The sequence below is a fragment of the Papaver somniferum genome, unplaced genomic scaffold, assembly GCF_003573695.1.
Source record: "Papaver somniferum cultivar HN1 unplaced genomic scaffold, ASM357369v1 unplaced-scaffold_137, whole genome shotgun sequence".
In the NCBI taxonomy this organism is placed as follows: domain Eukaryota; kingdom Viridiplantae; phylum Streptophyta; class Magnoliopsida; order Ranunculales; family Papaveraceae; genus Papaver; species Papaver somniferum.
The window spans coordinates 4,181,438-4,253,526 of record NW_020622934.1 but is presented as its reverse complement, the minus strand read 5'-3'; the positions used below and the strand labels follow the sequence as shown (position 1 = coordinate 4,253,526).

Genomic DNA, 72,089 nt, shown 5'->3' with positions numbered 1-72,089 from the left:
ATTTATTACCTAAAAATGCAAAATTAAGTAAGAAAAATATTTATTCTTGAAAACAATGAAAATACAGAATATGGGATAAAATGTAGAATTAATGCACAAAAGATGAGTTAAATGCCAAGAAAAATATATAGAAATATGCACCTTTTAGGACTCATCAAATACCCCCAAACCTGAATTTTACTTGTCCTCAAGTAAAACAAAACTAAGGAAATCCTACCTATACCACTGTCGCTGGTCTCTCGAATGCATTTAGCGTATGCACTAAGCCTTTTAAACCACTAAGTGTCCCTAGTGGACGAGTTGAAGTCTCGTGAAGGTTTGCTTAGAACGTACCTACAAAGTTCTAGGTCAAAATATAAGCTCAGATTCCATCAAATGTGACATGTGCAAAACAGTTAAGCTCACAGCAAAATGGAGATGTCAATCTAGCTATCGAAGGCACAATCCTAGCACTGATAACAAATAAGGACATGTGATAAGAGTGTAAAGTGTATCTACACATGTGTAAAGAAAGATCTGAAGTCATGACTACTAATCACCAAGAGATAGTTTCTCAGGCTAAGAACTGAGGTCGAAATCTAGCTAGCTGTCCGGACTTTACGAGAATTGTGAATGAGTTGGAGGTATTTCACAATTACTCGCGTTGTACATCAATGGCATACACCCTCCTTGCTTATTACAAAAAAAACAACAAAATGACTATTTACATGACTCTTATTTACATTGACTATTCTCTTTTTATTTTTGGAACAAGAGATGATGGAATTGATAAATACTTGATTTTTTTGTATTTTTCTGATATTTTTTTCTGAATATATACATCGTTTTTTTTTTTTTTTTTTTTTTTTTTTTTTTTTTTGAAGAAGGAAACACATTTGATACATAACAACAAGAAACAAAAGATTACATGACACTTTGCAAGAGGTAGCCCTTTTTGATGCACCCAGTTAAATTCGATGGTTGTTTTTCTTAATGTAACCTCCACCTTCTATCCCAACCAACCAAAGAACAAGCTAGTCAAGTTTCGTTCAGTATTCTAAAGTGATTGGCAATCGTAACTTCCTATCAAACACCTTGAAGATCGAGGCCATACATGTATTGGTAGATCGTGCGCGTGCAAATTTCTTATCACTATGTGAATTGTGCTAGAATCAGGGTGCCTAAATATCTAGACTAAGACTCCTAATAAAAATACATATTTGCACAAGAGTCAACATTTCAAGGTAAATGAGCTCCATTTTTATGATTTTTCATTTTTTAATTTTTTTGAATTTTTATTTTGATTTTTCAATTTTTTTTTTGGAATTTTTCAATTTTTTTCAAAAAGAAGAAGGAGTTCGTTTTCAATTATGGCAAATTATCATGGTATCTACTCTATACCCCCAAACCTAAACTAAACATTGTCCTCAATGTTTCAAAATATGGAAAGAATTAAAATGCAACATATGGAAAGGGACATGCTGAGTAGAGTAAAAGGAGAGAGAATACCCGATTTCGGCGAAAGCAGAATTAAAACTCCGTTATTCAAGGCAAAAATCCAACATATTTCAGCCGAGATCATATTGGATTAGCAAAATATATACAAATGGAACAAAAGGGTTTTTAAGAAATTTTATCTACTGGATTATATACAAAAAAATTCACCATACACTAACAATCTAAAGAGTTGAGGATCAACCCAAAAGACAAAGTGTAAAGGTTTCAACAGCTTCACACAATAATAATATGGTAGGCATGCAAGTGAAGCTGTGAAACAAAATGAGCTACCCCCAAACCTGGATTTTTCAGAAGATATAATTTTGAAAACAAAATCTCGCAGTTTTGGGGGTTCATCATGCACAAGGTCTAGCTCAAATGAACTGTGCTAGGGACGGGCAAACATGCTAATTCCAACTGTGGTTCCTCAAATGATATTATACTTAGAAGCAAAATAGTCCAAGAGGACTTGGGAAGCACACAGTTCCAAACCTAGATTAGGAATTCAGAAAAGTTGGTTTACATATGGTACAAACCAAATCTAGGTTGGGTGGAAGGCCAAGATTGTGACTCATGTAGGAGATAGGCACATCATTATTAATCAAATCAAAATCTCCTAAATCATCTACACATGTCACACATGCTCACAATCATCAATCAAATTCAAGTTCACACTCAGAATCATCAACATCACAACAGATTCATTCTCATGCATCGGCAAATCAGGAGAAATATCACAATGTGACCTAGGTAGAGAATCAGACACATCAAATATATTTTCATGCATATTAGTGTCTACAGAAGATTCAACTATTCCTATGTCATGTTCATCTTCACAGAATAATTGTACGAATCCCATGTCAATATCAAAATCATATGAATTACAATGAGTATTAGAAAAAACAACATTCATGAAGGTCGAGGGCGAGAAGCCATATGTTTTGAACCAACAGGTTCCACAATATTTTCATGTTCTTCTAACACATCATCATAATCATCATAATCATCATCATGGTAGCATGCATATTGGTCCTCATTAAAAGTGGTGGTGTCGTTAGTCGATTCATGTTCCTCTAAATTAGGTTCATATTCAACATCATTTACATGAATGGGACTAGACACTTCATTAGGGACAACATACATTTCCTCATGAATTTCCTCCTTTTGTAGGTGAAGCAAAATCTGATCTAAATATGCCTGAATTCGTGATGTAGATCTATCGAAGTTTTGCTCACTGAGTCTGAAAGCTTCTGTGGTGGAGTCTAAATTCATGGGAGTACAAAATTCTTCATGTTCAAATTGTGGTGATTGGTACATGTGTGCATGGTCATTAGGGTTTATAAAAGATTGATCGCAACCCTCAAAGGATTGATTATGGTCCCAATGACTACCATTCTCACAATTTATGGGCATTTCATACCTTGGATTTTCTCTAGATTGCCTAAAATTATGCAAAATATGACAATTCTCAACAGGGTGGTCTAAACTACCACATGCGGGACATGCATAGATTTAGGTTGCCTAAGAAAATTAGATGTGACAGATTCCTCATGTGATTGCATTTCTAAAGCTGCGATTCGAGCTTCTAATTGATCCACAAGAGATGATTGTGTGAGTGAGGCACTAGCAAAATGTTCATTTTCACGTTGTGGCGAATGATGCATGTGTGAATAGTCATTAGGGTTCATGTATTGAGGCTCGGGACTTTGAAAATGTCCATAATAATTCCTATAACTATTGACATCATGGTCTGTGGGAGGTTCATAACGTGAAGTTTGTCCACACGCAAGTTCTCTAAGGGATTCGTTGTATTCCCCAACTGTAGAAAAAGATCTAGACATGATTGGGCTCAAAGGCTAAGTAAAGAGTTTACAAAGCTCAAAATTTGGTTTTTAAGGGATTGGACTTTTTGGAAAAATTTGGTTTTGTTGGGAAAAATTTGGTTTTTGGGGGAACATTTGGTTTTGATGGGAAAAGAAAAATTTGGTTTTTAGGGAAAGATTTGGAAAATTTGGTTTTAAATTTTGGTTTTTGTCGGGAGGAGGAAGAGAGGAAAAATTTGGTTGTTAATGTGGGAGCAAATAAAATTTGGTTTTATCTGGAAAGCGGGAGCAAAGTAAATTGTTTTTTTTTTTTTTTTTTATCTTAAAACTTAGCCTAGCATAAATTATCACAAACATAAAAGAAAATAAAAATAACAAAATATTACAAACCCATAAAAGAAAGAAAAAAAGAAGAAGAAATAACAAGAAAGAAAAATTATACAAGCCCACAAATTAAAAATGGAAGCCCACAGGTGGGTTCTCTTAATGGGTTTAGGCTTACTTGCTTAAGCACAGCCCAGCTGTCAGTTAGGTTGCAAAAGCCCAGTTGGGCTTTGGATCATCCTAAGCTTTGGTTCAACACTCAAAGGCCCAGTTGGGCTGGTTCAATTTCCTCTCCCTCTGCAGCTTACAGCCCAGTTGGGCTTTGTTTCTTTATTGCAGCACCCAGCAACAGACAGAAGCTTGGCAGCAGGGTCCTACTGCAGTTCAAACAACAACATGCCAGCAGCAGGCTTGGGTTTCAGGCGCAGCTTGGTTCAGCAAGTTTCAGCCTTAGCAGCACAGCAACAGGTGCAGCAGCTCACAGGATTCTTGGCTGGCACCACCGCAGGGAGCACCACAGCAGCACAAGAGCACCGCAGCAGCAGGTGGTTCAGTTCAGGGCTTGCAGGCAAGGCAGCAAGCAACAAGGGTCAAGTTTTACAACCAGCAGCTAGGCAAAAGCAAGAGCAATAACAAGAGAAAGAATCAAGACAATGCACTAAAGAGGTAAGACAATGCCTAACAGGAAAGCGCAAGAACAGGGGACTTTGCTTACACTAAATGCACAGAAGCAAGTGAGACTAAGATGTAGTTACACAGTGATGCTTATGCAAATGGATGCAGTGCAAGAAGATATGACAAGAATATAAGATGACAGTATGCCAAGATGTTGTAAGATGCAATGCAGATGGCATAAGCTTCAGATGAAAATAAGAAAGTTACAGGACAATGGCTTCACTAAAATCTACAGCATGAGATGCAAGATGAGTTGATAATGAATATGCAGGACAAAAACTAGATGCAAGTAAAGGTGATGATGCATCCTAAAGGCTAGATGGTGCAGTTAAATAAAGAAAGAAGAATGCAATGAATGCAGTTGTAATGAACATAAATGCATTGAAGATGAAACAGGATGCACTAAGGATGCAACAACAAGGTTAGCAAAGGCTAGCCCGCAAGCAACGACCTGCAACAGCAAACAAACGGCCAGAGCAAAAAAAAATCAAAATTCAAAAAAAAAAAAAAAAAACAACAACAGCGCCGCAACCGAGTCCCCGGCAGCGGCGCCAAAAACTTGGTGGGGTTTTGAAAGAACCTACAAATTGACTGCAAGTGCACAGGGTCAGTTGTAGTAGTGATGGAAGAAAGGGTTTGTCCACAGGGACTTGGAGGGAGCTGGTGTTGTATTCTAAATCTTTCTAGTGACTAAAAGCACTAGGGCATTTGAATTCACCCAATAATCCTAAACTAAGGCAATACCTATTCAAATTGTGTTCTTGTTCCTTTCCAGATAAAGCTACAATGAATGATCTATCAGTTAATCTCCCTAACTCACCCCTAGTATAAGCTGTCTTCTTACAGCACAACCTATCACAGGCTCATTTGGTTTAATTAGCTACCTGTCATTCCTAAAACAATGAAGCACATTCCTTCTTCCAGAGAGGTCTCAAATGGAAGACTTATCAACCAACTTCACTAACTCACCCCTAGTATAAGCTGTCTTCTTACAGCACAACCTATCACAGGCTCATTTGGTTTAATTAGCTTCCTGTCATTCCTAAAGCAATGAAGCACAATCAAGAACAACAACATGAACATGAATTATCTTAACATATGATTATGAGTTTCATCAAAGCCCTAGTTATTAAATTATAACATGATGAACATTACTGAAAATAAACTACTACAACTTGGTGCACCGGCTACTCCGGGCATGTCTTTAACACAACCCAACAATACATATTTATACCCACAGACCCAATTTCCCAAAACTACAAAATTAGGGTTCTTCCCCAAAAATCAGTTGAATTAGGGTTACCTAATTTTTTGAAATTGATTCTTGAAATCGTCGACCCATGCTTTGTAATTGCTCCCTGACCTCTTCTCATGCGCCAATTGCAACTCTAGGTTACTTAATTCATCAGTTTTTCACGCCTAGGGATTCAGGCAAAGAAGCGTGAAAAAGTGAGAAAATAGGGAACTAGAGGGCTAGGGGGGAGATGGGTTTTGGTTGTTGGTCGATAGGGTGATGATGGTGGCGGAACTAGGGTGGCTGTGGCAGGGAGAAGGTGGTGGCGACAGTTGCAGGGAGAGGTGGTTTTGCAGCAGGGTAAGGTGGAGATGAAAGAGGTCGACTGAGTTTGGGGTAGGGGGCGTTTGGTAGAGGTGTAGGGTGTTTGGTACTGTAGTGTTGAGCGGTTTCAGCGAGGGATGACGTTTCGCGATCTGGTCTGTGGGATGTGACGATGGTAGGTGGATCCAACGGTGAGATGGGAGGATGTGGGTAGCGACCGTCGGATGGAGGAATGCAACGAAAAGGACGGCCCAAGATGGAGATGGGCGTTGCGATGTAAAGCGGGAGCTTCGGAGTTTGATGTGCGATGATGGAGCGACCGTAGGATGCTGAAATGCTTCGATCTGACGGCTAAAATCCGAGACGGGCTTGGATAGTGGAAATGGGTTTGAGAAAGGGCTTTGGGCCTTGGGTATGCCAATCCCATATCTTCTTTAAGGACAATTCTTCTTCTTCAAGCCCATTCCTAGCCTCTTGGTCTTATGCACAACGTTCTTCGCGGCTTCCTTGCGTAACTCCTCCCGGCTTTTCACTACTTTTCTGCTCTATTCCGCTCCGCAATTCATCCATACTTTATTTATTACCTAAAAATGCAAAATTAAGTAAGAAAAATATTTATTCTTGAAAACAATGAAAATACAGAATATGGGATAAAATGTAGAATTAATGCACAAAAGATGAGTTAAATGCCAAGAAAAATATATAGAAATATGCACTTTTTAGGACTCATCACCTAGTATATCTTATTTTTTTGTTTTTATTTAGAAGAATAACAAGAGTTTGGAATAGCCATGATTGTGATTACACATAGCTATGTCCAACGTTTTCATCTTCATGTTTTTAGGTTTATTTGTTTAAATTCTAAAACTGTTGGAAGGTGATTTTTTTTTGCAGTATTAATCTTTATGGTTTTAGAATTAAATTGATTACTTTTTGTGGTTAATTTGGTTGTGTATTCCGATTAGATTAATTATGGATTCTCTTGTGATTAATCTAATTGAATATTTTTTGAGTCTCCATAAGTTCACTTATGTTGAGCATTTCCGATTAAATTAATCATGGATTCTCTTATGGTTAATTTAATTGAGTTTATTTTTGGATTCAAATTCATATTCGTATGTGATTTGTTATGTCCAAAGAAATCCTTCTTTTCTTTAGTAAATAAGGTCGCTCTTGTTGTTCTTTCGGGAATGACATTTTATGGGGGAGATTTCTTAATTGAACTTGTGCTTAATTGCCAAATCTTTTTGGGGAGTGCGGCCGTGGAATATTATAGGGGTCATATTGTATCTTTAAACTCCTTGATGAATGCATTTATCTTTGGCTTTATGATTGCATCTAAACAAGATGATATATGCTTTCTTTTGGTCATGAAATATCTCTTTTGGAAATTTCATTAGGATCCCGTTCTTATACCTTTGCCAATTTTATTGACAAAAAGGGGGGACAATTAATATGTGTTTCACACTACAAATACATATGGTTTTTGGATCATTATGTAAGGGGGAGTGGTTTCCATGTGAGATGGAGTACTGACTAAGGGGGAGTGGTACATATCACCGTAGTATTGTTGTCAAAGTTGTGATACAATTGAAATTTGATGATGTGTAATGATACTATGACACTGTATAACAATGATCAACAATTTTGTTTTCTCATTGTTATAGCTACGGATTTTTAACAATGATGATGCTGAAATTACAACCTTTGGGATCATTTGAGTACTTGGAAGTGACGAAGATTTCGAGTAATGTTGAAGATTATACATGTGGAATAGGATCTACATAAGTTTCTTTATCTTTTTTGTATTCCATATTTATTGATAGTTTTGTCACTAAATTGACAAAGGGGGAGATTGTTAGAGCATTGCTCGGTCGAACTCGCATCCGTTGCTATCTCATGCATGTTTTTCAATGTTAGTGATCAAAACTATAAGTCTTGATTTCTAGTCTACTATAGCTAAGTCTCGGACTAGGATATAAAGTGTAGTTAAGATCAAGCACTCCATGGCGGATCATCATACAAGACGAAGAACTACTCAAGGAACTGGTGGAACTTCATCGACAAAAAGGTATGTGGAGACTTGAACTTATCTATCACACAAAAGTCTATCTACTCTATCTCATATCTTGAGACAAAAGTCTATCTACTCTATCTCATATCTTGAGACAAAAGTCGTTTTGCTATATAGACTTTGATTATACACATTTTCTATTTCGAGCCGAGTTTAACTTGCCTATCTATTTATCGAAATATGTGTTGGTAAGCTTTCTCTTTGGCCAAGTTCATCTTTACTTACTGACGAAAGTCATGTTATGTTTAAAAAAGGTATGTGGAGACTTGAACCCAGTCTGAGAACTAGCGGAAGTTCTCGACCCGAGAAAATCTGTTGGAGTTTGAGAACTCCTTCCGGGAACTTAAGTCCGCGAACCCAGTCCGTGAACTGGAGTTAAGTTATATCTAAAGATGATTGGTTGTGAACTCATGTTTATATAAACTAAGGAATGCTAATTGCAAACTGTGGCTATAAAGTTCATGAACCGATTCGAGTGAGTCAAATCATTTTTGCTTCAATTATGTCTTGTGTAGTTACATAAGATTTCCTTGCAATTGAACAACTCTCTAACTAGTTCATTTCAGTCTTTTGAACTAGTTATGGTGAAGAAGAATATGGTTGATATCAAAGTGCTCATATGGATAACCATTTGGTTAACTATTGTTGAACCAATAAATGTACATGTTTGGGTACGGTTACACAAACCTAGAAACATGCATTTCATATATGTGTAACAAGCTAGGTTTTCGATCTAACGGTTGAAAGATATTAGCTTGAATCTAATTAGGTTTTCATCTAACTGTGAATATTGAATGCTTTGTTAACAAGCTAAAATTGATTGCAAACCCTGATTTGAAAGACTACATAAGGGGGAACTCTAGCAACTGGAAAACCTAATCCCCACACCTTACGTGTGATACTAGTTGTGTAAGCTAGAGTCAATTCTCCTTTAACCTTTGGTTTCTTCTCTAAAACTAGGTTAACGAATTAAAGACTTCATTGGGATTGTGAATCCAGACCGATACTACTTTCTCTTAGTTGTGTAATCTGATCTTGTTGTTTCTATCGTACGAGTACAATCGCAAAGAATGGCTTGAGGTTGATATCTCCGATAGGCAAGATATTAAAGTAGTCACAAACATCTTCGTCTCATCGTTTGTGATTCCACAATATCTTCTTTCGCCACGTCGATTAAGATTATTGTGAGGTGATTGATAATACTATGATGTTCTTCGGGAATATAAGTCCGGGTTATGAATTGGTTCATGTTCACCTTGATTTATCAAAAGACGGAAAAAAACTCGTAGGTATATCTGTAGGAGACGGATTTATCTATTATCGTATACTTTTCTGTGTGATACATATTTGTTTATTAAAGTCTTCGACTTTGGGTCGTAGCAACTCTTAGTTGTGGGTGAGATCATCTAAGGGAATCAAGTGCGTAGTATCCTGCTGGGATCAGAGACGTAAGGAGCGCAACTGTACCTTGGATCAGCGTGAGATTGATTGGGGTTCAACTACAGTCCATGCCGAAGTTAGTTTGTAGTAGGATAGTGTCTGTAGCGGCTTAATACAGTGTGTGTTCAATCTGGACTAGCTCCCGAGGTTTTTCTGCATTTGCGGTTTCCTCGTTAACAAAATTCTGGTGTCTGTGTTATTTCTATTTTCTGCATTATATTGTTTATCTTTATAATTGAATTATCACAGGTTGTGCGTTAGAATCAATCAATTGGAAATCCTACCTTTGGTTGTTGATTGAAATTGATTGATACTTGAACATTGGTCTTTTGTACCATTCAAGTTATCTCTCTAGTATTTGATAAAGACTCGCAGATTTCTATTTGCTTGAGTATAGATCAAATCGAGAGATTGAGATATTAACTCCTTGATATACTTTTATCTAGATTGAGTCTGACTGTCTAGTTGATTCTCTATTGAAAGTATATTGGAGTTAGTCCATACAGATTTCTAAGTGAAATATTGGGTATGGTTGTTGTACCCCCGCTTTTTCAATACCAACTTTAATAAATCAGTTCACAACGGTTCGTGAACTGTTCCCATATGAATTTAGGTTTCGCGAAGTGGTTCGCCAACCCTCTAATTTTTGTAACTCAGATATATATGGTTTGCGAACTGGTTCGCCAACCTACGTTGAGCAGAAATATCAGATAGTTCAATATTTCTCTCTTATGATGTTTGAAACATTACCATGTGATAAAATTATTTGCATGGGAAATTTTCAATTGATCCGTAAATTAATTAAGACAGTAGATTATTTAGAACTAATCTTGTTAAGGATTGTTGAACATCTTTGCTAGAATCATATTTCGAGATTTTTAACAAGACAAGCTTGACTCGAAATTTTTTTTTTGTATATCTGCTAGAAGTCATACGACATCATCTCAACAGATAAAATAATAAGATATTGAGTAAAATAGAATAGTTCAACGTTCACATACCTGATACATAAGTTCTCCAAATATCTTTGTCGATCTTCATTCTTCAAGGGTGATGTGTCTCAACTACCAAATTTTATCCTAGTCCGAGACTTTACTTGAGATTGCAGAACTTGTGATAGCAAAACTTGACTAGAAATCAAGATATAATTTTTATTATCTAACATTGATAACAAGCTTGAGATAGCAAAACTTGTGCGTTCAACCAAGCATTTTTCTAACAATCTCCCCTTTTGTCAATTTTGGTGAAAACTATTCAATACATATGGATTCAAATTAAATAAACTTTTCAGCTCAATCCACTATGATTGATTTCCTTGGTTCTTTAACAAACGTCTTGCATTCTTCGTACTTCAAGTTCTTCTATGGATCCACATGTGTTTTTTTATCTCCTTTGTTATTCAAGATCCATAACGATAACAACTAATGAGAATACTCAAAATGAGTTTTGTTAGAATGAGGTAATCATACTTTAGTCATTGGTTGTTACGTAAAAACATAGTATTGTTACCTTCCTCAAAGTTCAATTGCACCACAAATTTGAAGCAATGCTACGGTGATATGTTCTCCCCCTTAGTAAATACTTACTTCTTTTCCAAAAGAGGTAAAACCTATAGATAATAATCCACCCCCTTACATGATGCTCCGAAAAGCCGTATGTAATGTGGTAAAATACTACTTAATATTCTCCCCCTTTTTGTCAACAAAATTGGGAAAAGAGAAAAATCGGGATCAAGATGAATTAAACAAAAGAGTATTCAAGACTATAGAACACATACCAATATTTAGTTAGACGATTTCTCCAAGTAAACTCGGTTCACGTCAAGGATATATAAAGGTACAAGAATCTCCTATAATTCCACATCCACTCTCTCTATAAAGATATTACCAGCATAAGTTCAAAAGAACTCTCCCTCATTTGATGGCATTCCCGAAAGAACAACATGAGCGAATTTAACTCTAATCACAAGAGAAGTATTTTCCTTGTACATACAAATTTACTTGCCAGTTACGAACAAAGTAAATAAGTATCCCAATATTTTTCTCTCTTCTCGCCAGTTATGAACAAAGAAGTTAAAAATAGCGATATTAATATTAAAGGCACTAAGATACAAGATTAGGAAAATAAGCACCGACAAAAACTATTTTCTACGCCAGTTACGAACAAGACAACAGTTAGTACGATATGACTCAACATAAGAATTATAACTTCTTTAGCTATGTACGAACGGAGAGATTAAATTTCACCACTTATTCCCTAGCGGTTATGATAAAGGAAGTAAGTAGATTCCTAGAGAACATCTTACGGAATCCTGTAGTAGTATATTCAAAAAAGTGTAATCGTGGAGAGATCAATACTGCCATTCTCAAAATAGTTTACTCCTCTTTTGCAAGAGTTAAGAGCTTAACCTATGAGAAAATATGAGATATATGTTCTAATCACCAGAATTTAAAACAAAGAACAAATCTCACAAAATAAGCAATTTATATATATATATATGTATATATAACATGAAGATTAGGTATTGCAAGTCATCTTCCAAAATAAAATTTAATTAAATAAACTTTAAACATGCAAGACGATAGTATTTGGAATAGCTAACGTAAAACAAAAGAAATACTCCAAAAGCTAGTGTTCTCCTTAAACAATAAGAATAAAATTCCTACAAGGAGTTAACTAGTACTAAAGAAAATAAGAAAACACCCAACTAGATACCAGTAGCAACATCATTCGTTAAATTGAGACCTTTGAGTTTAACATCAAGAACATCCACGAACTCTTCATGAAAGATATATTCTTTGAGAAGTTCATTGACATGCGATTTCATGAGAACAAGGTCAGATGAGAACTTTGCCAACTCACTTATTAGCATATCTTGATTTTTCAATGCTTCGACAAGCTTAATCTTTGCTTCTTCAAATTGTTTAAGAAAATCATAAACAACATTAGCAGAAATCATCTCATCTTGTTATATATCATGATGATCATATACAAAGTAGCAATTGACATTAGGATGATTCCCAGATGTGTTGAGGCCGTCAACTTCATTTCAACTAGAGTTCTTTTTTTCTTCCCTTTCAAACAAATACCAATAGAGTTGTTACCAAGTTCTTCTTCCGTGATAGATATGGAAGAATGATTTGAAAGCAAGGAAGACTTGAATGAGAAAACTCAGCTCAAACTTTAAGGTATTTGTATAAAATGAACACTTAGGATTTACCAGACATAGGGTCAGTTCATGACCTCAATTTCTTGGAATTTGAGTTAAATTAGGAAACAGTTCGTGAACCGAACTTCCTTTACTCAAGAGTAAAACATGGAGTTAATTTTAAGGACATACGGTCTTCCAATTAATTTAAGAGTATTTCTATGCACATATAAGCTATTTATTAACTCAAATAAGAACCTTAAAAGATCATACTAATATGCATTACTTTCTCTTAAAGATAAATAGGAGAGACATATCACATAGCAGAACTATTTGAGACAAATAGAACACTTGTTTCATTAAATCCTCATCTTACATGATTTTTAAAGATGATGAGGATTATAGTCTCTTTGCTTAGAGAGCATCAGGATGAGTATTTTGATACTCACCGTTCGAGACTTCTCCACATTTCGATTCCACTTTACTTCTGTGTTGACCTTTTGGTTTCGACAAGTTATCATAAAACTTCATTATCATCATGAAGAGAGATGAAGTTATGACCTTTACCTGAGTTCTTCTGCCTTTGTAAGGTACAAGATAAATTGTCTATGAGATCATTATAGCTTGCAATCATCAAATTCATTTTCCAGTTGAACAGTCTCCTTGACTGGTAAGGCTTAGATTTCCCAGAGTGAGTTCTTATTGGAACTCAAGGTTGTGAGGAACTCTTCAGGTTTTTCTTTATATTTGTTCCAAACCTATTTATCTTTTTTCGATTTGATGAGTAAGATGTACTAATATTCCTGAAAGGTTCCTTGATCCGAGAACCAGTATTCTTCGTTTCAAAACACAAAAGCTTTAACTTTTGATTATCAGTAACCTCCTTTAAGATATATCTTAAACGTACTCAATCTGATTGTTTTCCAATCTAAGCTTACACTTTCTCCGAACATGTCCTTCTATATTACAGAAATAGCGCTTCTGAATCCTAGCGGAATCAGTTTGAGTAGACTTAACGCAAGAACTTTTATTTATTGGAGATACAATGTTTTCTTGGTCAGAGAAACATAACTGATATTCCTTTATCAAAGTAGTCATACTTTGAGATAGTCTTCTAAAAGAGATTTACTTGAGTTATCATAAGTGTTATTGGAAATTACTTCCTCTAACTCTTTTGTTTTTAGAGAATCCATGGATATGGAAATTTTTTCAGATTCACACGTATTACATGAAGTTGGAGGAGCATCCAGTACACGTTGAAGTTCCAAGGAATTTTTCTCAAGATGAGCCTCAGGTGAGAAAATTTGCATATCTGCTTCAGCCTTTTCTTCGAGAATAACCTTAATGCGTGAATCCTTCTCCTTAACCTTACCAATAAGATTATTGACTTCTTTTTCCAGCCTATTGACCTCATAAGACTGAATTCCAAGATGTTTGAGAAACTCAACACTTTCCTTGGGTGCTTCTTTTTCTACTTATAAATCAGATTCATCAGAGAGATATGAGAGGTAAAAATTGTGAGCAATTGTTATCCTTGACATACCAACGCTTGGTGGGTTCAACTGAGCAATGCTCTAACAGAACTGTACCCAAATTTTGTTGGTAATAGTTTAAGGAGGCAAGAACTGTGTTGAGGATTGTAATATCGATTTATAATCATATTCCAGCAGTACAAATGTAGTAGCGATACAATAACAACACAAAATTCATTTTTTATATAAATGTAAATATATAAAAAAAACCCACTAATTAACCGTTACAATGTTGAGTTACCATTCAAACAATCAATGAAATAAATCTTAAAAACTGAACCTACAATTCGTGATATATTGAAACACTAAGATACTTGGGATTGCTACCGCTTTGTGTAATCTTGCGTTTATTTTATATTAGCCAATTTGATGCACAAATAAGCTTCCTTGGTTTTTCTCCCTATTAGTCCATTAACACGTTCTAAGTAAAGAGCGTTTAATTATGCGCAGTGATTCAAATCGGCATCTAATTGCCCGTGTTTTTTTCTACATTTCATATTTAACAACCATATAAATGATAGAATGGTCATGCTTGGTAGTTGTTGTGGTATCCAAATATAATATTTGAGGCCTTGTGATGATAATGAGGATCACCATGTCACCATCGATAGAAAAAACAATTAGAGTATCCCAATCCATGTTTTTTTTCGATATATACCACTGATCATTTGAAAATAAAATGAAAATTACACATTTCATGTTCTATTATTATACATCACTACACTCAGGGAACCAAATGCGATGACAATACAGAGACAAAAAATAGAATGAAGTTGAACTTTAGATGCAAAGCATACACATTAACCTACTATAGATACTGCACAGTAATTTCATGTATAACTTAGGTTGAGAATCCACATACTCGGCAGCTAAAAATATAAACTTAGTATCCAGTTCCTACATCCACAAAACTAAATGGGATATCAAGTAAATGGATAATATCCACATCTTGCTGAAGTGTCATTGTCACCTTAGTCACCACTTAACAATTGTATGTCTGCGGTAGGGCCAGCAATGTTGAACTGCATCCAACTTCATAACATCAGTGTACCACCACTGTTGCACTTCGTAACTTCACAACATAAGTTCATTATAGACGAAGTACAAAGGTCTGGTAAAGACATCAGAGAAGGGGGAAATAGTGGGCACCCCTTAATGCTAACTCTAAATCATGTAAAAAGACAATATATAAAGTAAACCTTAAATGTATGACTATTTTATTATTCTATTGGAGATTACCTTAAGCTACCAAATCTCTATATTCCCACTCCAATTCTATGATAAATCAGAATAAACACACATGGTGCTCAAGGGAAATGAGTTATAGAATCCATGTCCATCCACGTAAGGAATATAGCTATAAAGAAAAAATATCATTTCAATCGTGTTTAATGTTGCAGAAAACATCTTGGGGTTTAAGGGAGAGTACTTGCTCAGATGGACCACGCTAGCATTATTGAATATCAAATATTCCAATAGAAGCCTCCTTATCGATCTTAAAGAATGAGATGGCAGTTAGAATCAACATTAGGCAGAAACGGAAACAACTGACAAATCATTGGAAAGGATCCACGACCACGATAGCCCTAATATGATATTTATTAGGTAAGGGTTCATTTTACATGGTTTAGTATTTTTCAATCAAGTGATACTACAATTTTGTAATTGATGCTGTGTTTTTGTCAAGGATAATAATTGTAGTTAATATTAATGGATTATATAGGTTAAGCGCAATGTAGTCGATCTCGGATTCCGGTTTGTCTCGGTCCCGAGCGAGACACTGGTACAACGTTGTCTCGGGGAGATTCCGTTTCCAAATCTCGGTGTAATCTCGGTTCCAACTTATATATATATAATTTCTACATATGTTATGATATAATGAAATACCATCAATCCAACAAAAAATGAACAAAAAAAAACACAAAAATGGAAACACTTCAGACTTAACTAATTAATCCTGGAAGTCTTTTTTGAACAAAAGTGGAAACACCTAACAAGAACATATCTAAAATGTTACTTAAAAGAGAAACTAGTACAACTACGGTTCATTGTCTAAAATGTTACTTAAACAAGAACATTACAGTGCTAATCAACATAATTTGAATAATCATAGATATCATCATCTTGAGTAACTCCATCATTCTCAGCAACAGCGAGTAGCCCTTTTTCAGTGTGTATTGAGGTTTTGAATAGTGCTAAATTGCAAAAGAAAAGGGGATAGTTCTGTATTTGCGGTCATGAGACACACAACAATTAACTTAAAAAGGGTCTGTGCAGGATCTAAAAGATGGAACTCATAGAAATAGAATGTTGTCTGTGTATGAGAGGTTTAGATGAGTTTATTTTGTTGTGGAGGAAATACTGGCACTGTTAAGGTACCTTTGCTAACACTGTTAATTCTCATTTTTTTAGAGAGAATGATTAGACTTTTCAAAGTAAAGGAAAAGCAGAAAGAAATTGCAGAAAATGCTAACAGAAGGGCACCAGTCAAGAAGCAAAGTGCAGGGGAGTTACGTCTTCACAAAGGTCTCTCTCATAAGCTTGCTTATACACAGAATAGGTTTTATTTACGTATGTGGCATTTAAGGAATCGTGTTCTCCAATAGTGTTCCTTCCTTTTATTAGGCGATATCATCATCGAATGCTTTTATTTTATTTCTGAAATTGTGGATTTTGATCTACTTTTTCAAGATATCAGTGAGTTAAACCTCCCCAAAACAACTACCATTCTCCCTGTGTAAGATTTCGGCCGGAATTCCGGTTCATTTTATCCCATCTCGGCCGGAATTTCGGTTACTTTCCGGATATTTTCCGTCTCGGCGGAAAGTTGCATTTCGTGCTACGTTCGTCCGGAAACGGAATTTCGTTTAACATGAAGTTATAGATTTGTGCTCCTTATTCTGTGCTTAGCATTAAAAATTTATATATATGCTTTCAGCTTGTAAGTAACTATGTCGCCAACCAATTATTGAGCCAAAAATACTAATTTTCATAAATATATACTCATAAACTAATAAAATAAATATGAGGACTGTCGTAAGAATGCTTAATATTTTCTTGTTTGTAGAAATCACTGAGAATCTTTCCCTAGATTCTTAGTTGCCTACATTCATACAACGCCAGTACAAAAAAAATAAAAACAATTTGTTCCAAGGGATAATTGTTGGGATTTTAGAATTCTTACCTAAGAAAAACTTGGGATCATAATAGACTAATATAACATAACCAAAGCCTCAAAAGTCCATCTTCAACTCTTCCTAACACCATTTGACACTTGTGCTTGAATTATACTCTTGTATAATTTTAAAAAAGAATATCATTAAGATCGGACTGAAACAATCAAGTATCAACGAAGTTTTTTTTTATTGAAAATTCATCAAGGTTATCATTCAATAGTATTTGTTAACTACACAACCATCACCGACCCAATTAAAACAACCAAGCTATAGTTTTCAATAATACATCAAAAAATAAGACAGATGAATTGTTAAGATCAACAAAATAAAATACATATTTTAAGAAAAATTATAATAAACACACACATTCATGTTTTTAAAACCAATCGATAAGAACAAACAAATATATGAAACGTACATTGAATCTAACTGAGTAGTGATCGAATAATCTTAAAAAGTATGGTGAAGAAACAAAATGAGAACCGATAGAAAATAACCTCTCTTGAGGACATGTATATACCTGAATATCTCTGTTGATTGATTACAATGGATTTTTTGTAACTCGTAGCGTATGAACTATATTTGAGATCGTACCACAGCTTTAATTGATGAGGAGATGCAAAACATATGTTTTTCATTGATATGAATTGTAAGAATAATGGCATGCATCAACTGGATTGTGATTTGAGAGGCTTAATGGCTTAGGCCGAGGGTGAAACTCCCAACATTTATGTGTCAACACACCATTTTATCCTTAGCTAAACCCAAGCCGTCCTTTATGTCGCAGAAATGTAGATCACCATCCATTGTATCCCATAACTATATCTCGGCCGTTCTTTATGTGTCCAGAATGTAGAATTACGTCCGTTGGCAAGTACGCCAAAGAACTAAAGCAATTTGATGTTCATTTAAACACATAAGAATTTAATCATGATGCATACACATAAGTGTTTGAGTGATCAATGAAGTCTTATAAGTGTTTGACAGAGTTCTAGCATTGCCAAAACATATTTAAATAAATAAATCTTTGAGTATCTGCTAAAATCTACTGGGACAAGTGAAACAACGGTTCGTGAACCGTTAGCATTGTTGAACTGCATCCCAACTTCCTAACATCAGTGTACCACCACTGTTGAACTGCATAACTTCACAACATCAGTTCCTAATAGACGAAGTACAAATGTCTGATAAAGATATCAGAGAAAGGGGAAATAATGGGGACCCCTTAATGTTTACTCTAAATCATATAAAAAGACAATAACTAAAGTAAACCTTCAATGTATGGATATTTTATTAAGCTACCAAATCTCTATATTCCCACTCCAATTCTATAATAAATTAAAATAAATACACATGGTGCTCAAGGAAAATGAGTTATAGAATCCATATCTAGGGCTGCACATGGGTCGGTTTGGGTCGGTTTTGGCCTCACCCACCACCCGACCCACTGATGGCGGGTAACAGAAGTTGTCACCCGTAACCGACCCAACAACACAATGGGTCGGTTTTCACCCGACCCATTGTGACGGCGGGTTTGGTCGGGTGGGTGGTGGGTTACCCACCATAAAATAAAATGACATTAGTACATTACATTAACAAGGAACAGAGTTATTGAGTATAACTGTATAACAGTATAAGTGTATAACAAAGTTGATAAAGCTAACAATAAAAAGGAACAAAGTTCAATTGTTCAAAGCTCAAAACATAAAAGAGTGCATTACTATTGAGTATTGCGTACTATACTAAAGCCTAATATCATATAAAGCGACCAACAACGAGTCGCTGCAAGCCTGCAAGTTTGTGGATGTTTTACCTCCGAATGGCTGAAAGCCTGAAATAAAACGAAGTCTGTAAATTAGTTACAGTTTCAAAGATGAACTCAGAAAGATCAAGCTACTGACAATGACCCTTGGTCCTTGGCGTCATTACCTTGTCTAAGCCAATAGGAATCAATCATCTATGAGTCTATGACGATAGAAGAAGCAGCAAGGTCACTGAAACTGAATAGCTCTGCAAGCGAAATGAACAATTAGAATGAATGAAAGGGTAGATGAATTTCTTGAAACAAGTAAAATAGCTCTGCAAGCGAAATGAACATTTTAGTTTATCCATCCACAACAACAACAAGTACCAACACAAACTGCCCATCAGTACACCGGACAGTCACTGTAATTAGATGAAATAGTACACGGTAGCTACGCGTGCTTTACAGTTTTATTGTACTTCTCTTACATCAACGTTCTAAATATAGGATAGCTAGATGTCCTGCCTGCTATTCGAAGTCTTGAAGTGAAAAACCCCAAAAATTCTCTAATCAGTACACCACCTAATCTGAGCATTATCCTTCTAGATACTAATACAAACACAAATACCATAAATTGAACATTAACGACCTCAATATAGAACACAAAGTTTAGACAGACATGAAGCTTCACTACCAAAGGACCCCAATAACCAAAAGACCTCAATAACATAATGTCCAAACATAAAGCTTCACAACCCTATTTTTAGGTCGTTAACTTGAAAAACTCAGATGCAAAAAATGATTGCCCTGACCTATGCAAAAAAACTCAGCTTCATCATAATCTCAACATCCAAATTCAACTATAAGAACATATAAAATATCCTAATACTAAGAACATCAAGATAACAGACAATACACAGATCAAAGCAAAATTTGAAAAGTCAAATTTCAAGATTCTCAAACCATAGAAAACAGTATAACAAACATCAAACAGATAACTTAATTTAAGAAATCCAATTGATATGAGGTACACGACATTGTGACAATGCCTCTGACATGTTGATATAGAGATAACTATGAGTGATCTTCGGATTTCAAAAGATTTTTGTTATAGATTACTAACATAACAGGGCAGTTAACATAACAGGGCAGTTAATCTATTCACATAGCATGCATTATGTTTAGTAAACCATGTACTTTCATGTAATAAACATGTTGCAGTAAAACTCACAGTGTCATGAACAACAATAGAGCCAAGGAAAATTTAGACATACCAGACTCAGCAATATCAATCTCCTCCTCCTCGACTCCAAGGGTAGATGAATCCATGTCTATTGGTGTTCGTAACCAATTTTGTAAAAAAATTAAGGCCTCAAGTGTCTTGGGCTTTAAGGAGCTTCGAAAAGGATCCAAAATTCTTTTTCCGGTACTAAATGCTGATTCTGAAGCAACGGAAGAAACGGGAATAGCAAATATATCTTTAGCCATAAGTGGCAAAATGTCAAACCTCGCAGCATTTACCTTCCACCATTGTAATATATCAAAAGTAGCATTTTCATTTGTGGGTGTGTAGATCGGTTCAGCCAAGTACCTTTCTACCTCAGATCTCCCAATGTCCTCCACATTACTCAATTGATGCTTTCGTTTATTCCTTCACGCCATATACTTGGCCTTGCTAGAAATAGTACTTCCAAAACTCGAAGAACTTTGAGTAGAAGTGGAATTAGTCTCGCCCACAGATTCTGATGAAGATACTGCACATCTAACATTTTCTGCTTTATAAGCTGCAAACAGCTCCACAAAATTTTTCAGAACTTCTTCAACCCATTTTTCTACAAGTTTTTTCTTCATTGATGGGTCATAATGCACAATTAAATCTTCAACAGTCACAAATAATCCATGTTCTTTCTCTCGTGGATCAAGAAGTACAGCCATAAACATCAACGAATTCATCTTTCGGTATGTTCCCCAATATTTGTTGTACTTGAGCAACATTACAGCACCCATGTGTCTTAAGAAAGGGTCCTCATGTGTATTTTTCCATTCTTCTAATTCTTGACGAACAGTGCCAAGTTCCAATAAGAAAGAATGAGAAGTAACATAAGTAGAAGCTGAAAATGCAACAGTTGCTTCATAAAATACGTGTAGAAACTTAATCAGAACTCTCGCGTTGCACCAATCATATCGTTCAGGAGCATGCACTTTTGGCCTGTTTTTTTTCTTGGCTTTCCTGACAGCAGCAGAATCTTCTTCTTCAGTAGTATCAAGTTCTTCTTCATTGTCTGATTCCAGATCATAATCAGCATCAAGATCAACAGTGTCATCACCATCACCCATAATATTATCTGGTACTGGAATATCAAAGCAAAACTCTTCACAAAATGCCTTATCCAACTCACGTAGCCTTTCAAATGCCTTTTCATATCTTTCAGCAGCAACAAGCATTAAGTAAGTAGAATTTCACCGCGTTCTCACATCTAATATCAGACCCTTTTTACAATCTATTATTTCCGACTCAGCAGCCTCCGTAAACCTTTTATATCTTGCGGGAGATTTCGTGACATATTTTACCACTGCCCTGATCCTGAGAAGTGATGTATGATACTTCTTCATACCTTCCTTCACAACAAGTGCAAGTACGTGAGCCGCACATCGAACATGTAAATGTTTAGCTCCGAGTAATGCAGAACCCCAACTATGAACTCTCTTCCTCAAATAGTCAACATCAACTTTATTTGTAGACGCATTATCAAGCGTCACAGTGAAAACCTTTTCAAGTCCCCAGTCTAGCAAACATTTCGCCAAAGCCTCTCCAATATTTGTACCTTCATGTCTATCAATCAAGCAAAAACAGATAATTCTTTTATGTAGTTTCCAGTGATGATCAATGAAATGCGCAGTCACTACCATATAATTGTAATTCTGCGATGACATCCAAGTGTCAGTAGTAAGGCACACTCTTATCTTGTTTGCTTTGAAATAACTTTTCAGATTAGCCTTCTCTGTCAAAAATAGCTTGCACACATCAAGGTATATTGTCATACGACTTGGAAGCTTAAATCGAGGCTCAAGATACTTACAAAAAGCTATAAAACCTTCACCTTCAACAATTCTAAAAGCCATTTCATCGGTAACGATAAATCTAATCAGCGCTCTCCTGCACGCATCTTGAGAAAAAGACACCCCAACCAACTGTGGTTCCTCTCCAAGCTTGCAAGGCTGGAAGTCAAGTGTTTGTTGTCCGTCAGCTCTAGCCTCATTCATTTCATTCTTATACTTCTGACACTTATCCAAATGATGTTGGAGATTAGAAGTCCCATGTTTCTTACCATCCAAATTTTTCTTACCAATCTTGTAATTAGCCTTTTTGCAATATTTACATTTCGCTCTCTCACCATTTTCATAAATATCATAGTGATCCCATACCTTTGATCTCTTCACACCAGCATTAGGATTATTATCTAATGTTTCAACTGCGGCACAAGCATGTGAAGGTTCAGAAGCTGGTGTAGATGAGCCAGCGGTACTCCCTGTCCCTGCCGATGGTCCATGCACTTGTCCAGAACGCGGTGGACGTGGAGGGGGAGGTCCCATTTGTGATGCCACTCCATGTATAATTGGAAGATTAGAAGCAGAATCATCTTCTGAGATTTCAACCATGGTAACCTGCACAAAAGAAACAATTGAAAGTACTAACACCATACTGAATTGAACAAAATACTCATGACTTAGTTCAAATACCAAATAAATTAACTAGGTTGTACTAAAGAACTGAGATTGATTTAAAAAATCAATTAGAACTTGCTAGGTAATCAATTCAGTCCATATAAACTTATAAAAATCTGTAAGTTCAGAAATTATACAAAATTTCTAAGTTCAGTCCATACAAACTTATAAAAATTCTTAAGTTCAGACCATACAACTTATAAAAACTTCTAAGTTAAGAGATTATACAAAATTTATTGAAGTACACCAATTTAATTCTAACATGTAGCTTCAACTGAGTCCTAGCGGTAGGGTTTCCGAAGGCCTTATGTTAACGACAGAAACATCCTCTCAACAAAGAGAGAATGAGCTACAAGTAGCTTTTGCGATTCACCGCTAGGACCATTTTTATCATGCTCAATGAGATTCTATCAAACTTCACCTAAACAATATAAAAGGAACCAAAATAAGCAAAACAGTTGGATATACCTTCTTAGTTTTCCTAAACCAACTCTGATTAGTTGAATTTGTTATATAAGTCACTACCCCACCGACACCTTACAACATAGATACACAATACAAACACATGGGAATGACAGGGATAAAAGAATTAATTATCCATTGGGAATTGCACCAAGGAGACAAACAAATGCTCATGATTCCTAGGGTGTTACAAAATTTATTGAAGTACACCAATTTAATTCTAACATGTAGCTTCAACTGAGTCCTAGCGGTAGGGTTGCCGAAGGCCTTATGTTAACGACAGAAACATCCTCTCAACAAAGAGAGAATGAGCTACAAGTAGCTTTTGCGATTCACCGCTAGGACCATTTTTATCATGCTCAATGAGATTCTATCAAACTTCACCTAAACAATATAAAAGGAACCAAAATAAGCAAAACAGTTGGATATACCTTCTTAGTTTTCCTAAACCAACTCTGATTAGTTCTTCTTCAAACGCTAATGAACTGAACTTCAGTTCTTCAATCTTGACAAACCCTACCATGGAATAAAAAAAAACATTAGATTCAGATAAACAACAAACCATAAAATGGAAAGGACATATAAAAGGAACCTAAATAATCAAAACAATTTCATAGTTGGATATACCTTCTTAGTTCTTCTTTAACCAACTCTGACCAGTTCTTCTTCAAGCTCCAATGAATGAACTGAACTTCAGTTCTTCAATCTTGACAAACCCTAACATGGAAAATAAAATAAAGGGTATTAGATTCAGATAAATTGAGCGCTGCCTAAACACATAAACATTCAAGAATCCTTTGAATCTACTGATTAAACTCTTCATTACTGAGTTCTAACATAATAACATCATACCAATTCATTCCAAACTGAAATTAAAAAACAACACCCTAAACAGATAAACCCTAAATTGAAAATTACAAGAAATCACATCATCAAAAAATTACAAGTTTACAACGGTTCCTAATCTTACCTTCCGTTATTGGTTTGCTTCTGGTGATGCCGATGATCCACAAAGCGAATCTGAGACTGAGCGAAGAAAAAAGAATGGAGTTGGAGACTTGGATGGAGATGAGTCTGTCTGAGAAGGAGAGAAGACTCAGAAGAGGCCGCAGAAGAGAAGAGAAGGAGATTGCGATTAGGTTAGGTTAAGTTAGGTCTTTTACTTTTATACATCAATTCAACGGCTCTGATAATTCATCCTAGGTTAGATCTAAGGGTCAGGATCCTAAGTTAGTTTTGGGCGGGTGGGTGGGTCGGTTCGGGTGACGGAAGTTTCTACCCGCAAACGACCCAAAATAGGTGGGTTCTGGCGTGCCTCACCCATAGTCGATCCATGCCTCGGCGGGTTGGGTCGGGTGCGGGTATTTTTGGTCGGGTACGGGTTGGGTCGGGTATGTGCAACCCTATCCATATCCATCCACGTAAATCATATACCTATTAGGGAAAAATATCATAACAATCGTCTTTAATGCCATAGAAAACATCTTGGGGTTGAAGGGAGAGAACTTGATCAGATGGACCACGCTGACATTATTGAATATCAAAAATTCCAATAGAAGCCTTGTTAGAGCATAGCTCGGTTGAACCCACCAAGCGTTGGTGTTAGAGAATTGATCGGTATCTCGCCTATCTATATCTCGAAATATGTGTTGATAAGATTTTCGTTTCGATCAAGTTTATATTTACCTAGTGACGAAAGTCATGATATGTTTCAATCACTTTGAAAATTGCTTTGACGAGAAATTGTGTAACAACTATATAACATCCTCTAAGAATGTTTCAATGATTGAAATGAGAGTTTAGATTACATAACCAATGAAGGACATAAGTATTGTTATGGAAACAAATTTACGTATAAGTCTTATTCCTTGAACCAAAGTTTGCGAACTTTGTTGATCAAGAGAAACCGGAAGAATGGCTTGTTTCCAAGTCTGCGAACTGACGAACTTCTCATCCCGAGAAATTCTGCTAGAGTTGACGAACTAGCTGCATCCGCGAACCCGCAGAAGGTCTTTTGCCGAGATTTTCTGCTGGAGTTTGTAAACTCTGCCCGGTTACTTAAGTCCGCGAACCTAGTCTGCGAACTTAAGAAGGTTATATATCTGAAGATGATTTCTGAACTTAAACTTAAAAAGACTAAGGAATGCAGTTTGCAAACCGTGGCTATATAGAAGTTCATGAGCCGATTCAAGTGAATCAAATCATATTTGCTTCAATTGTGTCTTGTGTAGTACATAAGATTTCCTTGCAATTGAACAACTCTCTCACTAGTTCATTTGAAGTCATTTGAACTAATTATGGTGAAGAAGAACATGGTTGATATGAGATGCTCATATGGCTAACCTTTTGGTTAACTATTATTGAACCAACAAGTGCACACGTTTGGGTACGGTTAACAAACCTAGAAGCGTGCATTGTCAAGTGTGTGTAACAAGCTAAGTTTTCGATCTAACAATTGAGAAATACTAGCTTGAATCTAAATCATGTTTTCATCTAATGGTGAATATTGAATGCTTTGTTACTAAGCTAACATTTATTGCAAACCTTGATTTGAAAGACTATATAAAGGAGATATCTAACATTGTACAAAACTAATCCCCATACCTTACGTGTGATACTAGTTTGCATACTAGAGTCGATTCTCCTTTAACCTTTGGTTTTCTTCTTCTAAAACCAGGTTAACGACTTAAAGACTTCATTGGGATTGTGAAGCCAGACCGATACTACTTTTATTGTAGTTGTGTGATCTGATCTTGCATCTTATATCGTACGAGTACAATCAGATTGATTGGCTTGAGATTGATATTTCCGATAGACAAGATAGAAAAAGTAATCACAAATATCTTCGTCTCATCGTTTGTGATTCCGCAACATCTTATTTCGCTACCATACGATTAAGATTATTGTGAGGTGATTGATAAATCTAGGTTGTTCTTCGGGAATATAAGACCGGGTTATCGATTGGTTCCTGTTCACCTTGATTATTATCAAAAGACGGAACAAAACCTTTAGAATTTATTTGTGAGAGACAGATTGATCCTTTGATAGACTTGTCTGTGTGAGACAAATTTGTTAATTGTCAAAGCCTGTGATTTTGGATCGTAAAAACTCTTAGTTGCGGGTGAGATCAGCTAAGGGAATCAAGCGCGCAATATCATGCTGGGATCAGAGGCGTAGGAGCATAACTGTACCTTGGATCAGTAGGAGATTGATTGGGGTTCAACTACAGTCCAGTTCGAAGTTAGCATGGAGTAGGTTAGTTTCTGTAGGGGCTTAATACCGTGTGCGTTCAATCTGGACTAGGTCCCGGGGTTTTTGTGCATTTGCGGTTTCCTCGTTAACAAAATTTCTGGTGTCTCTGTTATTTCTATTTCCGCATTATATTTGTTTATATAAATGAAATAATACAGGTTGTGCGTTTGAATCAATCAATTGGAAATACGACCTTTGGTTGTTGATTAATTTTGATTGATCCTTGGATATTGGTCTTTGGTACCATCCAAGTTATTCCTTGTATTTGATTAGAACTTGCAGTTTTTGCTTGAGTAAATCAAATCAAGAAGAGAGATATAAACTCGTGATGTACTTTTAATTGATTGAGTCTTGTTGATTCTCTTAAAAATATATTCGAGTTAGTCCATACAGATTGCTAAGTGAAATATTGGGTGGTGTTGTTAGACCCACGCTTTTTCAATTGGTATCAAAGAAGAAAAACACGTTCAAGACCTTACAAGTCTGTGTTTGTAGCGAACTGACTCTATGCACATAGGTTCTATCTCTATTGACGTACCACCAGTCTTCGATGGATCTAATTACTTATGGTGGAAAATTGTTATGCGAGCTTTTCTTCAAGCACGTGATTTTCAATCATGGGTATATGTTGTTAATGGCTATGTTGCTTCCGTTGTGACAGATGGAGATGTAAACCTTCCCAAGAATATTGGTTAATACAGTCCTGCCGAGATACTTGCTGCAAAGCAAAATTCCGACGGTTTGAATGCAATCATACATGCCATTACCCCAAATCTTTAGCACCATGTGTCAAATTGCACTAGGTCTAAAGATGCTTGGGATATCTTAGAAACCGTATTTGAAGGTAACTCCAGTGAAAAGGAAGATAGACTTCAAAATATTAATTGGGAGAACCTGCTATGGCAAATGAAGATACATTTGATGAGTTTAATCACAGAGTGTCTGAAATTGTTAATGCATCTTTTTCATTGGGTAAGACTATCCTGAAAAGGACATTGTAATGAAAATTCTCAGATCGCTGCCATCTAGATAAATTCTAAGAAGCATGCCATCGTTGAGGGAAATAACCTTGATAATTTTTCCAGAAATACATTGGTTGGAAAGCTAAAGATCTTTGATCATGAGAAAACATCCAAAATCGGAAAGGATGTTGCCTTTAAAGCACAGAAGAACACTAAATTACTTGATAAAGGTAAAAGTGTTTATGTCTCTGAGGATGATCGGTCTGAGGATGATTTTTCGGATGAAGATCTTGACAAATCAGTCTCCCTGATCACAAGACAGTTTAGGGATCTTCTATTGAAGAGAAGTAAACAGTTTTCAAGAGACAAACCTAGGTCATCAGATAAACCTCACAATCGCGTTCTTCCTAAAAACAGGGATGCTAACGAGGATATGCCATAGTGCTTTAAGTGTAAAGGTTTTGGTCATTTTGCAAACGAGTTCCCAAATCGTAGAAAATACACTGGGAACAAAGGTCTTACAGTAACACTTGATGAGATGTCTGAGATATATGATTCTGAGGAAGACAAGAAATCAAGTATCGGTCTTCTATATGAAAACATTGATTTTGATAATTGTAGCAATACATATATCAACCTTGATGGTTTCGGTAAATAAGAGAATCCAATCAAGCTGGAAGAATCAATTGACCTATCTTTTGGAAACTCTGGTTGTAATGTTTCAGGATCTACTATGTGTCCAGCTGCGTTCACACCACAGATGCCTGAATACTATCCAAGTTTGACGTGCTCGTTTTGTTCTCAGAAGGGTCACTAACTATCAAGATGTTACAAGTACAAACATCAACTGAGGAACGCCAACAAACTTCAACGAAGAGCAAATCGATTGGAAAGAAAGCTTAAACTTGCTCAAAAGACTGCTGAGGTATGCAGGATTCTATCTTCGTCTAAGAAGTTGGTTTCCAAAGACAAAATAAGACCATTAGAGAAGAAGGTATGGTCAAATCGCTTTGATAGACAGAAGTCTGAGGATTCCTCTCTAGAGGAAAATAGTGGACAAATTGTTGTTCACCACAATACAAATTGATTGTGTTGTTTGACAAATCTTGTCTCATATGCCTGATCAAAAGAGATAAGATTGTGTACCGCTCAGGCTTTAAGAAAGAATTTTGGTTTGTTTTTCCTGTCTATCAAATAAAGTAAAGGGTTATTATCGATAATTCTACTCTTTATAGGGTTTAGAGTTGGGCGTCCACGAACCTGTTTAAAGGTTGCGAACCCTATATTCCTTTTTCCTCTATGATATCCTTTTTATCTTAAGACTGCTTGTTGAGATTGTGAATTCCACTCATAAAAACTAGTTTTTTATAATTGTTCTCTAAGCATCACGTCTTTGGATGGAAAATATGTCAATATGATTGTTAATCCATCAATCAAGGAAAAAGAAAAATCTCCAGTAACTCCTTCCTTGAAAAGAAAGAGGAGGAATACAAGAAAGCTAAGGGCTGTCCCTTCTAACTCTCAGAAGTTTTCCTATGTTCTTGATGAGTTGAAAGAAGTAAGAAAGGATATTAGTGAAATAAAGGCTTGCGTTTTAAGATGTTTGGAAATTCAGAAGGCTCTGGTTCGACATCATAAGCCAAGACGGTTCGTTGGTATTGACTCCTTCCTCCATGAACCTTATATTCCAATGGTTGTTGACGACAAGGAGTTCGGGAGTGATAAGGAATTTCTCAAAGATATTGTTGCCTAGTATGTCTTCTTTTGGTTTAGTTGGAAGAATAACTAGTGCTTGAATAACAATGATAATGACAACACATAGCTATTATTTTTCATCTTCTTGTTCTTTTTTAGGTTTATTGGTTTAAATTCTAAAAATATTTGGAGGATGATGTTTTTGCAGTATTAATATTTGTGATTTATTATATTTCAATTTATTATGGGATTTGTATGTTTTCGTCCATGAACTTGAAGGTCCCATATTCTGTCAAAATTAAAGTCGTTTGTGATCGGTATTCACGTACTGGTAAAAGAATGAATAGACTTTTGACTTATCCAAAAGTTAAGCCTATACTGTCAAACATTTGATGGAAGATAGGTTAAAATCTTTTGTTTTCAAGGATTATGTCTATTAATATCGTTATGCAAATAGTGATTGAAGATAGAATGAATCCTTGTGTATTCCGCAGTATTGATCATCCCTGATCCATATTTTTATGTATTACTGTGAGGCTCCTTAATGTGTCTTATGTTGAGCACGATACAACCAAGTTGATTAATTTTTGATTAACTTTGTTGGTTGTTCCGTAAGGTACTTTATGTTGAGCATTTTTTAACTAAATTAATCATCTTGTTTGATTATTTAGTTATTGCTCCATAAGTTCTTTTATGTCGAGAAAAACAAATGACAGTTGAATTGATTACTTTTGTAATTAGTTTGGTTGTGTATTCCAATTAGATTAATTATGGGTTCTCTTTTAATTAATCTAGTTGAGTATTTTCATACTCCATAAGATTCCTCTTATGTTGAGTATATGAACGACTATCCTATTCATTTTAAAATGGTTATGTTAGTCGTATGCTCCGTAAGTTCTCTTTTGTCGAGCATAGTCAATTAAGTTGATCACTTTTTTTGTTTAATTTGATTGCGTATTCCGATTAAATTAATCATGGATTTACTTGTGATTAATTTGATTGAGTTTCTTGGATATAGAAAATCATTCTCATGGTTTTTGGTGTCCAATAAAATCCTTCTTTTCTTTTGAAATTAAGGTCGCTCTTGTTGTTCTTTCGGGAATGACATCGAATGGGGGAGAGTTCTTTTGAACTTGTGCTTAATGGTCATATCTTGAGGGGTGTGCGGCTGTGGAATATTAGAGTGGTTATCTTGTATCTTTAAACTCCTTGATGAATTCTATTAGTTTCGGCTATATGATTGCATCTAAATTAGATGGTATGTATTTTCTTTTAGTCATGAAATGTCTCTTACGAAAATTTCATTATGATCCCGTTCTTGTACCTTTGCCAATTTTATTGACAAAAATGGGGAGAATTAATATGTAGTTCACACAACAAATACATATGGTTTTCGGATCATTGTGTAAGGGGGAGTGGTTTCCATGTGAGATGGAGTATTGACTAAGGGGGAGTGATACATATCACCATAGTATTATCGTTGAAGTTGTGATACAATTGGACTTTGACACTGTGTAATAATATTATGACACTGTATAACAATGATCTAGACTGATGCTTTTTCATTGTTATAGCTACGGATTTTCAAAAATGGTGATGCTAAACTTACAACCTTTGGGATCGTTTACTTGGAAATGACGAAGATTTCGAGGAATGTTGAAGATTACACATATGGAATAGGATATACTAAATTTTCTTTATCTTTTTTGTATTCCATATGTATTGATAGTTTTGTCACTAAAATACAAAGGGGGAATTGTTAGAGCATTGCTCGGAATCCTCGCATGCGTTGTTATCTCAAGCATGTTTGTCGATGTTAGTGATCAAAACTATAAGTCTTGATTTCTAGTCTATTATAGCTAAGTGTCGGACTAGGATAGAAAGTGTAGTTGAGCTCAAGGACTTCATGGAGATTCATCATACAAGTAGAAGAACTACTCAAGGAACCGGTGGAACTTCTCGACAAAAAGGTATGTGAAGATTTGAACTTAGCTATCACTCAAACGTCTATCTACTCTATATCTTACTCTTTGAGACAAGAAGCCGTATGCTATATATATAGACTTGGATTATACACATTTGGTATTTCGAGCCGAGTATACCTCACCTATCTATATCTCGAAATATGTGTTGGTAAGCTTTTCGCTTCGATCAAGTTTATCTTTACCTAGTGACGAAAGTCATGATATGATTCAATCACTTTGAAAATTGCTTTGACGAGAAATGGTGTAACAACTGTATAACGTCCTCTAAGAATGTTTCAATGATTGAAATGAGAGTTTAGATTACATAACCGATGATGGACATAAGCACAGTTGTGGAAACATATTTATGTATAAGTCCTATTCCTTGAACCAATGTTTGCGAACTTTGTTGATCAAGAGAAACCAGAAGAATAGCTTGTTGCCAAATCCGGGAACTCAGTCCGCGAACTTCCGAACTTCTCATCCCGAGAAATTCTGCTGGAGTTGACGAACTAGCTGCGTCCGCGAACCCAGTTCGCGAACCGGCGGAAGGTTTTTTGCCGAGATTTTCTACTGGAGTTTGTAAACTCTGCCCGGTTGCTTAAGTCCGCGAACCTAGTCTGCAAACTTAAGAATGTTATATATCTGAAGATGATTTCTGAACTTAAACTTAAAAATACTAAGGAATACAGTTTGCAAACCTTGGATATAAAATTTCATGAACCGATTCAAGTGAATCAAATCATCTTTGCTTCAATTGTGTATTGTGTAGTACATAAGATTTCCTTGCAATTGAAAAACTCTCTAACTAGTTCATTTGAAGTCATTTGAACTAGTTATGGTGAAGAAGAACATGGTTTATATGAGATTCTCATATGGCTAACCTTTTTGTTAACTATTATTGAACCAACAAGTACACACGTTTGGGTACGGTTAACAAACCTAGAAGCGTGCATTGTAAAGTGTGTGTAACAAGATAAGTTTTCAATCTAACAATTGAGAAATATTAGCTTGAATCTAAATCAGGTTTTCATCTAACGATGAATATTGAATGCTTTGTTACTAAGCTAACATTGATTGCAAACCCTGATTTGAAAGACTATATAAAGGAGACATCTAGCATTGTGGAAAAATAATCCCCATACCTTACGTGTGATACTAGTTTGCATACTAGAGTCGATTCTCCTTTAACCTTTGGTTTTCTTCTTCTAAAATAAGGTTAACGACTTAAATACTTCATTGGGATTGCGAAGCTAGACCGATACTACTTTTATCGTAGTTGTGTGATCTGATCTTGCATCTTCTATCGTACGAGTACAATCAGATTGATTGGCTTGAGATTAATATCTCTGATATGCAAGATATAAAAAGTAATCACAAACATCTTCGTCTCATTGTTTGTGGTTCCGCAACATCTTGTTTCGCTATCATACGATTAAGATTGTTATGAGGTGATTGATAACTCTAGGTTGTTCTTCGGGAATATAAGACCGGATTATCAATTGGTTCCTTTTTACCTTGATTATTATCAAAAGACGAAACAAAACCTTTAGGGTTTATCTGTGCGAGACAGATTGATCCTTTGATAGACTTGTATGTGTTAGACAGATTTGTTTATTGTCAAAGCCTACGATTTTGGATCATAGCAACTCTTAGTTGTGGGTGAGATCAGCTAAGGGAATCAAGTGCGCAGTATCCTGCTGGGATCAGAGGCGTAGGAGCATAACTGTACCTTGGATCAGTGGGAGATTGATTGGTGTTCAACTACAGTCAAGTCCGAAGTGAGCTTGGAGTAGGCTAGTGTCTGGAGCGGCTTAACACAGTGTGTGTTCAATCTGTACTAGGTCCCGGGGTTTTTCTGCTTTTGCGGTTTACTCGTTAACAAAATTTCTGGTGTATGTGTTATTTCTATTTCCTCATTATATTTGTTTATATAATTGAAATAATACAGGTTGTGCGTTTGAATCAATTGAAAATCCGACCTTTGGTTGTTGATTGATATTGATTGATCCTTGGATATTGGTCTTTGGTACCATCCAAGTTATTCCTTGTATTTGATTAGAAATCGCAGTTTTTGATTGACTTAATCAAATCAAGAAGATAGATATAAACTCGTTGATGTACTTTTAATTGATTGAGTCTTGTTATTTCTCTTAAAAGTATATTCGAGTTAGTCCATACAGATTGCTGATAGACACATTTTTGTGTCAGATTTGTCTCGATTCTAAATATTGTTAGGGCTCATTTTTTGTACTTATTATGGTGTTTTATTTATTTGTAGGTATTTTTGGCCAATAAACATATTTGGAAAAAATTGGCTCGAAAAGTTGATAAAAGCACCCGGAGGAACCTGCTATACGGACCCTCGAGTTTGGATAAGTGGCACCCAGTTACTAAGGGGCACCCTATGGCTATCTACACCCCATTTGCTTAAGGGAGACTAGTCGCAGATAAGGGGAGGTCATCTTCAACTATTCAAATCTCAAATTTAGCGGGAAAGTTTGTCCAGCAAAGTTCAGACTTAGGGTTGGATTTTTCAGCAAGATTTAAAGAGACTCAATCGTTAATATTGGTTGGGACAGACTTCTTAAGGTTAAACATGGTGGATAGGTCCATCATATTTGATTAAGTAGGGTCGGATCACCGAGTTTGATTGAAACAGTGGAGGATGGGTTTCTCGGGTTTTCAGGGAAGGATTCGAGAGAGGTATAGCCGGAGTTTTTCATGGGAATAAATTCAGACCAACACTTTGCGACAAGATAGGAATGGTAAGCAGTTTGGTTTCGAAGAAATAGGAGAGTGACGTGAGTTACGTAAAAACAGAGAAGGAGAAAGTTTCCGAGATTTGTTTCTCTGTTTATAGAAGTTACGTGTCCATATGAGTAACTAAGATGCTCTATTCGATATCAGTACATCCTTTGAAGAGTTTGAAAAGTGTAAAATACGCCAGAAGACGCGTAAAGAAATATTTGGAGAAAATTATTCCCGAAACTTGTGGTGGAGGAAAAGAGATAATATTGGAATGATTAATCGAGATATTTTTGCCCGGATATGTATATATAGCCTGTGGTGAGGTCAAGGAAAAGAAGTCTGGAGTTTGGCAACCTTAGGAGAAGTTTAGAACCCAACAGAGAAGAATCAGTCGAGTTGCAGAGCGAGTTACACCAGCAGGAGAAGAAGAAGAAGCTGAAGAACAAACACCATTCAAAACAGTCGTTTTGTCAGTCTTAATATCTCAAAACTTAGGCATCTCAATTTCTAATCCTTCTATAGTAACCAACAGGTCTCTGTAACAGTTCGTCGTTTGTAACAACTTCTTTGTAGCGCCAATGCAGCGTTGCAAACTGTCTGTTTTATGGTCTTCATTCCTTTTAATCAACTTTTGAACCATAAACCAATATTTTAAGCAAGTGACTAATATGAGGAGCTAAACCCCATTGTTGAGGCGATAGAGGAAGCTATTTTTCCAACAAAAAGTGGTATATTCTATTTTATCTTTTTATTTGCAATAATTATATGATTATTTGCCTTGAACTATTATTGAATATGATTTTTATTTGAGTGATTGCGATCTATTTTGATGGAGTATGCTTAGTTTTAAGACTTTTGATGCTTCATACTTGGTATTTACAATTATTACTTTTGAAAATCTACTTGTTGCAATATTTTAGAATCAAATTAAACAAGAAAATTGCATAAATATAAGTATTGGTTTAATCACTTTGAACTTGGAAAATAGTGGAATCTTAGCCTCAGTGTTTCTTTTAGTATTGATATCATCTTTGATTGAGTTTTCTATAATTTTTAGTTAGTTTTCTATTTTAATATTAGAATTTAAGTCTAATTAATATCCTTCACAAGTCTGAGAATCGAACCACTTTTACCACTATCTACAAATCACATCAATTTTTGGCGCCGCCGACGCGGACTTGTTTTTAGGGTTTTATTTTTTTTTTATTTTTATTTTTTGTATTATTTTTGTCCTTTTTTATGTTTTTGGGTATTTATCTTGTATCTACAGGTTCTGAATCATAAAGAAAATTGAGCCAGAGAGTTTGGTGATTTCATAAAGACTTGGAGCTAAAGATTAAACCAAAAAGAACAGAAAAGAAGACAATTTTAGTTTAGGGTTTGTTTATTTTCTTTTAGAAAAAAAAACTGTATTAGGGTTTATTATTTTTGTAATTTTTCTTTATTTTTTTTGGACTTTTGGACTTTGGACTTTGGGACATTATTTTTTTTATTACCCTGCGGAAGGGTACTTTAAATATAAACTGTTTGCAGAGAAGGAGGACAATTACGATATTGTCTCTGCACCTTGGGTTCGTACACTGGACATCAGAGTCAGTGGCCCGAGTCGACTACAACCGATTCATCCCCCATCTGGAATGGGAGGTAAGATTCTAAACACTCGCGAATCCCCTGTCAGCGACTTACTGGACTCCTTCGTATGCATATATGTTGAGGACTGAATACAGACATTTATTTTTCTAGTAAAGGGTAAGGCCTGGCCGTACAAGATAAGGGTTTGGATTTCATCACCGTTCTCTTCTTGCTCGCTTTAGGAACACGTAACCTACGCGAACCTAAGCCTAAAATTTTGACTAAAACGAGACCGATAGGGTAACGAGCTTAACAGGAAAGTCATTCGAAAAATATTGGTTACTCTTTTAAGCATACTTCGAAGTTCTTGACGGTTTCTGTAAGTTGAATTCGTGACTGCGCCGCCTTGTAATACCGGTGAGGCCTTGGGTATCAAAGCTCCACCGAGCTTCCCTCGCCTCTATTCAACTTACGTTAACTCGGATTGATCCCAGAGGGGTTTGCTTAAATTGTAACGAATTCCCGTTCGAAGGATTAGAAGCTGGTCTAGAAACAATCTAAGTGGAGCCATCATGCTTTTTGTTTGCTAGAAATCAATAGGTTTGATTTGGTTGAGTCGGCCTTGATTTGTGTTTGCTTACCCTTCCAATTTAGAAAATTTTATTGTATGCCTGAACGTAAAAGAGACGCACTAGGTAGATTTGTTAAAGAGAAACCTAGTAGTTCGAAGCGTCTCGATTACCTTAATCTAGAAAGTCCGACTTTTGAAGAGTCTGTTTATGAACGTCCTTTGACTGAGGAGAGAATCCTTGTTGCTCCGATAGCGCCAGAAATGGCAACTTTGAAAGCTTTGTTGAATCCAACTAGGACTACTCGTCCTTCGTGTATTAAGTTAGCTGAAACGGAGGCACCCTATGAACTGAAACCCGGGACCTTATAGATGCTCCCAATCTTTTTAGGGAAAGAAAATGAAAACCCTTATTACCATGTTAGGGATTTTGAGGAAATTTGTAGTACTCTAAGAATTAGAGGCTTAGATGATGATGCTTTGAAACTTAGGTTATTTCCATTTTCCCTGAAAGATAAGGCCAAGTCGTGGCTGTATAGTTTGGACTCCGAGTCAATTGAGACATATGAACAACTTACATCTTCCTTTTTCAATAAGTTTTTTCCCTAGGCACAAAAAATCGTCTATTAGGACGCAAATATGCACATTTTCACAACAAGAGGGAGAATCTTTATATAGGTATTTGGAAAGGTTCAATGATTTATTATCCCAGTGTCCTCATCATGGTTTAGAAAAGGTTAGGCTAGTTCAGATCCTTTATGAGGGTTTAGATTATTCCACAACGACCATGGTTGAGTCTCTATGCACTGGTGGATTTGAAAACCAAACTGTTGATGCAGCGATGGAATTTTTTAATGAAATTTCCGGAAAAAACCCAGCAATGGGAAAATAGTAGGGCACCCCAGAAAACAATTCTTTTAAGTAGAGGAAACGTTAATAGGGTAGAAGGAGGCTATGAATCAGATGCCAAAATTGCTGCTATAGCAAAAAGGTTAGAAGCCTCAGAAGTGGGCCAGACTAGTGGTAGAGTGGAGCCTTTTTGGGAAGGCCAGAATATTGAAGAGCAGGCCAATGCTCTTTATAATAACACTAGATTTGATAACCGTCAAAAGATTGACCCATATTCAGAAACCTATAATCCTGGTTGGAGAAACCATCCGAACCTTTCGTGGTCTAAGGGCCAAAGTCAAGGTCAGTTTAGTAATTCTAATGCTCCCCCAGGTTTTGGCTATACTAAGAATCCTTCAGGACTAGCTCAGTTTCAGAATCAGTCAGATAAGAAAATCCTAAGTTTAGAGGAATCTCTCGCCTTGTTAACTCAGCAAACTGCAAAATTCCAGTTATCCGTAGAACAGAGTCTACAAGCTAGTAACAGGATAGGACAAGAAAATAGTCAGGCTATTTCCGAGTTAAAAACCCAGGTTGGTCTGATAAGTGATTCTTTGAGAGAAAAAGGTAAGTTTCCTAGTCAAACACAACCCAACCCTAGAGGAGTTCATGAATTAGGTGCAAAACCATCGAATCAATTGAATGTTGTTAGAACCCTTAGAAGTGGTAGAGTTGTAGACAATAAGGTAACCATGCCCGATAGTGAACATACTGTAGTTCACCCCTCAGGATCTCACCTCTCAGACCAGTAGCTGAAGAGACTGATAAAGTTTCTGATGATGTGAATTCGGTTCCTGAAAGGTCTGATTTTAGGCCTAGAGCCCCATTTCCTCAGCTATTAGTACCAACAAAGAAGGAATCGAACTTTAATGACATAGTGGAGGTTTTTAAGCAAGTTACCATAAACCTTCCCTTATTAGATGCAATTAGGCAAATTCCTGCTTATGCCAAGTTCCTTAAGGATATGTGTACGCGAAAGCGAAAACTTAGCGTCCATAAGAAAGCCTTTTTAGCTAGTCACGTAAGTTCAATCATTCAGAACACCACAACTCCAAAGTACAAAGACCCAGGTTCTCCTACCATTGCTTGCACAATAGGTAACTTCCGGGTAGAAAAAGCTTTACTTGACTTAGGAGCCAGTGTGAACTTACTGCCATTCCATGTATACTTACAGCTAGGACTTGGTGAAATGAAACCTACTCAGATGACACTGCAGTTAGCTGATAGGTCTGTTAAAATCCCTCGAGGTGTTATCGAGGATGTTCTTATTGAGGTCGACAAGTTTATTTATCCAGTGGATTTCGTGGTCCTAGATACCCAACCTGTCCCTGACCCAGAGAACCAGATACCTGTGATTTTAGGTCGCCCATTTTTAGCTACGTCTAATGCGATCATTAACTGTCGAAATGGTGTGATGAGTTTATCTTTTGGTAATATGACTATGGAGATGAACATTTTTAATGTCAGTAAGCAACCTCATGAGCTAGATGACACATGTGTTGAAGGTGAACATGATAGAAGCCTTAGTTCAGGAGTCATTACCAAACATCTTGTCTGAAGACCCATTAGAAAGTTGTCTATCCCATTTTGGTTTAGATTTTGACGACGATAGCACTATTGAACAGGTGAATGCTCTATTAGATTCTACCCCTGTGTTAGACACTGATAGATGGAAAGCTAGGTTCGAACCGTTACCAGTTTCTGAGACTACCCTAATTCCTTCTTTAGAAGAGCCCCCAAAGTTGGACCTTAAACCACTACCCGATACTCTAAAGTATGTGTTTTTAGGCCCATCTGAGACTTTACCTGTGATTGTAGCTTCCAATTTGGATAGTGATCAGGAAAGTAGGCTAGTAAATGTACTTCAAGACAATAAGGAAGCTTTAGGGTGGACTATAGCAGACATTAAGGGTATAAGTCCTACTGTGTGTATGCATCAGATTCATTTAGAGGAAGACTCCAAACCTTCTAGGGAGATGCAACGTCGACTGAACCCTAACATGAAAGAGGTAGTTCGAAAAGAGGTGCTTAAGTTGTTAGATGCGGGTATTATTTACCCAATTTCAGACAGTAAGTGGGTCAGCCCTGTTCAGGTTGTCCCCAAGAAATCAGGTATCACTGTAGTCCAGAATGATAATAATGAATTAATCCCAACCCGAGTGACCACGGGATGGCGTTGTGTATTGACTATAGGAAATTGAACAAGGTCACAAGGAAGGATCACTTTCCCCTTCCTTTTATCGACCAAATGCTAGAGCGATTAGCTGGACATAGTCACTATTGCTTCTTAGATGGCTACTCCGGTTATAATCAGATCGTTATTGCCCCAGAAGACCAAGAGAAAACCACTTTTACCTGTCCCTTTGGTACCTTTGCGTATAGACGCATGCCTTTCGGGCTATGTAATGCCCCTGCAACTTTTCAGCGTTGTATGATGAGCATATTTTCTGATATGGTAGAACGGTTCTTAGAGGTCTTTATGGATGATTTTTCAGTGTTTGGTTCATCTTTCGATGAGTGCTTGCATCATTTGACATTAGTGTTGACTAGGTGTAAGGAAAAAAATTTAGTGCTTAATTGGGAAAAATGCCATTTCATGGTTAAATCAGGAATTGTATTAGGGCACATCGTCTCTTCAAAGGGTATAGAGGTAGACAAAGCCAAAGTTGACCTTATTAAGACTTTACAGGTCCCAAAAACCGTAAAAGATATTAGGTCATTCCTAGGGCATGCAGGTTTTTACCGTCGATTCATTAAGGATTTTAGCTTGATTTCTAGACCTCTTTGCAATTTGCTTGCAAAATGTTAAGTTTGTCTTTGATGATGCTTGTTTAGAGGCTTTTGAGAAGCTTAAAACTTTACTCACTACTGCCCCGATAGTCCAGGCACCTAACTGGAACCTACCCTTTGAGATTATGTGTGATTCTTCAGATTATGCTATAGGCGTCGTTTTAGGACAACGAGAAAACAAATTACTTCATGTGATTTATTATGCTAGCAAAACTCTGAATGATGCCCAAATGAACTACACAACTACCGAGAAGGAACTTTTAGCCATCGTGTTTGCCTTGGATAAGTTTAGGTCCTACCTATTAGGTTCTAAGATCATAATCTATACAGATCATGCTGCTTTGAAATACCTTTTATCTAAGAAGGATACCAAACCTAGATTGATTAGATGGATCCTATTGTTACAGGAATTTTCCCCAGACATTAGAGACAAAAAGGGTGCAGAAAATGTAGTAGCAGACCACTTGTCTAGGCTAGTTGTTAGTTCCCCTAGTGATTCCCTTCCTATAAGGGATAGCTTTCCTGATGAACAATTGTTCTCTGTTTCCCAATCACCTTGGTATGCAAATATAGTGAATTATCTTGTTACTGGTCGAACCCCTCAACATTGGGGTAAGCAAGATCGTTCTAGGTTTTTAGCCGAGGTTAAGCATTTCTTTTGGGACGATCCTTATCTGTTTAAGTATTGTCCGGACCAGATTATTAGGAGATGTGTATCTGAGAGTGACCAGTCTAGTATTATCTCCTTTTGTCATGAACATGCATGTGGGGGTCATTTTAGTGCTAAGAAGACTGCTGCTAAGATTTTGCAGTGTGGATTTTACTGGCCTTCGTTGTTTAAAGATTCCCATAGTCATTGTGTTTCTTGAGCGTTACCAGAAGTTAGGTTAAACCATTTCCTAGAAATATGATGCCTTTGAACCCTATTTTAGTGATTTGAGATCTTTGATGTGTGTGGCATTGATTTTATGGGTCCATTTCCTATTTCGTTTGGTTATCTTTACATACTTGTCGCTGTAGACTATAGTCCTAAGTGGGTTGAGGCGGTTCCGTAAAAAAGACCATAGGGTCGTAGTCCAGCTTTTTGAAAGAATATACTTACACTTTTGGTACGCCGCGAGCTATAATTAGTGATGGAGGTTCACACTTGTTGTATAGACCATTTGCTCTTTATAATGAAACAATACGGTATTACCCATAAAGTAGCAACCCCATATCACCCTCAGACTAGGGACGGTAGAGGTTTCCAATAGGGAAATTAAACGTATTCTAGAGAAACATTAATCCAAATAGGAAACTTGTCGTCGAGGCTTACTGTGCCTTATGTGCTTATCGTACTGCGTTTAAGACACCCATTGGAATGTCACCTTATCGTTTAGTGTTTGGCAAGGCATGTCACCTGCCTGTTGAGTTAGAGCATCGAGCCTATTGGGCTATTAAGAACTTAAATTTTCACTTGACAAGGCAGGAGCTCAAAGAAAGCTCCAGCTCAATGAGTTGGACGAGATTCGTAGAGATGCATACGATAGTGCTAAGGAGTATAAGAACAAAATGAAACTTGTGCATGATAGGAATATTTTACGAAAGTCATTTTCTCCAGGTCAAAAAGTTCTTCTGTATGACACTCGTTTGCATCTATTCCCCGGGAAGTTGCGCTCTCGGTGGACCGGTCCTTTTGTGGTCCGTACTGTTTTTCCTCATGGCGCTGTTGAGATTGAGACACCAGATGGTAGTAGTTCTTCGAAGGTTAACGGTCAGCGATTGAAGCCCTTTTTAGAGCCTTTTCCTACAGGTGATGTTGAGGAGGTCCCTCTGGAGGACCCTGTTTACCTTGATTGACCATCGAGGCGATTTTGTATGTTGTATAATATTTTTGTAGGTTTTTGGTTACACTTCACCCAGGTACTATCTTTCCGACTTCTCTCTTTACTATTTCCTCATGTTACTTATATTTTTGGTACTGTTCTTTGATTAGAAACATTGAGGACAATGTTAGATTTAAGTTTGGGGGTGGGGTAGAACTTTTTGTTACCTTTTCGTTGCAATAAATAAACTCCAGAGCCTAGAAATTTATCCCTATTAAGGATGGCACTAACCAATCTAAGTGGATGGAAGCATTTTGGTTGTAGGAGTTGAGGAACCAATCTGACTAGATGGCAACATCTAAAGAGTCTATTCATAAAAGCACAGAGCTCAGGTGTTAGAAATAACATGATAGTTTCACCATATCTCGTTGAGTCCTTTTCACTTCTGTTTTTATTTTGTTTGTTTTTAAACTATGTTTCTCTAAGTGATTAGGTGGGGCTCACGATTCAAGTTGTTACCAATGCTAGGGTGAATTAGAGTGATTGAGATACAAAAAGAAAAAAAAAAAACAGACCAGACCAGACCACTAGACCAACTGGAATAAATTCAATAAAGTCGACCACTGGAACCCTTGTATATGCCAGTTGTGCTGACCTAGAGTTAGGATTATCGACCACTGGTACCCTTGTATATGCCAGTGTGTTGATATTAGTAAGACTAGTATCTCAGTCCATTAGGATAGGTTCATTTTGGCGGAGGCCTTCAGGCAGATATGAGAAACACCGTTCACCTAGTAAACATCAAAACCATCTATGTTTTTCTATATCCATCTTCTTGATCTACCCATGTGATTAGTTTTGACTCCGGATATTGATGTCCATAGTGCGACTATCTGAGTAGAGCTCTGTCACTTCATATGAATTTTAGTATGCTTGAGTGCAAACTCGTGTAAAACAATTGGAATTTCGCATCAGGGTACTTCCTCTTGTAGTCAATAAGTATGCCAACCAAGGAGATTCTTTAGTGCCTTCCAAGGTTCTGTGTAGATAGCTAGGGTATGGAGTATAAAGGTTTTGTGGGTATACCTCTGGTAAGCCCTCCGGAGACAACACTCCGCCACTAGGGACACCTAGGGGTTTTAAAGTCTTATTGCGTACGCTAAATGCAATCGACGATGCCTGCGACAGTGACTTAGGATTTTATTTCTATTTTATTTTTCCTCAAGGACTAGCAAATAATAGGTTTGGGGGTATTTGATAGACACATTTTTGTGTCCGATTTGTCTCGATTCTATATATTGTTAGGACTCATTTTTGTACTTATTATGGTGTTTTATTTATTTGTAGGTATTTTTGGCCAATAAACATTTTTGGAAAAAATTGGATCGAAAAGTTGATAAAAGCACCCGGAGGAACCTGCTATAGGACCCTCGAGTTTGGATAAGTGGCACCCAGTTATTAAGGGGCATCCTATGGCTATCTACACCCCAATTGCTTAAGGGAGACTAGTCACAGATAAGGGGAGGTCATCTTCAACTATTCAAATCTCAAATTTGACGGGAAAGTTTGTCCAGCAAAGTTCAGACTTAAGGTTGGATTTTCGGCAAGATTTAAAGAGACTCAACCGTTAATATTGGTTGGGACAGACTTCTTAAGGTTAAACAGGGTGGATAGGTCCATCAGATTTGATTAAGTAGGGTCGGATCACCGAGTTTGATTGAAACAGTGGAGAATGGGTTTCCCGGGGTTTCAGGGAAGGATTCGAGAGAGGTATAGCCGGAGTTTTTCATGGGAATAAATTCAGACCAACACTTTGCGACAAGATAGGAACGTTAAGCAGTTTGGTTTCGAAGAAATAGGAGAGTAACGTGAGTTACGTAAAAATAGAGAAGGAGAAAGTTTCCGAGATTTGTTTCTCTGTTTATGGAAGTTACGTGGCCAGATGAGTAACTAAGATGCTCTATTCGATATCAGTACATTCTTTGAAGAGTTTGGAAAGTGTAAAATACGCCAGAAGACGCGTAAAGAAAGATTTGGAGAGAATTATTCCCGAAACTTGTGGTGGAGGAAAATAGATAAGATTGGAATGATTAATCGAGATATTTTTGCTCGGAGATGTATATATAGCCTGTGGTGAGGTCAAGGAAAAGAAGTCTGGAGTTTGGCAACCTCAGGAGAAGTTTAGAACCCAACAGAGAAGAATCAGTCGAGTTGCAGAGCGAGTTACACCAGAAGGAGAAGAAGAAGAAGCTGAAGAACAAACACCATTCAAAACAGTCGTTTTGTCAGTCTTAATATCTCAACACTTAGGCGTCTCAATTTGTAACACTTCTACAGTAACCAACAGGTCTCTGTAACAATTCGTCGTTTGTAACAGCTTCTTTGTAGCGCCAATACAGCGTTGCAAACGGTCTGTTTTATTGTCTTCATTCCTTTTAATCAACTTTTGAACCATAAACCAATATTTTAAGCAAATGATTAATATGAGGAGCTAAACCCCATTGCTGAGGCGATAGAGGAAGCTATTTTTCCAACAAAAAGTGATATATTCTATTTTATCTTTTTATTTGCAATAATTATATGATTATTTGCCTTGAACTATTATTGAATATGATTTTTATTTGAGTGATTGTGATCTATTTTGATGGAGTATGCTTAGTTTTAAGACTTTTGATGCTTCATACTTGGTATTTACAATTATTACTTTTGAAAATCTACTTGTTGCAATATTTTAGAATCAAATTAAACAAGAAAATTGCATAAATATAAGTATTGGTTTAATCACTTTGAACTTGGAAAATAGTGGAATCTTAGCCTCAGTGTTTCTTTTAGTATTAATATCATCTTTGATTGAGTTTGCTATAATTTTTAGTGAATTTTCTATTTTAATATTAGAATTTAAGTCTAATTAATATCCTTCACAAGTCTGAGAATCGAACCACTTTTACCACTGTCTACAAATCACATCAATTGCTAAGCGAAATATTGGGTGGTGTTGTTAGACCCCCGCTTTTTCAATTGGTATCAGAGCAGTCAAACACGTTCAAGACCTTACAAGTCTGTGTTTGTAGCGATCTGACTCTATGGACAGAGGTACTATCTCTATTAACGTACCACCAGTCTTCGATGGCTCTAATTACTTATGGTGGAAAATTGCTATGAGATCTTTTCTTCAAGCACGTGATTTTAAATCATGGGTATATGTTGTTAATGGCTATGTTGCTCTCGTTTTGGAAGATGGAGATGTAAACCTTCCCAAGAATATTGGTGAACAGTCCTGCCGAGATACTTGCTGCAAAGCAAAATTTCGACGGTTTGAATGCAATCATACATGCTATTACCCCAAATCTTCAGCACCATGTGTCAAATTGCACTAGGTCAAAAGATGCTTGGGATATCTTAGAAACCTTATTTGAAGGTAACTCCGGTGAAAAGGAAGCTAGACTTCAAAATCTTAATTGGGAGAACCTTCGTATGGCAGATGAAGATACATTTGATGAGTTTAATCATAGAGTGTCTGAAATTGTTAATGCATTTTCAGATCCCTGAAAAGGACATTGCGATGAAAATTCTCAGATCGCTGCCATCTAGATACGAGTCTAAGAAGCATGCCATCGTTGAGGGAAATAACCTTGATAATCTTTCCAGAAATACATTGGTTGGAAATCTAAAGATCTTTGATCATGAGAAAACATCCAAAATCGGAAAGGATGTTTCCTTTAAAGCACAGAAGAACACTAAATTACTTGATAAAGTTAAAATTGCTTATGTCTCTGAGGATGATTTTTCGGATGAAGATCTTGACAAATCAGTCTCCTTGATCACAAGACAGTTTAGGGATCTTCTATTGAAGAGAAGTAAACGGTTTTCAAGAGACAAATCTAGGTCATCAGATAAACCTCACAATCGCGTTCTTCCTAAAAACAGGGATGTTGACGAGTGCCCAAATCATAGAAAATACACTGGGAACAAAGGTCTTGCTGTAAAATTTGATGAGATGTCTGAGATCTATGATTCTGAGGAAGACAGGAAATCAAGTGTCGGTCTTCTATGTGAAAACATTGATTTTGATAATTGTAGCAATACATATATAAACCTTGATGGTTTCGGTGAAGAAGAGAATCAAATCAAGCTGGAAGAATCAGTTGACCTATCATTTGGAAACTCTGGTTGTAATGTTTCAGGATCTACTATGTGTCTAGATGCGTTCATACCACAGATGCCTGAATACTATCCAAGTTTTGACGTGCTCGTTTTTTTCTCAGAAGAGTCACGAACTATCAAGATGTTACAAGTACAAACATCAAGTGAGGCACCGCAACAAACTTCAACGAAGAGAAAATCTATTGGCAAGAAATCTTAAACTTGCTCAGAAGACTGCTGAGGTATGTAGGATTTTATCTTCGTCTAAGTAGTTGGTTTCCAAAGACAAAATAAGACCATTAGAGAAGAAGGTATGGTCAAATCGCTTTGATAGAAAGCAGTCTGAGGATTCATCTCTAGAGGAAAATAGTGGACAAATTTTTGTTCACCACAACACAAATTGATTGTGTTGTTTGACAAATCTTGTCTCATATTCCTGGTCAAAAGAGATAAGATTGTGTACCGCTCGGGCTTTAGGAAAATTTTTTGGTTTGTTTTTCCTGTCTATCAAATAAAGGAAAGGGTTATTATCGACAATTATACTCTTTATAGGGTTTAGAGTTGGGCGTCTACGAACTTGTTTAAAGGTTGCGAACCCTACATACCTTTTTCCTCTATAATATCCTTTTTATCTTAAGACTGTTTGTTGAGATTGTGAATTCCACTCACAAAAACCAGTTGTTTATAACTGTTCTCTAAGCATCATGTCTTTGTATGGAAAAGATTTCAATATGATTGTTAATCCATCAATCAAGGAAAAAGAAAAATCTCTAGTAACTCCTTCATTGAAAAGAAAGAGGAGGAATACAAGAAAGCTAAGGGTTGTCCCTTCTAACTCTCAGAAGTTTTCCGATGTTCTTGATGAGTTGAAGGAAGTAATAAAGGATATTAGTGAAATAAAGGCTTGCGTTTTAAGATCTTTGGAAATTCAGAAGGATCTGGTTCAACATCATCAGCCAAGACGGTTCGTTGGTATTGACTCCTTCCTCCATGAACCTTATATTCCAATGGTTGTTGACGACAAGGAGTTCGGAATGATAAGGAATTTCTCAAAGATATTGTTGCCTAGTATGTCTTCTTTTGGTTTAGTTAGAAGCATAACTAGTGCTTGAATAGCAATGATTGTGACTACACATAGCTATTATTTTTTATCTTCTTGTTCTTTTTTAGGTTTATTAGTTTAAATTCTAAAAATATTTGGAGGATGATGTTTTTGCAGTATTAATCTTTGTGATTTATTATATTGCAATTTTTTATGGGATATATATGTTTGCGTCCGTGAACTTGAAGGTCTCATATTCTGTCAAAAGTAAAGTCGTTTGTGATCGGTATTCACGTACTGGTAAAAGAATGAATAGACTTTTGACTTATACAAAAGTTAAGCCTATATTGTCAAACATTTGATGGAAGATAGGTTAAAATATTTTGTTTTCAAGGATTATTTCTATTAATATCGTTATGCAAATAGTGATTGAAGATAGAATGAATCCTTGTGTATTCCGCAGTATTGATCATCCCTGATCCATATTTTTATGTATTATTGTGAGGCTCCGTAATGTGTCTTATGTTGAGCACGATACAACCAAGTTGATTAATTTTTGATTCGCTTTGTTGGTTGTTCCGTAAGGTACTTTATGTTGAGCATTTTTGAACTAAGTTAATCATCTTGTTAGATTATTTAGTTATTGCTCCGTAAGTTCTTTTATGTCGAGCAAAACAAATGATAATTGAATTGATTACTTCTGTAATTAGTTTTGTTGTGTATTCCAATTAGATTAATTATGGGTTCTCTTTCAATTAATCTAGTTGAGTATTTTCATACTCCGTAAGAATCCTCTTATGTTGAGTATATGAACGACTATCCTATTCATTTTCTAATGGTTATGTTAGTCGTATGCTCCGTAAGTTCTCTTATGTCGAGCATAGTAAATTAAGTTGATCACTTTTTGTGTTTAATTTGATTGCAAATTTGGATTAAATTAATCATGGATTTACTTGTGATTAATTTGATTGAGTTTCTTGGATATAGAAAATCATTCTCATGGTTTTTGGTGTCCAATAAAATCCTTCTTTTCTTTTGAAATTAAGGCCGCTCTTGTTGTTCTTTCGGGAATGACATCGAATGGGGGAGAGTTCTTTTGAACTTGTGCTTAATGGTCATATCTTGAGGGGTGTACGGCTGTGGAATATTAGAGGGGTTATCTTATATCTTTAAACTCCTTGATGAATGCTATTAGCTTCGGCTATATGATTGCATCTAAATTAGATGGTATGTATCTTCTTTTAGTCATGAAATGTCTCTTACGGAAATTTATTATGATCCCGTTCTTGTACCTTTGCCAATTTTATTGACAAAAAGGGGGAGAATTAATATGTAGTTCACACAACAAATACATATGGTTTTCGGATCATTGTGTAAGGGGGAGTGGTTTCCATGTGAGATGGAGTATTGACTAAGGGGGAATGATACATATCACCATAGTATTATTGTTGAAGTTGTGATACAATTGGAATTTGACACTGTATAAAAATACTATGACACTGTATAACAATGATCGAGACCGATGCTTTCTCATTGTTATAGCTATGGATCTTCAACAACGGTGATGCTAAACTTACAACCTTTGGGATCAGTGCAGTATTTGGAAATGACGAAGATTTCGAGGAACATTGAAGATTTTACATGTGGAATAGGAGCTACTAAAGTTTCTTTATCTTTTTTATATTCCATATGTTATGATAGTTTTGTTACTAAAATTGACAAAGGGGGAGATTGTTAGAGCATTGCTCGGTCAACCTCGCATGCATTGCTATCTTAAGAATGTTTGTCAATGGTAGTGATCAAAACTATAAGTCTTGATTTCTAGTCTATTATAGCTACATCTCGAATTAGGATAGAAAGTGTAGTTGAGATCAAGGACTTCATGGCGATTCATCATACAAGAAGAAGAACTACTCAAGGAACCGGTGGAACTTCTCGACAAAAAGGTATGTGAATACTTGAACTTATCTATCGCTCAAACGTCTATCTACTCTATATCCTACTCTTTGAGACAAGAAGTCGTATGCTATATATAGACTTGGATTATACACATTTGGTATTTCGAGCCGAGTATACCTCGCCTATCTATATCTCGAAATATGTGTTGGTAAGCTTTTCGCTTCGATCAAGTTTATCTTTACCTAGTGACGAAAGTCATGATATGTTTCAATCACTTTGAAAATTGCTTTGACGAGAAATGGTGTAACAACTATATAACGTCCTCTAAGAATGTTTCAATGATTGAAATGAGAGTTTAGGTTACAGAACCAATGCTTGACATAAGCATTGTTGTGGAAACACATTTATGTGTAAGTCCTATTCTTGAACCAAAGTTTGCGAACTTTGTTGATCAAGACAAACCGGAAGAATGGCTTGTTGCCAAGTCCGCGAACAACCGAACTTCTCATCCCGATAAATTCTGCTGGAGTTGACGAACTACCTGCGTCCGCGAACCCAGTCCGCGAACCGGCGGAAGGTCTTTTGCCGAGATTTTCTACAAGAGTTTGTATGATATGCTCATATGGCTAACCTTTTGGTTAACTATTATTGAACCAACAAGTGCAGACGTTTGGGTACGGTTAACAAACCTATAAGCCTGGATTGTCAAGTGTGTGTAACAAGCTAAGTTTTTGATATAACGGTTGAGAAATATTAGCTTGAATCTAAATCAGAATGCTTCGTTACTAAGATAACATTGATTGCAAACCCTGATTTGAAAGACTATATAAAGGAGACATCTAGTATTGTGCAAAACTAATCCCCACACCGTACGTGTGATACTAGTTTGTATACTAGAGTCGATTCTCCTTTAACCTTTGGTTTTCTTCTTCTAAAACCAGGTTAATGACTTAAAGACTTCATTAGGATTGTGAAGCCAGACCGATACTACTTTTATCGTAGTTGTGTGATCTGATCTTGCATCTTCTATCGTACGAGTACAATTAGATTGATTGGCTTGAGATTGATATCTACGATAGGAAAGATATAAAAAGTAATCACAAACATCATCGTCTCATTGTTTGTGATTCCGCAACATCTTGTTTCGCTACCATATGATTAAGATTGTTGTGAGGTAATTGATAACTCTAGGATGTTCTTCGGGAATATAAGACCGGATTATCAATTGGTTCCTGTTCGCCTTGATTATTATCAAAAGACGGAACAAAACCTTTAGGGTTTATCTGTGCGAGATAGATTTGTTGATTGTCAAAGCCTGCGATTTTGGATCGTAGCAACTCTTAGTTGTGGGTGAGATCAGCTAAGGGAATCAAGTGCGCAGTATCCTGCTGGTATCAGAGGCGTAGGAGCATAACTGTACCTTGGATCAGTGGGAGATTGATTGGGGTTCAACTACAGTCCAGTCTGAAATTAGCTTGGAGTAGGCTAGTGTCTGTAGCGTCTTAATACAGTGTGTGTTCAATCTGGACTAGGTCCCGGGGGTTTTCTGCATTTGCGGTTTCCTCGTTAACAAAATTTCTGGTGTCTGTGTTATTTCTATTTCCGCATTATATTTTTTTATGTAATTGAAATAATACAGGTTGTGCATTTGAATCAATCAATTGGAAATCCGACCTTTGGTTGTTGATTGATATTGATTGACCCTTGGATATTGGTCTTTGGTACCATCCAAGTTATTCCTTGTATTTGATTAGAACTCGCAGTTTTTGCTTGAGTAAATAAAATCAAGAAGAGAGATATAAACTCGTTGATGTACTTTAATTAATTGAGTCTTGTTGATTCTCTTAAAAGTATATTCGAGTTAGTCCATACAGATTGCTAAGCGAAATATTGGTTGGTGTTGTTAGACCCCCGCTTTTTCAGTTGGTATGTCAAGTTTGATTGTCATATTTTAGTGAGCGAAAACTCATTTAAGATTCGCTTGATTATGTACTAGAGTCAACTTCGTATAGTTTAGCTTGAAAGTATTAGGATATGAGACATTACAAGTATTGCGAAGACTTGAAGAAGTGAAGAAGTAAGGAGCTACAACGACAACATCATCCTTCCACTTGAGGTTAGTGATATTTGACTTGAACTGTTTGATTCCATAAACGTATCTTTCAAGTCGTTCATATTGAAAGCAAAATTGCAAAGCATGAATGATGATACTCTAGTTAGACATAGTATTAAGGAATACAGTACGAGGTTTATTGCTTAACCATTAAACTTTGTAGATAAGACATCGATATAATCGTTTGAATGCTATTGTGATCATGTATGGGTATAAGGTGAAGATTTCATCCTAGGAAACAATGTTTTACGTTTGTTTTAAGGAAGTAAATTCATGAACTTGTTTTGTGAATCGAAAGAGAAATCTCCAGGCATTATTGGTATTGTTATTCATTGCATATGTTTTGAACTACCAATATGTGTGATTAGTATAACCGCTCATGACTTGTTTATGTTCCTGGTAAAACTATTTGTTATAGCATTGCTCGGTCGAACTCGCATGCGTTGCTATCTCAAGCATGTTTGTTAATGTTAGTGATCAAAACTGTAAGTCTTGATTTCTAGTCTATTACAGCTTAGTCTCGGACTATGATAGAAAGTGTATTTGAGCTCAAGGACTTCATGGAGATTCATCATACAAGTAGAAGAACTACTCAAGGAACCGGTGGAACTTCTCGACAAAAAGATATGTGAAGACTTGAACTTATCTATCACTCAAAAGTCTATCTACTCTATCTCCTACTCTTTGAGACAAGAAGTCGTATGCTATATATATAGACTTGGATTATACATATTTGGTATTTTGAGCCGAGTATACCTCGCCTATCTATATCTCGAAATATATGTTGGTAAGCTTTTCGCTTCGATCAAGTTTATTTTTACCATGTGACAAAAGTCATGATATGTTTCAATCATCTTGAAAATTGCTTTGACGAAAAACGGTGTAAAAACTATATAACTTCCTCTAAGAATGTTTCAATTATTAAAATGAGAGTTTAGATTACATAACCAATGGTGGACATAAGCATTGTTGTGGAAACACATTTATGTATAAGTCCTATTCCTTGAACCAAAGTTTGAGAACTTTGTTGTTCAAGAGAACCGGAAGAATGGCATGAGCCAAGTCCGCGAACTGCCAAAGTTCTCAAACCCGAGAATTTCTTCTGAAGTTGACAAACTACTTGTGTGAAGCTAAGTCCGCGAACCGGCGAATTTTTCATGCCCGAGAATTTCTTCTGGAGTTTGTAAACTCTGCCCGGTAACTTAAGTCCGCGAACCTAGTTTGCGAACTTGAGAAGGTTATATATCTGAAGATGATTTCTGAACTTAAACTTAAAAAGACTACGGAATGCAGTTTGCAAACCGTGGATATAAAAGTTCATGAACCGATTCAAGTGAATCAAATCATCTTTGCTTCAATTGTGTCTTGTGTAGTAAATAAGATTTCCTTGCAATTGAACAACTCTCTAACTAGTTCATTTCAAGTCATTTGAACTAGTTATGGTAAAGAAGAACATGGTTGATATGAAATGCTTATATAGCTAACCTTTTGGTTAGCTATTGTTGAACCAACAAGTGCATACGTTTGGGTACGGTTAACAAACCTAGAAGCATGCATTGTCAAGTGTGTGTAACAAGCTAAGTTTTCGATCTAACGGTTGAGTAATATTAGCTTGAATCTAAATCAGGTTTTCATCTAACGATGAATATTGAAGGTTTTGTTACTAAGCTAACATTGATTGCAAACCCTGATTTGAAAGACTATATAAAGGAGACATCTAGTATTGTGCAAAACTAATCTCCATACCTTACGTGTGATACTAGTTTGCGTGCTAGAGTCGATTCTCCTTTAACCTTTGGTTTTCTTCTTCTAAGACCAGGTTAACGACTTAAAGACTTCATTGGGATTGTGAAGCCAGACCGATACTACTTTTATCGTAGTTGTATGATCTGATCTTGCATTCTATATCGTACGAGCACAATAAGATTGATTGGCTTGAGATTGATATTTACGATTGGAAAGATATAAAAAGTAATCACAAACATCTTCCTCTCATTGTTTGTGATTCCGCAACATCTTGTTTCGCTACCATACGATTAAGATTGTTGTGAGGTGATTGATAACTCTAGGCTGTTCTTCGGGAATATAAGACCGGATTATCAATTGGTTCCTGTTCACCTTGGTTATTATCAAAAGACAGAACAAAACCTTTAGGGTTTATCTGTGGGAGACAGACTGATCCTCTGATAGACTTGTCTGTGTGAGACGGATTTGTTTATTGTCAAAGCCTACGATTTTGGGTCGTAGCAACTCTTAGTTGTGGGTGAGATCAGCTAAGGGAATCAAGTGTGCAGTATCCTGCTGGGATCAGAGGCGTACGAGCATAACTGTACCTTGGATCAGTGGGAGATTGATTGGGGTTCAATTACAATCCAGTCCGAAGTTAGGTTGGAGTAGGCTAGTGTTTGTAGCGGCTTAATACAATGTGTGTTAAATCTGGACTAGGTCCCGGGGTTTTTATGCATTTGCGGTTTCCTCGTTAACAAAGTTTCTGCTTTCTGTGTTATTTCTATTTCCGCATTATATTTGTTTATATAATTGAATTAATACAGGTTGTAAGTTAGATAATCAATTAGAGTAATCCAACCTTTGGTTGTTGATTGTCATTGATTAATCCTTGGATATTGGTCTTTGGCACCATCCAAGTTATTCCTTGCATTTGATTAGAACTCGCAGTTCCTGCTTGAGTAAATCAAATCAAGAGAGAGATATAAACTCGTTGATATACTTTTAATTGATTGAGTCTTGTTGATTCTCTTAAAAGTGTATTCGAGTTTGTCCATACAGATTGCTAAGCGAAATATTGGGTGGTATTGTTGGACCCCCCTCTTTTTCATTATTCACAAAGGCCTTACTTTTGTATTGGTATGACTTTTATTAGTGAAACCGATCTTAAGTAATCACCTGAGATGGTATGATCGATTTTGTGTTATTGGTATGACCAACTCTGGGTAAACGGGAACCGATCCTAGTAAGAGGTGAAACCTATCACAAAGGGGAATCAATCCTTGTATGAGGTGCAACAAGTTTTTAGCAAAAAGGGGAACCGATCATATGGACATGTGCAACACGTTTTTAGGCAAAGGGGAACAGATCCTATGGACATGTGCAGCAAGTACAAGTTAGATACCATATATATGTGGGGAACCGATCCTAGTACCTAGTCAACCGAATTTTGGAAAGCTATTGTGACTATGCATAGTACTCACATTGAGGTAGAACCGAAACTTGTTTTGGTATAACCGTGAAACCCATGATTTGTGATTGAGTATTCTTGATCAATCACGTAGTTCTTGAAAGTCAGATGAACCAATTCTAAACTTGTTTGGAAGTATGGAAAACCGGTTTCAAGATTGTTAGTATGAAAGAGGACTTACAAACTAAGGATGTCGATATACTTTGAACATGTGCAGTAACCCTTATCTTTAATTGTTCAAAGTTATTCCTTAATAGCTAAAGGAAGAAAATCCCAGACCGATTGAGAATCTTTTATTTAAGGTTTTTAATTTTATTTTAGGAAAATGAAAATTAGTAATGTCAGTATTTTGGAGATTTTCCAAGAGATTTTCGGTCATTATTTTGGACAAAGCACCGAATCTGGAATATATTGCATATCTTGAGAATATTTTCGGTTTTGGAAATTCCTTGGTGTCCAAACTTTCTTGGTCTATAAATATGAAAGTTTGCATTTCGAGCAAACTAATCCTTCGTACAACAAGAAATATCTCAGTTGTGCTGCTACTGGTGAAGCCGCCTATTCAGAGAGGAGAGTAACCTAATTAGGCGAAATCTCTTACGGCCGCTCAGTTTAAAGTCTTCTTTGGGATTGAGAAGCTCTATTAGTACCATTGGTGGGAAACTAAATAATTACGGTTTATTTTTTGTTTTCGATTGATTTGATTAACTAACAGTGGTTGAAATTTGATTGCACCTAGTTTGTTTCTGCTTGGGAATCTTCTCTTCTGATATAAGATTCACTCAAACTAGATCGAAGTTTCGACGAGGATCTTTAGACTCTTTGTAGATCTAAAAACGTCTTGTGATAATCCATTGTTAACATACTCCTTTCTGTGCATGATTGATCACAAGAGATTCAAGTTGATTGTGTGAAAAAGCGGGGGTACAACAACCACACCCAATATTTCGCTTAGCAATCTGTATGGACAAACTCAAATATACTTTCTAGAGAATAAACTAGACAGTCAGACTCAATCTAGTAAAAAGTATATCAAAGAGTTTATATCTCAATCTTTAGATTTGATATATACTCAAGAAAATAGAAATCTGCGAGTCTTTATCAAATACTAGGGAGATAACTTAGATGGTACCAAAGACCAATATCCAAGTGTCAATCAATTTAAATGATAACCAAAAGGTCGGATATTCTAATTGATTGAACAACGCACAACCTGTGATATTTCAATTATATAAAAAAATATAATGCGGAAATAGAAATAACACAGACACCAGAATTTTGTTAACGAGGAAACCGCAAATGCAGAAAAACCCTAGGACCTAGTCCAGATTGAACACACACTGTATTAAGCCGCTACAGACACTAGCCTACTACAAACTAACTTCGGTCTGGACTGTAATTGAACCCCAATCAATCTCACACTGATCCAAGGTACAGTTATGCTCCTGCACCTATGATCCCAACATGATACTACACACTTCATTCCCTTAGCTAATCTCACCAACAACTAAGAGTTTCTACGACCCAAAGTCGAAGACTTCAATAAAAAAATATGTATCAGACAGAAAAGTCTATGATGGTAGATAAATCCGTCTCCCACAAATATACCTACAAGTTTTGTTCCGTATTTATCAAGGTGAACAGGAACCAATTGATAACCCGGACTTGTATTCCCGAAGAACAACCTAGTATTATCAATCACCTCACAATAATCTTTATCGACGCGGCGAAAGAAGATATTGTCGAATCACAAACGATGAGACGAAGATGTTTGTGACTAATTTTATATCTTGCCTATCGGAGATATCAATCTCAAGCCAATCTTTGCAATTGTACTGGTACGATAGAATATGCAAGATCATATCACACAACTACGAGAAAGTAGTATCGGTCTAGCTTCACAATCCCAATGAAGTCTTTAAGTCGTTAATCTGGTTTAGAAGAAGAAACCAAAGGTTAAAGGAGAATTGACTCTAGCTTACACAACTAGTATCACACGTAAGGTATGGGGATTAGGTTTCCCAGTTGCTAGAGTTCTCCCTTACATAGTCTTTCAAATCAAGGTTTGCAATCAATGTTAGCTTGGTAACAAAGCATTCAATATTCACCGTTAGATAAAAACCTGATTAGATTCAAGCTAATATATTTCAACCGTAAGATCGAAAACCTATATTTTTACACACAAATGAAATGCACGTTTCAAGGTTTGTGTAAACGTACCCAAACATGTACATTTGTTGGTTCAACAATAGTTCACCAAATGGTTATCCATATGAGCATTTTCATATCAACCATATTCTTCTTCACCATAACTAGTTCAAGTGACTCAAATGAACTAGTTAGAGAGTTTTTCAATTGCAAGGAAATCTTATGTAACTACACAAGACACAATCGAAACAAAAACGATTTGATTTACTCGAATCAGTTCATGAAATTTATAGCCACGGTTTGCAATTAGCATTCCTTAGTTTATATAATCATGAGTTCACAAACAATCGTCTTTAGATATAAACTAACTCAATTTCGCGGACTGGGTTCACGGACTTAAGTTCCCGGAAGGAGTTCTCAAACTCCAGCTGATTTTCTCGGGTCGAGAACTTCCTCCAGTTCGCGGACTGGGTTCGCGGACTGAGTTCGCGGATCTTGTTCCGGTTCTCTTGATCAACAAAGTTCGCAAACTTCGGTTCAAGGTATAAGGACTTATACATATATGTGTTTCCATAACAATGCTTATATCCATCATTGGTTATATAATCTAAACTCTCATTTCAATCATTGAAACATTCTCAGAGGACGTTATATAGTTGTTATTCACAAAGCATTTTTCGTCAGAGCAATTTTCAAGGTGATTGAAACATAACATGACTTTTGTCACTAGGTAAAGATGAACTTGGCCAAAGCGAAAGCTTACCAACACATATTTTGAGAAATAGATAGGCGAGTTAAACTCGGCTCGAAATACCAAATGTGTATAATCAAAGTCTATATAGCAAAACGACTTTTGTCTCAAGATAGGAGATAGAGTAGATAGACTTTTGAGTGATAGATAAGTTCAAATCTCTACATACCTTTTGGTCGATGAAGTTCCACCAGTTCCTTGAGTAGTTCTTCATCTTGTATTCTGATCCGCCATGGAGTTCTTGAGCTCAACTACACTTTTTTATCATAGTCCGAGACTTAGCTATAGTAGACTAGAAATCAAGACTTGTAGTTTTGATCACTAACATTGACAAACATGCTTGAGATAGAAACACATGCGAGTTCGACCGAGAAATGCTCTAACAATCTCCCCCTTTGTCAATTTTAGTGACAAAACTATCAATACATATGGAATACAAAAAAAAAATAACGAAACTTATGTAGCTACTATAACACATGTATAATCTTCAACATTACTCGAAATATTCGTCACTTCCAAGTACTCCAATGATCCCAAAGGTTGTAAGTTCAGCATCATCGTTGTTGAAAATCCGTAGCTATAACAATGAGAAAACCTAATTCTCGATCATTGTTATACAGTGTCATAGTATCATTACACAGCGTCAAAGTTCAGTTGTATCACAACTTCAACAACAATAATATGGTGATATGTATCACTCCTCTTTAGTCAATACTCCATCTCACATGGAAACCACTCCCCCTTACATAATGATCCAAAAACCATATGTATTTGTAGTATGAACTACATATTAATTTTTCCCCTTTTTGTCAATAAAATTGGCAAAGGTACAAGAACGGGATCCTAATGAAATTTCCGAGAGAGATAGTTCATGACCAAAAGAAATCATATATCATCTTGTTTAGATGCAATCATAAATCGAAGCTAAATGCATTCATCAAGGAGTTTAAAGATACAAGATAACCCCTATAATATTCCACAGCCGCACTCCCCATAAAGATTTGGCAATTAAACACAAGTTCAATTAAGAACTCTCCCCCATAAAATGTCATTCCTGAAAGAACAACAAGAGCGACCTTAATTTCAAAAGAAAAGAAGGATTTCTTTGGACATAACAAATCACATACAAGCATGAATTTGAATCCAAAATACTCAATTAAATTAACCAAAAGAGAACCTATGATTAAATTTAATCGAAAATGCTCAACCTAAGTGTACTTATGGAGACTCAAAAATACTCAACTAGATTAATCACAAGAGAACCCATAATTAATCTAATCGGAATACACAACCAAATTAACCACAAAAAGTAATCAATTTAATTGGTCATTCTCGACATAAGAGAATCTATGGAGCAATAACTAAGTTAATCATAAAATAATCAACTCAGTCAATAGTGCTCAACATGAGATAACTTATGGAGCCTCACAGTAATACATAAAATATGAATCAGGGAATATCAATACTGCAGAATACACAAGGATTCATTCTATTTTCCACCACTATTCGCACAATGACATACAATAGAAATAATCCTTGCAAACAAAAGATTTTAACCTATCTTCCATCAATAATTGACATAATAGGCTTAACTTTTGTATTTTTCAAAAGTCTATTCATTCTTTTATCAATACATGCATATCGACTTACGAAAGACTTTACTTTTGACAAGGTATGGGACAATCATAGTTCACGGATGCAAACATACGTATCCCACAAAAAATTGCAATATAAAACCATAAAGATTAATACTGCAAAAATCATCTTCCAAACAATTTTAGAATTTAAACAAATAAACCTAAAAACATGAAGATGACAATGTTGGACATAGCTATGTGTAATCACAATAATTTATATTCCAAGCTCTAGTTATTCTTCTAAATAAAAAAAATAAAAAAAGATTTACTAGGCAAATAAAATCAACGAGCTAAAAAACAAAAGGAAGACTCCAGTGCCATGCCCGAACGCGAACTAAGATCATATGGACGGTTCAGGATCCTTACGAGTCTCGGGGTCACACAACTTATGATTAACAACATCCATTGCATCTTCAGAGAAGAGATTCTCTTTGTGAAGATCATTGATGTGAGATCTTATGAGACCAAGGTCAGAAGTAACCTTTTTCAACTCAGTTTTCAACACATCAAGACTTTTCAGAGTATCAACGAGCTGTAGTTTTGCTTCCTCAAAATACTTAAGAAAGTCATGAACCACTTCAGCAGAAACTATATCCTCCTTCTCAATATCCTCATGAGTATAAGCATAGTAACATGAGGCATTAGGATGATCATCTTCTACTAGGGTTCTTTTCTTCCTTTCCTTGGACTCGAAACCAAAACCCTTCTCAAGAAATCCCCTTGCAAAATCACCATAGCGAGATGAAGAAAAAGACATTCTTGATAGCCCAGAAAACAACCTAGAGCATGCGTACGTAACTCAAAAGGTCGGGTAGTTAAAGGATTTCTTAGTAAAGGAATTCTAGGGTTTTTCAAATAGTTGACTCGTACCAGAACGCAGTTATCCGTGCGAATACAACTTGACCCAAAAAATAAAACCAAATATTCTTGCTACAAAAATAAAATAAAAATGACTCGATAAATTTTATAACTTCAGAGAAGTAATTTAGAGAACAAGTGTAGCAAGAAAAAGGATTGCAAAGAATACTTCCTTAAGATAAGGAGGAAACTTTAGACACAACCAATACTGAAGCACAACTTGTCTGCAAACAATAGTTTAGCTATGGACGATAAGAAAATAGCTCAACTAAACAGAACCAATTTTGCCAAAAGTATACCTGATTATTAACACATCTTATTCAACAGGATTTTTATGAGTAAGTTCTTTAAACCTCGTGATTAATTAGCACAAGTATGAGCTTTAAGCTCATTGAAAGATTTGTGTTTATGATCGAGTCTCTTTTTCCACCCGAATCTAGAAAGACATCCATTTTAATGTGAGAAATTATCATAAAATTTACTGTCATCAAAATACGAGACATAGTTTGAGTCCTTACCAGAGGATTTTTTCCTTGAGAGGGTATACAACCTGTTGATGGTTTTTTTATAACCTTTAATCATTTCCTTCAGGTTATCATTAACATCATCACTTCTCCTTCTTTCTTCTGGAATTTTATTCTCACTTAAGGTAACATCACCTTTTCTGTTAACATAAGGCAAGACTTGATCTCTCCTTAGACAATGTTTGTTAAGACATCTGTTTTGTTTTTGAGCATTCGAGGAACTCATTGAACTGACCTTCCTTGTAGCATATACAGGATAAGTATGAAAACCAATTGGTTTAGCCATACGAATGTCAGTTACACCTTTGAGAATGAAGTCTAAGGTGTGTTGAAGTTGAACTAAGGAGTTTTTATTCAACCTAGAGTTTCCTTTTTGTTTAACAGAACTCTTTGTCTCACATAAGAGACATACTTTCTGATCACAAGAGTGATTAGATAGTACCGTCTTATTACCATCATTTGAAGGTTTCTTCCTTCCATTTGTTGTGCAACATCCTTGATTTATGGAGATTTCAGGCACATCTGTTTTAATAGAAAGGGATTTCGGTTTTACTTTTGGAGCTGTAACATTTCCAGTCGTAGCAGAAGTACTTGGTGTATTATACTTCTTAGAGCATCCTTGAATAGAGAGTTTACTCAAGCGATGTTCAATTTACATAGCATCATTTTTGAGGCTAGCCTCAAGAGACATACGTGAAGAGTGATCTTCAGTATTTTCCTTGAATTTGCAGTCTCTTACTACACCAAGGAGAACATTGACATGGTGTTTCAACTGATTAAATCTATCAGCTTGGATTCTAACAAGATTTAGAATCAATTCACTCTCTTCAGCTGTTTCTCGTTCACTGGTAGAGATGGTCTCTTTTGAAGGGTAATCGGGATGACAGATGTCAGTGTTTGTCTGTCTTGTTCGAACACATGGTTCATCTATATTCGATATTGAAGAATCTTTCTCTTTAATAGAAATAGACGAGACAGAGCTTTTATTTCTGGTGACGCGTTTATCATAGATACTACTCTTGTCCATAGAGTCAGATCGCTACAAATACAGACTTGTATGGTCTTAAACATGTTTTCCTGCTCTGATACCAATTGAAAAAGCGGGGGTACAACAACCACACCCAATATTTCTCTTAGAAATCTGTATGGACAAACTCCAATATACTTTCTAGAGAATCAACTAGACAATCAGACTCAATCTAGATAAAAAGTATATCAAAGAGTTTATATATAAATCTCTTCATTTGATATATACTCAAGCAAACAGAAATCTGCGAGTCTTTAACAAATACTAGAGAGATAACTTGGATGGTACCAAAGACCAATATCCAGTATCAATCAATTTAAATCAACAACCAAAAGGTCGGATATTCTAATTGATTGAACAACGCACAATTGTAAAATTTCAATTATATAACAAAATATAATGCGGAAAGAGAAATAACACAGACACCAGAATTTTGTTAACAAGGAAACCGAAAATGCAAACAAACCCCGGGACCTAGTCCCAATTGAACAAACATTGTATTAATCCGCTACAAACACTAGCCTACTACAAACTAACTTCGGTCTGGACTGTAGTTGAACCCCAATCAATCTCACACTGATCCAAGGTACAATTATGATCCTACGTCCATGATCCCAGCAGGATACTACGCACTTGATTCCCTTAGATGATCTCACCCACAACTAAGAGTTGCTACTACCCAAAGTCGAAGATTTTAATAAACAAATTTGTATCACACAGAAAAGTCTATGATGATAGATAAATCCGTCTCCCACAGATATACCTACAAGTTTTGTTCCGTCTTTTGATAATCAAGGTGAACAGGAACCAATTGATAACCCTGACTTATATTCCCGAAAAACAGCCTAGTATTATCAATCACCTCACACTAATCTTAATCGACGCGGCGAAGAAGATATTGTGGAATCACAAACGATGAGACAAAGATGTTTGTGACTAATTTTATATCTTTCCTATTGGAGATATCAATCTCAATCCAATCTTTGCGATTGTACTCGTACGATAGAATATGCAAGATCAGATCACACAACTACGAGAAAGTAGTATCGGTCTGGCTTCATAATCCCAATGAAGCCGTTAAGTCGTTAACCTAGTTTAGAAGAAGAAACCAAAGGTTAAAGGATAATCGACTCTAGCGTACACAACTAGTATCACACATAAGGTGTGGGGATCAGGTTTCCCAGTTGCTAGAGTTCTCCCATATATAGTCTTTCAAATCAGGGTTTGGAATCAATGTCAGCTTGGTAACAAAGCATTCAATATTCACTGTTAGATGAAAACCTGATTAGATTCAAGCTAATATCTTTCAACCGTTAGTTCGAAAACCTAGCTTGTTACACATAAATGAAATGAACGTTTCTAGGTTTGTGTAACCGTACCCAAACATGACATTTGTTGGTTCAACAATAGTTAACCAAATGGTTATCCATATGAGCATTTTCATATCAACCATATTCTTCTTCACCATAACTAGTTCAAGTGACTCAAATGAACTAGTTAGAGAGTTGTTCAATTGAAAGGAAATCTTATGTAATTACACAAGACACAATCGAAGCAAAAACGATTTGATTCCCTCGAATCGGTTCATGAACTTTATAGTCACGGTTTGCAATTAGCATTCCATAGTTTATATAATCGTGAGTTCACAAACAATCGTCTTTAGATATAACCTAACTCAAGTTCGCGGACTTAAGTTCCTGGAAGGAGTTCTCAAACTCCAGCAGATTTTCTCGGGTCGAGAACTTCCGCCAGTTCGCGGACTGGGTTCGCGAACTGAGTTCGCGGCTCTTGTTCCGGTTCTCTTGATCAACAAAGTTCGCAAACTTCGGTTCAAGGAATAAGGACTTATACATATATGTGTTTCCACAACAATGCTTATATCCATCATTGGTTATATAATCTAAACTCTCATTTCAATCATTGAAATATTCTCAGAGGATATCATATAGTTGTTATTCACAAACCATTTTTCGTCATAGGAATTTTCAAGGTAATTGAAACATAACATGACTTTCGTCACTAGGTAAAGATGAAATTGGCCAAAGAAAAAGCTTACCAAGACATATTTCGAGAAATAGATAGGCGAGTTAAACTTGGCTCGAAATACCAAATGTGTATAATCAAAGTCTATATAGCAAAACGACTTTTGTCTCAAGATAGGAGACAGAGTATATAGACTTTTGAGTGATAGATAAGCTCAAGTATACACATACCTTTTTGTCAATGAAGTTCCACCAGTTCCTTGAGTAGTTCTTCGTCTTGTATGATGATCCGCCATGGAGTTTTTAAGCTCAACTACACTTTCTATCCTAGTCCGAGACTTAGCTATAGTAGACTAGAAATCAAGACTTATAGTTTTGATCACTAACATTGATAAACATGCTTGAGATAGCATCGCATGAGACTTCGACCGAGCGATGCTCTAACATTGTGTGCAGGTGTGTATTGAAGATGTAAGAAGATTTGAAGACAAAGAAGACTTTGAAGATTTCTGATTTTGGATTCATAATCTTTGGTGTGCACAATACTTGTTTCGATAAAAGATGATCCAACTATAATCGGTTTATCCTTGTGGTAGATTAGATTGATTAGTTGTGTATATCGGCATCAATACAATTCTTTGTGATTAAAATTATTGATTTCAAAATCTTAACAATTACTTCGGTAGTTGATAAATAAGATAGATCTAAGAACCTGACGAAGGAGTTTATTGAGATAAACAGAAGAGTCTTTGTCGAACTCATATCACTTGGTTGAAAAGAGTTGATACCAAATAGATTTGTTGTTCCTTTACTGTTTGGAATACGAAGTAAAGGAATTGTTCCAAGTACGTGATTTATTACAGGTCGGAGGCGTGGGAATATAGACGGAACTAGGTGAACTATAGGTTTAGTTGCTTATCCTCAACTATACGAAGTTTGTTTGATTTTGTATAGCGGCTTAATCCTGGGAGTATTCAATTCTGGACAAGGTCCCGGGGTTTTTCTGCATTTGCGGTTTCCTCGTTAACATAATCTTTCTATGTCATTTACTTTTATTTTCGCAATTATAATTGTTGTTATTATAATTTAAAGTAAATTACACAAACTTTAATTCCTATTTACTTGATAAGATTGTGTTTGGTTAAGTCCGAACCTTTTATCAAGTAAACATACTTCATTGTTGCATGTATTGTCTCGATCTCGTATCCATAGACGATCACACGAAGTATCAACCGATTTTTTATATTGTATCGACTCAGTCCATAGACAATCACTTTCGGAGAAAGGACTTATAGGTGGAAAAGTTTTAGATTGAGGTATATTTGGGTACCCTCGTCTTTTCAATTGGTATCAGAGCAGGAAAACACGAAAATATCTAACAATCTGTGTTTGATGCGATCCAACCTATAAGAATGAACTCGAGTTCGCATGAATCGACTTCAATTAACATACCGCCATGATTTAACGGAACAAACTATCTATGGTGGAAATCTGCTATGGGATCTTTTCTTCAATCACAAAAGTTTAATACATGGTTATTAGTCGTCGATGGTTATATTCGTCCAAAGATAGAAAATTTGGAAACTGAGTTTAAACGCTTAATAGATTTTTCAAACGAAGAAAAGGCTCTTGCAAAGCAGAATTCAGATGGTTTGAATGCTATAATACATGCTGTAAGTCGTGATCTACAATGTCATGTATCAACATGTCAAACTTCGAAAGAAGCTTGGGATAACTTCAGATCGTATTCGAAGGAAACACTTCAGAGAAAGAAGCTAGACTTCAAACTCTCACATCCGATTGGGAAAACCTTCGAATGGATGACAATGACACTTTTGAAGAGTTTCATCTTAAACTGTGAGATAATTAATGCCTCTTTCTCTCCTGGAAAGACTATCTCTGAAAAGGACATAGTGTGCAAAATTCTCAGATCGTTGCCACCAAGACATGATTCTAAGAAGCATGCAATCATAGAAGCAAATGATCTCTCAACTCTCTCACAAAGCACACTCGTTGGAAAGTTAAAGATCTTTGATCATGAATCACAGTCTATTCAAAGTAAAGGAATCGCTTTTAAAGCTGCAAAAATTCCGAAAGCTCCAATAGAGAGGAATATACAAAATGAATGATTCAGATGAAAAGATTACAGAAAATTATGATGATGCAATTGAACAATCATTATCATTGATTACTATACAGTTTCGAGATCTCTTAAAAAGGCGAAATAAGAGATTCATTAAGGATACTCATCGATCTTCTCTCTCACATGATCGAGTTCCTGTCAGAAAGGATCATGAAGAAGATGATGAATATCGCCGCAATGCTTTAAGTGTAAAGGGTTTGGTCATATTGCTAAAGACTGTCCCAATCTTAAGAAATACACTGGAAGCAAGGCTCTGGATGTAACTCTAGATGAGAGCTCTGATTCATATGATTCTGAAGAAGAGGAAATAACTAATATTGCATTAATTATTTCTTCCTCCTCCATTAGTGATTTACCTATTTTAAAAGTGGACATGTCTTCCGATGTTATTAAATCATCTGATGGAAACGGGAAAAATAAGACAAGATGCAAAAACTGTGTCAAAAACAGAATTGCTAAAAGTTACATAGGCAACTCAAGTCAGTCTCAAGATACTTCGCTAGTTCGAGGTAACAAGGGGAGAATTTCTCATACGATGCTAGATCAAGGACACTCTGTTTGTTCAAATTTCCATAATGAGAGAAAATCTCACACTAATACCACCTGATCGATATTAGAATTCTTTCCTCACCATGTATGCCGAATTTTGAGTGAGGAAGAAGAAAAATCAAGACACTTATGTGTAGATTATGGGAATAAAATCTAGTATTTGAAAACATTTAATATATTCGTATTTTTAGAGATATTATATTTTCGGAAGTATGAAAATTATAAAAAAGATCCTTCTCCTTCTTTGGTCATTCCTTGTCCGAACCATGAGTCTGGATCCAACATCTTCTCTTGGAAAGATGCTAGATCAGAAAGATGGTAGGTTGGGAAACCTACAATAAAATACTGCAAGTGCACAATGTCTAACTAGTAGACAATGGCAAGTACAGGTCGTTCCCACAAGGAGTTGAAATACTCTACCAACTAATACCAAGACCAAATAATCAAATAGATAATGTTTAATGAGTTTTTAGAAATTCGAAATAAAATGAAACAATAAATAATTTTAATAACAAACAAAATGAGAGCGGGTTATTAGGATTTTCGGTTTCCACCAATTAATTATCCAAACTCTACTAATCGTTAAAAATATATTCCATGCATTTTCAAGTATTATTTCTCGGCTGTAATTTTCTTCGCTTCATGGGTAGTGATTCTAAAGCATTACCTATCAATTCTAAAGCATATCACGTCAAGGGATTCAACCAAAGCACGAAATATCAATTGAGAAGCATAAGTAATCAAGAAAATCACATGAGCAATTAAATACCAAGCAATATGAAGAAAAATTATTAATCAATCAAATCATTATTAAGCATATAAATGTAGAGTTTACGTAACCAAATTGATTTCCACTTAAACCCTAACAATCAATTTAGCTAGATATGGCTTTTTTTTAAAAACTACAAATAAATCAAAATAAAATTTCTAGCTAATCAGAAACGGAATCAAAAATAAAACTTCAAACACTAGCCTTCACGGCTCTGCAGCCGCAACCCCTTTTCGTCTCCCAAAACCGGCCTACTTCTTTATCTATTTGTCTCCTTTCATATAGTGCTGTCACGAGTCAGAATAAGACCTAGCAGAATAATTGCTTAAGGCCCAGTCCATCGGACCCATATTCTGTATCCATATCATTACCAAAAAGTCCGGCCAACTGAATGTTTTTGTATGTCTACTTCCTTCCTTTCTCCATCGTTCACCGGCAATTGCACAACTCGGCTGACTTGCTCGGTCTCAGCCTTATATTTTGCAGCCAAGACAGATAGGATAGAACCCCACTCATCGATTCCAACTCTTCTATTTGAGTACCTGGCAGTTCGAGTACAAACCAGCCATCTCCACTGCCAACAAACAAGTCTATCTCATAACTGAGCTCCATCGGCATCACGTTCCTTGCCAGTACAAATATCATCAGCACCATCTCGAGAAACACCCAATTTTAATCCGAGTATGGAACCCCAAACTCCAGCCAATGTCAACCATTTTCCATCCCGGATACAAGAATTGATGATGAATGATTCTAGGATGCATTATGAGCGTCTTCATTCTCGTCATCAAATCTGTATAAAAATGCCAAGACCATCACCAGTTCATCACTACTTTATCACTCATAATCAGACTGCACGGAAGCTTTCACTGTCATTTCCTTGAACCCTGGAAGCTTTACGTATACAGCCACCATCTGCAATCATCCATGCATTCACTATTCAATCACTGAGACTAATCATCTCTGCCATTATTTCCATCTCCTCAGCGTCATCAGACAAACGCTCAAAACTCCCATTCCTCCGTCATCATGACAGCAGCCAATACTCCCAAATGAATTCGAGCTCCACTTCATCCTTGTTCCTCGACCAAATCTGGCAACAACACCAACTCTAATTCAAGTCAGTTCAGTCATTCTTCAGCTCTCAATACTTACTGCCACCACCGAGATACAAGAGCCTCCAATCTGAAGTCACTCTCACATCAAACATCCCATGTATATAACCAGTCACCATCTCCACTTTGGCACTTTCCATAGCAGATAAGCTCCATGTTTGCTTCTTGAAATCCCAGACAGAGTCCATCAACACTTGTTGTTCAATAACCAACGCTATTTTGTCCTCGCTGGTTGCAGAGAGCTTCCATCATAACCTCTCGAGAGCAATAGTTCATCTGAGAATCAGCCACACTGGTTCCTATTTTGCTTGAGCCAGAACCCCGCATGCAACCGGTACAGAAAGCCAACACAACTTCATTCAACATCACTACTCATGCTTGTGTATAAACAAAGGCAATCCTTTGCCATGCTTGAATGTTCTGCTGGCAGGGAAATGAATAAGGAGTGCGATGAGTGGCCCACTGACATCTTCCTTAGCCATAGTGGATTTGATGCGCTTGTGTTGTCGTGGTAACTAGACTGGCTGCTGATATATGAAGATACCAGGCCAGCCATATTTTTGTTATTATGGTTGCTGATACATGGAAATACCAGGCCAACCATTTTGGTTGCTGATACATGGAAATACCAGGCCAACCATATTTCGTCATTGTGGTTGCTGATACATAGAAATACCAGGCCAACCATTTTGGTTGTTGATATATGGAAGTATCAGGCCAACCATATTTTGCCATTTCGTCGCAAACACCATTAAGTCTCACATTTTGTTGTTTATTCGTTGGATGATCGAATTCACTTGTACTTTCTACAAAAGCACTAAAATAGTATTATTAACCAAAATGTTGAGTCCTATCTAATATAAATACGGTTATAAAATGTAGCATTTACATGCTCATCAAAAGATCAACTTAAGATTAAGTCTGGATCTTCTCTTGATATTAAGAGTAAAATCAAAAGGGGAGATTGGCTTAGCAAGAAGGAAAGAGAGAATACGCCGAGGAAAGATCAGTGTATTGAAGAAGACATAATTACATGCTCTTGTAGAATCCTTCACGAAAATTTTTCACCTGCAAGAAATTCTGGTCAAGCAACAAGGTTTTCTACTTGAAGAAATTCACAAGCTGAAGACTGAAAGTAGTAATCCGCCTTCATTTAGCACTGATATGAAGGACTGAGTTGCAAAAGATAATAGACATCAATTTTTTATTTCTTTCAATGATTGTATTGGGTCTATCATGAATAAAACTATTATTATGAATAAAATTATGTGATTTATAATTTTTCTTGTGATAGTTTTTGATTTACATAACCTGTGCTTAAATGCTTTATGTTATTGCTATTTATGTTTATGGGTTGTTTGATTTCAGTTTTCTAACCTTGATATTCGATCTCATAATGTTGTGAACCCTTATGCTTTGGGTGACTTTTGGATTTAGCAGGATTAAGTTATAGCCCATGTTGGTAGGCTTTATCAAAGGATCATGAGGGGTTCTGATAGAAACAATATGTGAAAAAGTCACAATATGTTGAATCGGTTTTGGTTTAGCATAAAAACATATGTGTTTCGGGGTTTTCAACTTTTGCTTGCAATAGTTAAAAACCGGTTTTCAACCTTTCTCTGGTAAAGGTTGGTTGTTGTTATTCTTTTGTTTTGCATAGGGATGACAACATAATGATATTTCGATATCAATTCTCCCTGGAAGAAGATGCAAATATATTGGAGAAGTGGATGCGAAATTTGAGGTAACAATCTTGTTAGTTAATTGTTTTCTTTTTTAAGAAAAGCCTGATTTTATTTCATATAATTATTGCTTTTGCATAACAAAATTTCGGTACAATTGATGTTTTATTCCATTATTTCTGTATGGATGTGTGTGTGATTCAATTGGTTTCAGTTAAGAAAAACTATTGTTATCTTGCTTTATTGTGTGGTATCAATTGTTTAGTCTTACAAAATTTCGGTGCAATTACAGTGCTTTAATGCCTATGTTGTTTCATTTGCTTCCGGTTGAGGTGAATAATTATGCAAGTTGATTTATTTGGTTTGTATGAATTGTTTATGGCTTAATGAAAGAAAAGGTTTACATGATGAATTATTAATTCCAATTCGATTCCGGATAAGAGAAACTAAGTTAATTCTGATCTTAGTTAGACTTATCAAAGTGGATGTTTCGGTTATTCAAGTCTAATCGAATGCCTTAACAAGAAATACTAGTTAAATAACCTAGTACTTATCTTGTTTAAAAGTTAAATGTCTAAGTTATATGAATAATTATAACCTGATGAGAAAAATAGAGTTATCTTTATTTTGGTCTTATCGAACAAGCGGTTGTATTTGTACAATCGGTTTAGCTAAGAAACTAAGGTGCTTAGTTGATTTTTTGGTTTGCTAAAATATTAGGGAAAATTTCTTTAGGCAGTTGTTTCCTTGGTAACATATCAAAACAAATTACTTTGTAGTTTCGGTTTTGATATTAGTTATCAAAAATGGTGTGTGAAACCCTCGTGCTTAACTCTATAGGTTGCAAGTCTATTTTGAGATTTGTAAGATCCTTTGGGTTTTTCCTTTATTTTTTCGCTTCTTTGTCATTTTTTGACAAAAAGGGGGAGAAATATATGGAGTAAACAAGTGATACTGGTATTGATTTATATTGATTGGTATCACTAAAGGAAAGAACATTGGTGCTTAAACGTTTATCTAATGAAAGATTGAAAGCATAAACTAAGAGGGAGTAACATATCATATACTTGTAGTTATATGGACTACAAAGGAAATAACAAAGACGTGCGGATTGATAAATTTTACCTATCTTACCTTTAGGGGGGTATTAGCTTTGTTATTATAATGTCAACATCAGCATTTAAGGATTTAATGTATACAAGTTATTGTGTTGTTGAATTAGGGAATCAAGAGGATGTGTAATGAATTCCTGTAATTTTTTTATCCATATGATCTTAGAGTTTTGTCACTAAAGTTGACAAAGGGGGAGATTGCTAGAGCATAGCTCGGTTGAACCCACCAAGCGTTGGTATGTCAAGTTCGGTTGTCATATTTTAGTGAGCCAAAACTCATTTCAGAGTCGCTTGATTATGTACTAGAGTCAACTTTGTATAGGTTATCTTGAAATTATTAGGATATGAGACATTACAAGTATTGCGAAGACTTGAAGAAGTAAGGACCTACAACGACAACACCATCCTTCCACTTGAGGTTAGTTATATTTGACTTGAACTGTTTTGTAAAGACCCTCAAACTCGTCAACGCTATTAGACTAGTCAAGAGACGATGTAACCGCTAATAACTTGATTAATTTAACACGGGCGTTAATTAATAAAAATTAATCTAACAACGATCTAGTTACGAAGCTAATACTGTTAGATAGAACTCGAAAAGTTATGCGAGATGGACTACTCGAACGTGTCATTCGGATACCAGATGGAAATAATTATCAGATTTATTTGAAGGGAAAAATGATTTTTTTGCAGATAGTCCGACATGGGCTCCCCTTAGCGAGGCGAGTATGTGTAGTAGTATCTATCCTTGGTCTTATCTTCACCAACCGAGAGGATAAACTCTCATTTCTATTCTTTCTTCTTCTTTATTTTTTTTCCTCCTCCTCTTTCTTTCTTCCCTATTCTTCTGTGAGTGTTTTGAGTTCACGAATTAGTGGTTCTGAGATCGTGGGGAGATGATTCATATCAAGTAACTACTGTTACTGGTGGTGTTGATTAGAATATGTGATTCAGAGTTAATGAAAAGATGAATCAGAGAGTCGAAATTAAGGTTTTTAGATTCCGTTCTTAAATGGATGAAATAGACGTGGGGAGATTGATTTTGTATTGTGCGGATTACAGGGAGGAGGAATGATATTTTTAACGTGGAGTCTTAAATGGATTGAAGTTCTTGTATATAATTGGTAGGATTTCACATATTTTGTAATGCAGATATAAGTTAAGATATGGTGGAATTGTGTTGGGATTTAACTGAAGTACGTGTACTGGAATTAGAGTTGTGTTTGAATCAGCTGTGTGAGTTTAATGATGAGTGTTGCTCAACTGAGAACAATAGTAGTTGTGGCCTTAGTGAAAGCCTGCAACTGCAGATTAAGGTAAATAGATTTGTATTTCAGATTGAGTTATGAAGTTACATTTAAATGAATGATTTGATGTTTATGTTTAGTCTAGTAGAATTGAAGTAAAGATGAAATAGAGTGTCTCACCAGTTTAACCTTAGATGACTTAGTAAGCCCTTTGACCTGAATCAGTCTTGTTGACTGAGTAGACTCACCGAGTTCCCTCTCTATACCCAAATTGACTCAGTTGACCGATTCCTGTTTGACTTTGACCTTGACTGTTGACCTGACCTTAGACGTTGACTGCTAGAGACCCGTTGACCGTTAAAGACTATCAATTGACCAGATGGACCAGGCCTTAAATTAATGGGTCATATTAGTGGACTTGGGCTTAATACCAATTTTCTTATTTAGATGGTTTGGACCTCTTATCGTCCGAATTAGCCTTTGGCTTCTTCTACAAAGTTGTATATGTTCATTAGACTTAGCTAATAGTCTATAGAACCAACCTAATTGAATTAGTAAACCTTAGTTATGTTAAAGATAGATAATTAAAAGGTGTAGAACCTTAAATGGACCCAGAATCATTAGAAAGACTTGTATGATTCTTGTGTGAGCCATCTTGGCTAGATTCTTAGAGTTCTTGTGTTATTAACAGTTAGTCTATATTAACAAGGATCGATTCAAAGGATGAACCAGTGGATTGTGGATCTC

The 72,089-nt window shown here is 36.1% G+C and overlaps 1 pseudogene; it reads right to left on the bottom strand.

Annotated features, from left to right (window-relative positions):
- Nucleotides 1-36,551: 36,551 nt before the first annotated feature.
- Nucleotides 36,552-36,651, bottom strand: LOC113335067 (annotated as a pseudogene).
- Nucleotides 36,652-72,089: the final 35,438 nt, after the last annotated feature.